This window comes from Parasteatoda tepidariorum, chromosome X2 (genome assembly GCF_043381705.1).
Source record: "Parasteatoda tepidariorum isolate YZ-2023 chromosome X2, CAS_Ptep_4.0, whole genome shotgun sequence".
Lineage (NCBI taxonomy): Eukaryota > Metazoa > Arthropoda > Arachnida > Araneae > Theridiidae > Parasteatoda > Parasteatoda tepidariorum.
In genome coordinates, this window is record NC_092215.1 from 54,341,448 (window position 1) to 54,413,536 (window position 72,089).

General features: G+C 28.2%; 1 protein-coding gene across 2 annotated transcripts; it reads right to left on the minus strand.

Moving 5' to 3' along the window:
* Positions 1-20,650: 20,650 nt before the first annotated feature.
* On the minus strand, positions 20,651-50,946 carry LOC107443720 (phosphatidylinositol 3,4,5-trisphosphate 3-phosphatase TPTE2). 2 transcript variants are annotated; one of them, XM_016057676.4, is made up of 16 exons: positions 50,726-50,946; positions 48,335-48,582; positions 46,662-46,709; positions 46,412-46,573; positions 42,084-42,197; positions 37,982-38,136; positions 36,970-37,034; positions 36,833-36,893; positions 36,679-36,760; positions 34,790-34,940; positions 30,621-30,701; positions 30,443-30,548; positions 29,151-29,248; positions 23,831-23,926; positions 23,610-23,683; positions 20,651-21,751 (listed from the first exon to the last, which is right to left on the minus strand). In XM_016057676.4, exons 2-16 carry the CDS (start codon positions 48,577-48,579, stop codon positions 21,637-21,639), a joined length of 1,653 nt encoding a protein of 550 aa, XP_015913162.1. In that variant the 5' UTR covers positions 48,580-48,582; positions 50,726-50,946; the 3' UTR covers positions 20,651-21,636. The 2 variants fall into 2 exon arrangements, with proteins under 2 accessions (XP_015913162.1, XP_015913170.1); XM_016057684.4 differs by lacking the exon at positions 50,726-50,946 and adding an exon at positions 50,570-50,720.
* Between the last annotated feature and the right edge of the window lie 21,143 nt (positions 50,947-72,089).

Here is a 72,089-nt window from a genome sequence, read left to right on the forward strand (position 1 = left end):
TTTGCTATATCTCGAGAAATTGATAAGTGAATCAAAAAGGTTTTTGCGCACAATTATAAAATTCTTTTATTCGAATATAATTCCATGTAAAATAATAATTATTGTAATATATTTAATCCAATGAAAGGAATTTAAATTGTAAGTTATTACATTGTTAAGTATATTTTTTAAATGAAAAATACGAAATTTAAATGAAATTGGTGGAATAGTTTTCGCAAAATCAAGTTTTAAATATACAACTTTTTATTATTTATTAACTGACAAACTAATCGATCTATATCGTTCAAATTTTGCACATTCTTACTTAAAATTACATACTCTAAAGTGGTGTAAAAATGTGTACACATTACAACTAAGAAATATTTTGTCCATAATTAGATAAAATAATAAATAGTTATAAAAATTGCTTATAAATGGAATTATCTTTGGATTAACGAATTTTATAACTATGTACAACGATTCGCTTAAAATTTTTCGAGATTTAGCGGAATGCGCAAAAAGGTGAAATTTACGTTAAGGGATCCAAATTTTCGACTGCCCTTTTACTTAAGCAATTGAAATCATATTTTTCAGATTGCAATTAACTAACATCCATATTTTGAGGGTTAGAATTCCCAATCCGCAGAAATAAGGTACGTTTATCAGAGAAAGTAAATTTTTACGTCTGATTTCGTAATTTATTGTATAAAAATAATATCGTCTGAATAAGTAAACTAGTACATTTAAAATTTGACCCACTAACCCATTGAGTCCTAATACGGGAAAATTCGATTATTTAATGAAAAGTTATTCAGGTTGTCCACTTTTTTATTTTGCGCACGCCCTTTCTCAGAAAATATCAAATCGATATTTAAATTCTCTCTATTTATTTTTTTTCCTTCATGTTATAGTGCACAATTTTATAAGTTTTTATCTTTAAAAAGTATGGAATATGGTTTTTTTAAAAATATGGAATTTATCAGCTGTAGTTTTTAAGCTAACAGTTTCTCCATAATTTACTGGCTTTAATTTAATGACCTTTATTTTAATAACTTTATATTTTAGTAATTTTTTAAATTACTTGATTATATTTATGCTTTCCATATTTTCTTTAAATAAAAAGCATAGGAAATACATTTAAAATAAAGTAGTTGTAATATTGAGTAGGGAGTACACTGAAAATGAAAACTAATAACCAGTTTTAGTTAAATATAATATATTGTTTTGTATCTATAAGACAACATATTTTACTTTAATGCATCAGCTTAATGTATTAAAACATTTCTAATCCTTCTTCAAAATCATAATTGAACAATATAAAACTTCTCAAAATAATATTTGATTATTTATATAAAAGCATCAAAGATCCTGAACACAATAAAAAAATACTAGTTATTTATAATAAGTTATTTATAATAAGTTATTTTAACCTAAAAATTGGTCTGTATCAATGCAGTTGATTGATAACAGTTGTTTTTTAAAATTGAACTAATTTAAAATCTTTTATTAGAGAGAGGAAAGGCAACTTTTCTAATTAATTATAATTAAATTTCCTCTCACTTGCATGCAGACTTTTTATAATAATAATTTTGTAATAATCATTTTGTAATATTCGCGTTTAAAACCTCGTTGTGCTGTGGTCAGACCGACAGGCAAACAATCGCTTTGTTATAGCCAACAGATTATGTAAACAAAATACAAAAAATTTAAAAAATATAAATAAAAATATGAATAACATAAATAAAAATATAAATAATATAAATATATCTTTGAATAATATAAATAATATAAATATATAAATAAATAATAAAAATATAAATGTAAATAAAATTAATAGACTTTTTCGTTAAGCTCCTTCTCTGACTATTTGTGAATTTTCAATAAAATTAGCGTTCAATACAAGCATATTGTGCATTTTAAAGCAATAGCTCTATCAATCTATGATTTAGATACAAAACTCACTTTCTGTTGTTAATTTTCACAGAAGAGAAATCAAAATGAAGTAACATATTATGATTCAATTAGAAAGTTAACTTATTATTATTTCAGAACTTTACCTGTACAACATATTAAATGTGTAGAATAATTTTGATTGGTTGTAATAAATAAATTGAGTGTAATTAATTGATTTAAATAAAAAATTTATTTCGCATTATAATGTAAAAAAAAATTTAAAACATCTCCGTTATTCAAGTGAGTATGAAAAAAAAAGGAAAGAATTTGATTTTGCCACTCCTTAAACAGAAAACGTTGGACACATCACTTTCTAAAGACGCAGAGGAGGGGGGGGGGATTAGTGATAGGCTTAACAACAACTTTAATTCCTCTCTCTCTCTCTCTCCCTCTCTCTATCTCTCTCTCTCTATCTATCTATCTATCTATCTATCTATAGAAAGTGATGCGCCTATGTTTTTCGCTTTAGGTGTGACAAAAATAAAATTATTTTAAAATTATTTTTTTCTTTTTAGTCCAACTAAAAAACATAACTCTTTTAATTTTTTATTTTATAACTTATTTTTTCTAGTTTTGGACCTGTTAATGTTTGATTAGGGTCGAAATTTGGATAGCCAATAAAATGGAGATAAATTTTGCTTTTAAATGTTCAGGAAACAAATGTAACATGAATTGTCAGCAGACGCAGAGTTTCAGTTCCAGACACAGTTGAAATTTGAGGATTCTGCTTATAAGGCGAAAAAAATTCGAAGTTTTGTTTAACGAAAAGTACAACCTTTTTGAGTGAAGGGCCACTTTCACAACAGATTGACTAACGAAGGGCCGCACATGTATTTAGACATGTTGATGGCAAATTTACTAATATTTATTCAAACATTCGTGTTCTAATTTTTTTTTGTAAATAAACTTAATATATTTGTAGAAAATTAAAGGCGTTCAATTATTAGAATTCAATAAAAAATGGATTTATTAAAATAAGTAAACATTGGAGAAAAGAAATTATTACGCAATTATTATTGAAATTATTATTTTTATTACGCAATACAAAAATTCATATCAAAAATAAATTCTAATAAAAAAACTGCAATGCTCACAGAGTGAAAGTAGGAAAAAATTTAGTACATATATAGTATTATAAATTCAAATTAAATATTTGTCTCGCAGTGGACTGGTAGTTAAGACACGGCTCCCAGAAGATCACCGAAGTCAAGCATCACTGGTTGCGGTCTGTACGTGGGTGGGTGGTCACTTGGATCAGTCAGCGTAGTGACCAAGGGTGTGCTATATTGGTCCTCGTTAAACTGTTCTACCGGAAATTGCTCGACTTCGCGTGTGCGACGTAAATGAACAACAACAAATTAAATATTTTAATTGAAGAAAATTTATAAGATATAAACAAAAGCCTAAAATTAAAACGAAACTGCTACAGTTCAAAATAAAATTCAATACTTATTGTACTTTTTTTCTTCTTTTTATTGAATATTAGATTTTTTTATATAGTAAGCGCTTTTTTTTTTAAACCAAAAAAGATCACCTAAGCAACAAAAAATTTAAATCAAAATTACGAACAGTGAGCAGTTTGAAAATTCACGTTTTCCTCCACTTTGTGAATTTTGTGAATTTCTCAGGCTGCAATTACATTGCATTTAAATTAGGAATGTAATAAGTATTTGGCTCTTTTTTCAAAATTTAGATGGTCAAATTATCGGCCAAATATTCAGCACAGTATTTTTTCGAAAAGTATTTTTCTAACTTTTTTTTTTTAATTTGTATAGATTTGATAAAGAATAATATAAAATCATATTTTTAACTATATAGTATTGTTCATTATAAGAAATAATTTTTACACAAATTTGTTAAATTTTAAAATCCAAGTTTCTGAACACGTCTTGCAAATTTATCTTCTAGAAGACAAGTGGAAAAACAAAATTTGAAGAATTGAAACTAGATTACTTTATAGTGCATTCAACTTTTTGCACTTCTGCTTTTTCTTTAAAAAAAAAAAAAGAAAGAAATTATATTCAGATAAGTCAATTTCCTCATTTTTTCGATACTTTTTGTACTAAGAATTGAGAAGGATTTTTTTTTTTTCATTTTTGCTGTTTTTAATATAACGTAGCATTTTTAGGAAACAACTATTAATTTACTGTCACTTTTTCTACTGTAATATAGATAACCGGTAACATGGATAACTGTGATTTTCACTGCTAAAGTTTTGTTTTAGGAACTAAGAACAATTTTTTTTTTTTGGTCTGTTTTTCTTTTCAATTTACTTTTCTTTTTATAGGTGTTTTTATAATGACACAGCATTTTTTTTAAATGAACGCTGCTTATAAACTTTTTTTTATGGCAATTTTTTTTCTTCTAAAATTATGGCAAAGTGAAAAATTTAGATTTTCATTTAAAAAATTTTATGTTTTTTGACGCTTGAACGTCTTATGTTTTTGTTTCTATCCAGCATTTTTTTTTAACTTTTTTTAAAAAAAAATCTTTTTATGGACGTTTCTATTAAAACGCGGCAATTTTTAACGGCATTTATGCTAGACTTATTCTTTTTTCTGTACTTTTTCTGGTAATTGGACAACTGAGATGTTCAGCCTTAAAATTTTCTTTAGAAAATTAAGATCGATTTTTATTTTCTTTGCTTCCCTTTTGTATACAAACTTTAGTTTTCGTGATAAGTGCGGCATTTTCAAAAGCGTTTCTGATAGACATTATTTTTTAGCGTTGTTTTATGGATACGTTTTTCCAGAAAATATTATACTTAGCATTGAAATTTTTATTTCAATATTGCTATGCTGCTAAAAAATGTCGCTATTTGGCCTCAAATATACGGTATTCGGCCTTTTTTTTTTTTTTTTTTCCGAATATTTGGTATTCGACCAAATCACAATTCATTACCACATTCAACCAAATAAAATTCGTTGCCGAAAAAACGACGGGAAAATAACTAGAATTTACGATAAAACTGTAACGAAATACTGTAACGCGCGATTAGAAATTCGCGTGTCGTAATAACATCGTAATTAAATAGCGGGATAACCCTCAAAATCACGTGGAAAAGTATAAAATAATTGAAAAAAATCACTTAAATTTATGCTGAACTCAGCACGAATAAAGCATGTCAAATGAGTGATTGAAAATTCGCATCTCGTAATAAAATCATCGGAATTTTTTATACTACATGGGAATGCATAGCATTAACTGCCGAAAAAGAGAAAGATAAAAAGTCACTTAGATTTACGACGAAATCAACACAAATAAAGTGCGCCAAAAGTGTTTATTTAAATGGACGATCTGGAACTCGAGTGTCGTAATTATGTCGTAATCGAAATTCGGGATTTTCGAAATGACGTTAAAAAGCGGAAATACTACTTAAATAATCATCTAGATTTACGATAAAATCGCCTTAAAGCAAGTGCGTTAAATATTTACTATAGAATCTGTAAAAATTGAGTGCGTCAAAATGTGATCACAAAATTTGTGGTTAACGTTGAAAACTCTTCAAAGAGTTAATTGAAAAAAATTTGTTTCCAATTATAGACCCTCTGCAGAAACTGTTTAATTTTGCAGTTATATAAATTTACTTTTGTAAACACACTCTAATTTCATTTAAGAAATTTTTTTTTCTATTTGTGTATATATTTTTAATTACATTTAAGGAGCATCAAAATCTTTCAAGTGCTTAGGGCCTCTAAGGCTTTTAATCCGGCCCTGATTGGCAGGCCTGTATTGAACGTTAACAGATTAAAAAGCAAGCATCGAATAATGTAAAGTATTTCATCATATTTTTTTCTTTTAAAGTGCAGGACTGGTTCTTTTTTTTTTATTCTTTAAATTGTTTAACAAAATTCTCCCTTCATTTTTCTTCACTACTTTTTTTAATTTAATTTCTATATGAAAGAGAAATTTTTTTTAATCAAAAGAAATCAGTACGGTATTTTAATATTTTTTAAAAAGACCTTATTTCCTGAAATTTTTGTTCTATTCATTTAATCATTCTAGAGAAGTATTTTTTCAGTAGAAAAAACTTATGACTAATAGGAAACTGTATTTTTTGGAAAATCATTTTAACCCGTGACACATAAAAGACTATTTAATGCATATAGTTTCATTAAAAAAATATTAACTTTTCGTATTTCCTGCTACATTTGAGAAATTTTAACTCCAATGCTTACATTTTGTGACCCTTTAAATATTTGAGAGGAATTACCGACTAAAAATTGGAGAAATTCGTAACAGCATACCTCTCTACCAACGTTTACGAACTATGTTTTTTAGTGGTAGCCAAATTTATGCTTACTTGTGTTTTAAAAACTTGATTTAAATTTAATCACCACAAAGTGAAGAATTCACACAAAAAAAAAAATTAAACTGCATTGAATCCTGACAATATTTAAAAAATAAGCTTAATGCTTTTACTCTGCTTTTCAACAACCACTATGAGAAATCTTAAACAAAAATCGTTGACAGGGGAGCTTAAATCTTTTATATATTTTTAAGTTTACATGTATTTCTAGAAAATATAAAAAGTAGAAATAGATTAACTTAAAATAATTGAAGCCTTTGAAGAAATACGACTTTTGTCGCTCTTTCAAGAGCCATGTTCAAAAGTTGTAAAAAAATTGTCTCTTTCCAAATTCATGCTCTAAATCACAAAATATAAATCACCACCCTTGGGAAGTGTCAAAAAGAGGTGAAGAGCCATCTTGAAGCAACAATAATCAGCTAGAAAGCATTACTCCACAAATACTTGCTAAAACAATTTTAACGCGAGCAACTAAAATGGAGTACTTTCAAGACCCACTCCTGCCCTATAAATCATCATTAAGTTTTATCACCCCATCTTTGAGGTGAACTCAAACGAAGCTTAAATTCCCATTAAAACAAATATACTTTCTTTTTATTATTATTTTTGCTTCGCGTACAAATTCTTAAATAGAAAAAAATTTCTTTAGGCCTGCAATCTCCGAAAACTATTAAATTAGCCGCCACGTTACAGGATGTTAATTTTGAAATAACCCTGTTTATTTCTAGGAGTGCCTTTTATGAAGTGAACCTCTTTATGATAAATAGTACTTTTTTAGTCATATTTTATATGTGTTTTAATTTAATTACAGCTTCCGTCTTTGGTGGAACCAGTAGAAATGAGTGCTTTTATTTAGGAGTTAATTACATTCTTTTAAAGTTTTTTTTTTTCTATTTTAAGAACTGTGTTGAAAATCAACAGAATCACGTTACAAGCATCAATCCTTTATAAATAAAAATCTTGTTAAATCCACTTAATAGCTAAAAATGGACTTCTTTTGTAAATAGGTTATTCGATGTTAATAAAAGGGAACATCTTTAAGGCTCAGTAAAATATTTAAAATTGTGTGGCAATCATGCATAGTGTTCTGTAATTACGGCTCTTAATATATATTTTTCGCATCCTTTTCAGAAATAAAGGTAACTGAATAATATCTCGCTTCGTCACCTGCAGTTGGTTGTCGGCCAAGGGAATCACGGAAGTTTAGGTTTCACAATTACTTGACCAATAACATGATAGACATAGTGTGGTTGGCAATGAGCACCATACTTATTACACCATGTGGTTACAGGGCTGCAACTGCACCGGAGCAGTCGGTAGTTGCCCTAGGGTCAAGAAAGTCAAGGGGGCCCCGAATAAGGGAAACCCATATTTTCAAAATTAGGGTAATTTAAGATCTATTCTTTCTTATCTTTTTTTTTTTCCTTTTTTTTTCAAATTAAAAAGAAAGTGTAAGGAAAAAACTGCTAAAAGGAAATTTTTTAGTTTGTAGTCATAAGTTTAGATTCCTCTTCCCTAGAAATATATAGAAAAAAAGAATATTCTTTCCTTCAGAAGAGCAATAACGCTGAGCAGAACGGGGCGTAAGGGGGTCAAAGGTACTCAGTTGATTGTACAGTTTGTCTAAAGTAAAAACTCCCCTTTCCATTAGTTTGGACCTATGGTAGTGACTATGATTACGAGGTATTACTATTTGGCTCTAGTTGGCGAGAGAGAGAGTGAATTTTTCTTCCGTCTATTATGTTAGTTCTAGAGTGAAGAGATGCTTCCCTCCCTGAAATGTGCTATTTTTGCTTCCATATCAGCAGACGGCCTCAGACTTTGCGGCGGAGGGAGTTCTTACCGTAGACAAACTATATATCTTACATCAACCTATTGTGGTCGACAGTTGTTTCATCAATGATCTAGTCTGACTACTAAGAAATAATACTGTGTATTATTTACATTTGCAGACGTTGTGGACAAAAACAAGATTCCTTCCCTTTGAAAACTTTCCTGGAAAGCCATTCGACCATCCATTGACCATTATCTATGCAATGTTATTTCCGGTTTCTCAAAAAATTAAATATTTCCATTTCTGAGAAAGAGAAATTTCTCTAGAAGAGAAGAACGTAGACCCCTTGTGAACTCAGTACCTATCCCTGCAACAACAGCAACAACAACAAAAAAAAGTATTGTTCCTAATTTTTGTTTGTTCGATCCAGGCAGCCGTGCTTCATTTTGTACAAAAAAGTCAAACTTAATATTCAAGACAAGCTTTGAAAATAGGTACGAAATTGCTCTTAGGTTTTTGTTACATAATATCGATATAAATTTACACTTATCAAAATTAAATATATTTAAACATTTTTTTTTAAATATTTTGTTAATTTTAGCTTTTTTCATAAATAATTAATATTTATTATGTTTTACAAAAAGATAAGAAAGATTAACAATCAAATAACGTACGTTTCAATAATAATTGAAACGTAACGAGCAATTTAATTAGATTTAGCAATTTAGTGTTAGTTTCCATGCTCTAAAACTTCGAGAAAAATGATTAATTGTATATTTTTAATGCTTAAAGCTGGAATATTTAAGTTGTATTCAAATTGAATAAATTATAGTTGTAGACAGGTTTTTTTATTGTTATTAATAATTTTATTAATTATGATAATGATTCGTGCCATTAATTCAGGAAAATTTTCCGTTTCGGGTTTTTTTTTCTGTATGCTTAAATAAGTCTGGTTTAAACAAATTTCAAAAAAAAAAAAAAAAAATGATACCACTCCTCTTAAATCATTTGTCATTTTCGATTTCAAAAATTTAGGAGTAATTTAATGTGCAATTTTTCAGATTTTAAAAATGTAAAACTAATTATTCACATTGGCTTTGTGATTAAAGCAATGAGCTGTCGTTGTGTAGTGCGAGGTCTTTTGAAGTTCAATATGCAGTGTCCACATTAGTTAAATTGAGATTTTTTACCAATTGTCACCTCAAGTTTTTATCATTATATGCTTAAATTCACTAAGTTGAAAGAAAGCTAAGTACTACTTAAAAATTGCAATTATTTTGAATATATATATATATATATATATGTGTGTGTGTTTGCATGTGATTCAGCTTCACGGAGATGCTTAAAGAATAATTTCAATTAATGTTTGGGTTCAGATAAAATTAAAAATAAAGTGTCTTGAAAACTAAAGTGTTTTTAATGCAGAGTTTCCAAATAAAGGTGCTACCAGATAAAATTTAACCACATTTTTGTATAATTTAAATTGATAATAAATTTAAATAATACAAAAATCAATTGTTTTTTAAATTTTCTTAAATATGTTAAGTTGAAAATATATATTATAGAGCATTATTACATTTTAAAACGATTAAAAAGAAAATCTCAAATACAACATTATTTGTTCGCGTTATGAGCACGAAATATATTTTATTTTACAAAAAACTTGCTCTTGTAAAACATATTTCAGGTCACAAAGTTTGCCTAAATTTATCAAAAGGCTTGTAATCCTTAGAGTCATCAAAAATCTTAATGTCTTTCAACACTATTAAAAAAATGTCCTCTTCTTCTCTTCTTCTTTCTTATCCCCAAAATTAGCAGGGCTAAACAATGTCCATGAAATTCATGGCCCTGAGGAAATCGGCCACCATAAGTGTGTTATTAAGAGTGTCCCTTTTGTCCAGACCAAGACAGTCCAGGATATGTTGGGGGGAAGCCTGCATATTGTGGCACCTGGGGCAGTTAGGGTAGATTTTAATACTACCTTCAAAAGAAAGGGACTTAAGGTGGCCGCTGATAAGCCTGGTAAGTGCAGTCTGGTCCTTGCGGTTGCTAAAAAAACTTCTAAAAAATGTCCTAATGATGAAATGTCCGAAAAATAAATTTCTCTTATTCCGAGTACACACTTCGAAAAATTGCCTATGACTTAATTATTATTTTATTAAATGATATTGGATAACAAAGAATATTAAATACTAAATTTGCTAAAATATTTTTCAATTAATTATTATTTATGTTGTTTTCGAAAGAAGGGCTAATTGATATTTAAGAAACTGAAGGAGCCCATTTAAAAATACTGCAGGGCCCCACGTGACGAATTTTTGACTCTGTAAGTGGATATTTCATTCTGTTATCTACTACTTTACCTTAAAAAAGCTCTGTACTTAAAATACAGATCCAAATATTTTTGCGTATATTATTAAGATATCGTGATAAAACAAAACTGAAAACTGAACAATAGGTTTTGGGGGACATTATTATTTGAAGAGCTATCAGATTTTGATGTAGAAGCAGAGATAGATTTATTATGGGAATAAATTTATTTTGAGTGCGTGTTTTTATCTTTTTTTCCTCCTTTTTATTTTCAAAGATCATATTTCTGATATTTTAACAATCAAAAATTATCTGTTTTTGCAAGAATTAAAAATAGTGTAACACTTTCATATGTAGTTACAAGACGAAACACTAAATTGGTTAATAGCAACAAAAAAAAGGAAAAAAAATACTAAATAAATAAATAAAAAGTTATTATGGTGGAAAAGTGACTTTTTGATTTTTGCTCTATTTGCAATTTTGAACTTCTTATTCAGCATCTTTAACTGTAGGACAGGATTATTATGAATGAATATGCTTTTTACATATTTTAATAATCACATTTGAATTGTCGTTTTTAAATTAATCAATAATGAGTTTAAGAGAATTAATGACTGCACAAGGCAAATGTGTACACATAAATGAGGGGCTGCTGTGGGAACGTTATTATCAAAATAGTCTTTCGGCTGTAGTAAATTTACATTATTCCAGAAAGAATTGAGCAATTTATTATTAATTGCATTCAAAATTATTTATCTCAATTTAACCATGCTAATAAATTGATTTCTCATNTTTAATTTTCACAAAATAGGTAACTCTTAGAAAAACCCAGACAGACCCCTGAAGTATTCTTTAAATTCTTTATTTCATCTAGTCTTTAATCATGCATTTGTTTCAAAATGGTTGCTATGCATTCAAAGCCATGTATTATAATGAAAAATTATTTTAGTTAGAGCTTCTAAAATATTGTTACAATATAGTTTTAACATTAAGTTAATTTGATTCAACATTTATAATTTTTTTTAATCATAAATTAAAGTTCTTACAGTGTATTTGAATAAAAATCAAAAAAATCTGATTCTTTTGACTTTTTTTTAAAAAATAAAAAAAATCACGAACCCTGGTAGTAATATTGAATAGTGGAGTGCACTGTTTAAGGGAAAATTATTAATTGATTTTAAATCTTTGATTAGGGTGAGGAAAGATAACTTTTTTTAATTGATTACAATTAAATTTCTTGTCATTTGCAGCATGTAAATTGTCACTTATTACAATCATTTTAAAATATTTGCATTTAAGCCTATTTGCCGATAAAATGGAAATAAATTTTGCTTTTTTTCCTCCACAATAAAAATATTTTTTTCACTTAATTTTAGCAAAAATTTAAAATATGTATATATTAGAAAACTTAAAGGAACACATTACGGAAAGTTTGAATAAAAATTAGGTTATATTCCAAAGAATTAAGAAAAAAATAGCTTGTAGGTCAAGAATTTTTCTTTTTTTTAAAATAAACCACCAGAACTGCCAAAATTATTTTAGTTTGGCTCTAAGATCACAAAATATGTAGTTAGCGTTGAAAACCCTTTAAAGAGTTAATTGAAAAATTTTGATTTTCACTAAATCCTCTGCAAAAAGAGCTAAATTTTGAAGTTGTATACATTTTTATATTTTTGTAAAGTTACTCCAATTTTACTTAAGAAAAATAGTTTTTTTTATATTTATGTTGATTTCTTAATAACATTCAAGGAGCGTCAAAATCTTTTAAGTGCAAGGCTCTTAATCCGGCCTATCGGTATGCATTACTGCTTGACACTGTTGAATCCGCTGCGCAGCAATTTAATTACTACTTTTACTTCGTATAGCAGTGTCTTTTAACATTTTTAAAATAGATAAATTTTTATGAGCACTTTTGAAAAATTTTTATGAAGTAACTACTATATTTTAGAAAAGATACATGCTTTGATGTCTTCTAAAAAATATTATCAATTCGATTACATCGCTACCAATTTTTTCGTAAGATTTTATTTCGAAGTGATTACAAAATGCAGGCGTTTTCTGTTCAAATTTTAAAATTATAGATTTATTTAAAATAATTTTGATCACCACTGCTTATAAAACATATAAGTAAATGCACATGAAATAACGATTCTGGCAAAATGAATAGATATTTCTGTTCATAATTATAATCTCATCTCACTGCTACCAGTTAAGAAAATCAATAGTTTGCAAGTAGGCGATTAAATAGATGAGAAAGTGTCATACTTGATTTTATTAAACCAAGATAAGAAATTAGTCATAATTTTTCCAAGGTCTTAAATATATCTTGTATGTGGTGCAAACGTGCATTTCTGGTTTAAAGAGGTTAATGATAAAAAGAAGAAAAAGCTTTTTATACCTTATGTATATATTGTATAACCTGATTCTTTTTAGAGCATAACAAAACGTATTTTTAAATATCTTTTAATTACTAATTTAATATATATGCAGATTTTACTATATCTAAGCGAACTTAATAGGCATAATTATACCATTCTAATCATTTAGTGTTTATTTTTTTCCTTTAAAATGATTTATTTTGATTAATTGCCTAAAACAGAATATTTTTTATTAAAAATACAAATTTAAGAATATTTCAGCAATTCTCTGAGTGAAATTTTATTTTGATACAAAATGTACTTTAAATTCCCTTTAGGTAAATAAGGCACTTCACACAACCCCATTAAATAATATGCTCTCCTGCCTAATGCTTGGAAATGAAAAATAAATGAGATTATCGTCTCACAGAGAGGATTTTGAAAGGGGGGTTGTACTAGGGTTGCTTTAGATGAACACTCCTCTGTAATTCAATTCCACAAATTAGGCAGCAAAGATAACATCTCAAGTAAAATCAATTTCTGTAGATCTTTATCTGGATTCTAGTGGATCAAAATTTTGTATTTATTTTTTCATTTTTGCTTTCTAAGTAATTTTAGAAAAATATGTTCCGTCATATGTACAAACCGGATATTTACAGTAATAGTGTAGCCAACCCGAAAGTCCCTATAATATTTTAAGGGAAATAACAATTAAAGTAGCTTAATTTTGTTAAAAATTATATATTTGTTTGAATTGTTTATGAATTGCAAATTAAATTGCTTAAATCGAAAAATAAAATGCCCAACCACTTTTCAAATAAAAATCTGCCGTTAAAATGGGAGAAATTTGCATGAAAAATGAAATAAAAATTTAGTTAATTCATCAGTTCCTAGCGCTCTTTTCCGTTAAAGTGATGTTATAAGTACTTCATTATTAGTGTTTATTCTTCAAAAATCAGATATTACTGTATACAAACATACATTGCCATATGGTATGGCATTTATACTTTCTGTCTCCCATGTATATGATTACCAAATTAGAAAGGCTAAGTAAAATCTGTAGCCAAAAGGTTGAGTGAGAGGATTTGTAGTTTCTTCCTAAAAACAGAGCAATAATTTACCGGTTAATAATAAGATGATGTAACCGGTTAATAATAAGCAATAATAAGATGAGCAAATTTCGATGAATTTGAATTGTGAAATATTATACAAGGGAACAAAATTTTTGTTGCATTTTAACAAGTACTTGATCTTACATTATTCGGATTTAAGAATTTTTAACGTGAAATTAGTTTTTTTTTTTTCAAATTGATGTTTTCAGTTTAGTTCATTTTTTGTCTGAATGTACAAATTCATAAAGAATGAACAGCTCCTTTGAACTTAACACAAAAAACAGATGATCTTAACGTATCCCCTTTTTCCAACTACTTCCTACGTAGCGGAGAAGAGGGGACACTTAATATTCACCCTTGTAAATTTTAAAAAGTCCTGGTTAGGAATATATTATTAAATTGTGTAAAATCTGTTGCTGCTAGTAGAGAGAAACAGACTGCAGATTTGAAATCAACAACTCAATAATATCCAAGATCCATTCCAAAAATTCCCTCACTGGTATTTAGTTGGGAGATTTTATTTTTCTCTAAACTCTTACTAAAAGTCATTAAAAACATATTTTCACTTGATACAACAAGTTTCATTTATAAGTTTCAATTGTGAAGTAATTTATTTAAAACTTTCATTTAACAAAGTCTGTATTACGGTTTTCGATAAAATTACAATTGAATTAAGAGTGATGCAAGCAGGGCATTCACTCAAGGCTTGATCTTGCAAATTGACAATTGAATTAAAGGTGATGCAAGCAGGGCTGTGACGGTGATATACGAAAAAGTTTGTTTTTCTTTAAATTAATTTTTAGCACTGAAAAGTTGCTAACTAATAGAAATCGAATCCGATTTCTTCTCTTAAAAATAGGCGTTGTGTTTCTATTATCCTCAAACAAGAAAACTTCATTTAAATCAATTACTGAGTTCGAAAATAAGATTTATTTACAAATTTATTAATGATTATTTAAGAGCCCTTAAACACAAATTTTCTAATTTCTAAAGGCCATTAAATGATGCGTGTATAAAAATTAAATGATAGCAAAAGATATGAAGGGAAATAGGGAAACAATTATAAAAATGTTAAGTTGTTCGTTTTGAGGAATGAATTTAAAATAGAAAAAATATAATTTCAACAATATTGGGGGAATCTTCGGTTCTATAAGTGATTTATTTCTTCTAGAAATGCCTCAAGAGGAAGGCTTGTTTTGTTAAGTAGAGGTTTGTAAGTTTTGTTGAAGGATTATTTTGTGTGTTTTCAAAGTGACGATTGATAATGACTGGTAATGAGTTAGAAACTAAAATATTTATAGTAACTTTTTTTTATATTTTAATACAAAATTTATGATTTCTTAAAATAATATTTTCAGGTAGACTCATCTTTCACTAGATTTAAAGACGTATTTCAGCACTTCAGTCACTTGAATAATTCGAATCACTGTTGTTTCGAATCACTTACGGATTCAATAATGAAAATGATACATCTATTAGAAAATTTACTTTAAAATATATATATATATATATATGGCTTGATTTATGTGCCTCAATATTATATCATCAATATTTAAAAAAAAACTAGATATCATAATTAATTATATTATATTTGCCTTTCTGTTGAGGGGACGGTTCAAAATTATTTTTTTAATTTTGATACGAGTATGGCGCAAAAAAAAAAAAAAAAAAAAAAAAAAAAAAAAAAAATTAAGATTAGACTTTGCTTGTTGCATTCACAAACTCCCAAATTGCTTTTGTAATTCCTTTTGAATGACTCTTTTAATACTAACATATTCAGTCTAACTTTTTATGAACAGTGGTACATTTTTCTATATGGATCTTGTGAAATCTTTGATTCATGTACTTCACAGTGGGTCGTAAAAAAACCTGTTGCTTTAGTACCTGTATAAGTACATTATTTTCCTATAATCACAATTAGTTAAACATCCCTAACGCCAATAGTAGCTTAACAAGCACCGACGACAGTGCAGACTTAAAATATCCTCAGTAGGAGATGGATTTTGGAATTGAATCCCCTTGCTGTCGAGCTAATCACGGAAGATTTTAGTGCTTTTCCGATCCTTCTAACGTAAATGGGGGTTGGTTTCATCAAAAAATTTTCGATGAAAGCTTGTTTGATACATAAGCTCCCTTGTTTTGTGTCGAGGCTCAAAATTACTAGGCTACATAGTTACACTTTGTAAGATGTAAAAAAAAACCTATTTCTTTTTTACCTATTTTGTAAAAAATGAATAACATTAAAAAAAAATGTACACAAGAATACATGGGTATTGCTCAAGAGCTTAAGTTTTCGCGAATGATATAGAAAAAAAAAGGGAGGGGGTCTTTTTTTTTCTCAGTAGGTAAGGTGTGATTTTCCGACCTATTAGTATATAAATTATTGTCACTCTTTTTATCGTAATTCGTAAACAAGAAATTTTCCTCTTTTTAAAGCCTCCCAACTCTGAAGAATATTTAATTCCGAGAAAGGGGCTGATCAGCAGAATATAGGCTCTGCATTAATTTAGATGATGGTAGAGATTTTATTATTCTATCCCGTTTCAATTGGTTTGTTCTTCTTTTCTCCGTAAGTGCTGTTTTCCAGAAAAAGGATAATTCGTACTTTTTGTAAATACACAAGTGGGCGACCTTTGTGCTAAAATACAAACTAAGGTAGACAATGTTAAAGAGCACAAAAATATTATTAAAAAGCAGACAGCTGTTTCGGATGCTCAAAGGGCAACCTTCATCAGTGCAACAGAAAACAATGAAGTTGGAAAGTTGGAAATGTATAGTAGCTCAGNAATATATCAAAAGTTTTCTTTTTTTTTCCTTCTTTTTTTTTTGCATTTATGCTATATTTTTGCTTTAGATTGTTCGAATATCACGTTATATTCAAAAATATTTACATTTCAATTCTTAGCATATCTGTAATAGTTTTGTGACTATGCAATTAAAAAATTCTCCATGGTGCAAAGATATCGCCACGAGAGAGCTGAATTAGAATCAAGTGACTCAAATCACTGATTTGAATCATGTGATTTTGATTAGAGATTCAAGTCAAGGGATTCAGAACAGTAATTTGAATCAAACGATTTAGACAAATGTTGCTAATTAAATGATTTGGATCAATTATTCAAATCAATGATTCAAATCACTTTCTGAGTCAAGTGATTTCAGATCAGTGATTTGGATCATGCGATTCAGATAACTGATTGTTATGAAGTGAATCAGATCACTTATATGAATCCTGTGATTTGGATCATTGATCGAATCAGGTGATTCAGATCAGTGATTCTCAAAGTCATTCGGATCATCTATTCGTATCATGTGATTTGGGTCACTACTCGAATCAAGTGATTCAAAGCATGTAAACCGGATAACTGATTGTTATGAAGTGATTCAGATCACTAATTTAAATCTTGAGCTTTGGATCACTATTCGAATCAACAAATCAATTCAGTGATTCGGATCATTGAAGCAGTACCATCTAATCATTCAGCAATCATTGAATCAACTCTAGTGAGTAGTCATGATGTTAAGTGATTAAAAATTTAACCATTCATGAAATCGATTTCGAGTTTTTCGATTAAATACAAATTCTGTTTTCATATCAGAAATATGATAGTAGTACCGTCCCTCGAAAGCAATTTTTTTTCTATGAACGTATTTCCCCTTTTCTTGTATTCTTTTCCTCTGTTCGCTGTGGCGCATCTTTTTGTAGGAAAAAAATGAAGTCCTGACATATCAAATGAAATTTCTTCAAAAGATAATAAAAAAATCTTCACTTCATTTCACTTAAAATTTCTGTTAAGATTTGTGTTATAAATACACAAATCTTAACACCATAATCAATCTTATCTTAATCATACAAATCTTAACATAACAATAACCTCTTTTTCACCATAATTTTTTTTAATTAAGTTTTAGTTATAATGAAGGCAATGTTTAGTTTAGCTGCTTAAAATTTTTTATTGATTTCGGCTAATATTTTAGTAATTAATTTAAGAGGTTTAAAGATATGTTTGACAAGAAATTTAAAAAAAGATATAGCAGGACTAACTTTAGAAACATTTGATTAAAAAATAGAAGCATTTGATAAAAAATTCTAGGCTATATATTTAAAAACAGTTGTTTATTTTTTGAATTGTAAAGATTTTTTGAAGCAATTAAGAGCAAAATTTAGCAATTTTTTTCAAATTATTAGTAAAATGTAAGAAAAATATTTCCGATATTAGAAAAAAATTAGACTTGTTGAGAAAATTTAAGAAACCCAAACATTTTATATAAAAAAATTAACTTTTCTATTGTAATTTACGCGAAAATTTTTTAAAATCTGTAAAAAACACGACTAACAGCAAAAAAATCATCTTTCAAAAGTTTTAATAAAGCTTGTCACCTCCTATACCGACATGCCCTTCAAATAGAATTTAAGGCAACTTGCCTTAACAATAACCAGTCCCACTTATGATTTTAGCATAGGTACGTAATTATCTGCCAGATTTTAAACTAATTCCAGAAATATGTTTGACATGGTTTTTAAAAGGTATGACAAGATTTTAAAGTTTTACAAAGAACAAGGTTTTAATTTAATGCATTGTTTTAAAAAATTTCTATTTTTCTTTAATTTCCTATATATTTTAATTTTCCTATATATGTGTGTGGCGTAGAGTTCTCAGACTAGTGGAATTTAAAAAGTGCAGACAAAATAATCAGCCAAAAACTAGCTCATTTAATAGATTTCATTGAAATCTATTAAATAAGCTAATCTAATAATCTATTAAATAATATGAATAACCTTTAAGTGTGGGGAGAAAAGAAAATTCTATTATAACCTTACACTAGTTAACAATTTGATATTTTGAAGAAAACCCTTTTCATCATTTGAAACATCATAGTTTACTTTGATTATAAGAACTCATTATTTTCTATACTTCTATATAATTTTTCTATAAATTTCAAATTACCAAAGCAGTTTAAAAATAATTCTTTATGAAGTGCTTATCCATGATATAGCATCCTCTTAAAGCAGTAACAGGATGTTTATCTTCCTACAAAATTTAATAAAACAAAAGTGGTTTAAAGTAATAAACATTCCAAGATGAGTAAGAAAAACAAAACATGACCCTCTTAGAGTAAATAAACTAAAAATTCTGCTTCAACCTTTATGCCTGAGACTTTTGACAGGGAACAGTAAAAAATAAATTCAAATTTGGTTCTTCAAAGCAAAGTTATTTTATCTCACATCTTATCAGATTATTATGAATTTACAAACATTTAATATCATCTTCATATTTTATATATAGTTCAGATTATAGTGTGTTTTATCTAAATATTTCTATAGGTGATCAATTGAGAGTTAATGCAAAAAAGACACGCATCTTATTAAAAAAAATACAATTTTCACCTTAGTTGCTGAAAAATGTCACATGTAGCCTGTTTTAGGCAAAAGCAATTTTTAAACCTTAATTAAACACATTATATTAATAATGTTGGTGATCAGTAGCCGTCAAAAATTTTAATTTAAAAAATCTTTATTTCACAATTGTTACTGCTAAAAAGCAAACATTGAATTTTATGCTATTTTAGTAAATGTATTTTATGGATAAGTTGGATTATTATTATTTTTGCTAAAACACAGAATTTTTGTAATGGCACAAAGAACAGTTCAGTCTTCATGCACTTTTTTAAATATATGTCAAGGCATTTTTTCTCAACACATTTTAAAAAACTTTTTTTTAAGAAATATGCGGCATGCTTTTAACCTTAAAGTAACATTTAAATTTCCAGTTTTTTGCAATAAGCAGCTGAAACGAAAAGTGATTTCTTCAAATTTGCTTGATAAAACAGTTATTTTTAATATACATCAGTTGTTTATCTAACAGTTGTTTTTATACTATTAATTATTTAATATTCTAGATACTTTTAAATCCTCTATTTCTTTTGAAATGATGCACACTTTTGTATCAACCTTAGACTATTACAACAAATAGTAAATAAATCCCAGATTAAGTTGAAAATTCAAATCACAAAATTTTTAACATTTTAAACATTAACTGTTTAAAAAGACATTCATTATAAACATGCGATATGCTTAGAAATAAAACTAAATTTGTATGAAACTTTTTTCCTACTTTACTAAAAATTTAATACATGATGAACTGAACATAATATTAAATGCTGATTTTATAAAATTAATACTGCAAGACATTTTTTAACAATTGTAATTGGAAAAAAAATCATTCCTTAAAAGCATACTTTCTTTGGAACAGTAATTTAAAATTTGGTTTGAGACTAGCATCTCAATTGAAGGCTTGTTCTAAACCTATTTTAAACAATATATAAGATTTACTGCAGATTATATATACTTATATCCAAAACTCATTTCATTGCTTTAAAATTTTGAAAGATGTATATTTTTTGAAAAAATTTTCAAAACCTAATATTGATCTTTGATTATTTTATTAGAACAACTACTTTCAATGAAATGGTTTCAGGTTTTTACAGACAATGGTTGATGCACGGAGCATCTGAACTATTTCCTTCTTAATGTCAACATTTACCTCAATCTTTCTGGTTAAGAAAATGGTAAGCCAGTTTCATAACAACTTTCGGAGTGAAGAAAACACCTCCCTATCCAGGAGTGGAAAGTAAATTCTTGAAATTAAAACAAGATATAGGGAAATATTTTAGTTTCCGCTGTAAGGTTGAATAACAAGATAAAAATCAAAAACTTCTCAAAATGTAAAAAATTCAAGCGCTGTCTATTTTGTCTATTCAAGTGTTGTCCAGAAGGTAGCTCCATGTATTTTTCTTAAAATTGCTTTTATATTCCTAAATCAAAGTTAAACAATAAAAAAATAAATAACACAAATTTGAGATTCTCAGAAAAAATTTTATTTTTATGAAAGAAAGGTGACCATTTATATTGCTGCATATTTTGAAAAAGAATACAAAAAAATATAAACCATATTAATAAAATCACTGATGTAAAAACTAATGCAACAAAATGTAAACAAAATATTACACTGCAATTTTTTTTAACTTCACATAAAATGTTTGAAACAAAAATCAATCACCAAATAGCAAACATTTAAATGCAAATATTTGAAAAATACTAAGTAAATTTAGGAACTGTATGGAATGTTATAACTGGTAAAAAAAACACCACATTTAAATAATAATTTAAAGTAAATATTTAAGCTACCAATCACATAAAAGCAACAACTGTACAAAAATAGCTTTTATGGAAATAAATTACATATTTGAAATAAAAATAGTGTTTATACAATAAATAACATAAAAATGAGACTTTGTAGTGAAAATATACAATAGCTGAAACATGAGATCTTTGCATTATAAAATCTGTACAGCTGCAGTCAATAAAACTCATACATTAAAAGACATCATTAAAGGAAAAAAGTTGATTTAAATGATAATTTATTCTACTTTTATTATTTTAATGCTGTCTGATATACTTTACAAATGATATGCCTTCCAAATGAACATTTAGAGTATAAAAATAGTAGCTTAAATTAAAAGCAATGTTTATTGATAGGAAAGATATTTAGAGCAAATATATATAAAAGTAGAATAATTTTTTTAGATATATATTTGCAATATATTAAGCTCAGCAATTTTTTTACCCTGCTTTAATTGTATAATTCTTACTATATATCAATATTATATCTATACCTCTTGACCAATCAGCAAGCAATGAAAACTTATAAAATGCATCAATTTATAGCTTATGTAGCTACTAAATATGATGAAAATAAACCCTTAACAATTATTATCCATTGTCTTAAATAATTAATGGCCATTAAAGTACATATATAATTATATTTTAATTTAATGACATCATAGATTATCATCAGGTGGAGTGAATGACAGTTCAATACTAAGTTTCTCTCTAAACACCTTCCATGTTTTCGGCTTGTGGGGATTATCCAAATAATCTCTTTGCACACACAACCTAAAATGAAATCCAAAAATTAGCATTTATTTTAGATTAAAAATATTCAACGTGTTTTGATGAAAATATGCTTTGCAAACACATAATGGTATTTAATTTAGTCAGGATTCCCGTTTGTAATTTACATTTAAATTTAAGACCTTCTTAGATTTTCCAGACAAATGTCAAGGCTACTTTAAATTTTTTCCAGGTTAGGCAAATTAGTACATTATAGAAAAATTTTTATGAATAGTACATTTCTAAAATCTAAATTCAACTTTTTTTGCTTAGATTCAATGTTTAATTAAATATACAGTTCAAATGATAAACTGAGAGATTTAGTAATAAGATTGGTGCATGAATCATTTTGAAGTTTTCAATTTTATGTAATCTGTAATAAAAATTGTCTGTGAATCACTTATATTTTTTAATAGATAATAATAAGTTTTATAAAAAAGAAACAGAATTTGAATTCCAGAAAAATATTTTGATATTACAACTTAATTTCTCATTAAAAAAACTTACTTTTAAGCTAAATAAAAAGGAATAAAAACACTTAGACAAACTGAGAAAATAACTTAACATTAAGACGAAACAAAACAATACGACACGAAACATTCAGACTCTCAAATTAAAATTTGTAAGTTCAATGCTTGAACATTTGATCTAGTTCAAATAATATTTAAAATAGTATAAAAGGTTTAATTCAAGATAAGTTTTAAAACAAAAACAGACTGAAAAAACAAGATAAAAAAATTAAAATAAAGTACTGTCTGCATTTGACATTATTTTTGTTTAATTTTGAAACTTTTGTTTTTTTTAAGTAAAATTTAAATGTTTCTTTATTACTTACACAAAAATAAGAGCAATTTTAGCAAAATATTAACATATTAATTAAAAATCAAAAAGCTATACTAAATCTATATATAAAAATGTAAAGAACAAGTTGTAATCTTTGACACTTGATAAACAAGCAGGAAACTATCATTTAAAAAAATATATATACTAATATCAGAGAAAAGCCGATAATATTTTAATAGTTAATTTCATGTAGCTTGTATATTAATTTTTTCCTGTTCCTCATAATTTTTGAGTTTTGTTAACCTTTAAAAAAATGATCCCCAAAATCAGCATCCCATATGAATGGAAACTCAATATAACAATATCACTTAAAACAATCAATATCACTTAAAACACAACAAATCTGTTAAAGTTTTTTTTAATTTTTTATATATATTTGTTTCCTGCTCAAACTATAACAATATTTTTCAGTAGCTAATAATCCTAATCAAAAATGTTTCATGTTAGTTTTTTAGAAATTGTACATGCAGTAGTATTTTTACATACATTTTTCATGAATGAATTAGTTTGCACTAACAGCTAGGGCTAAAAATTAAAACATTTAAAGAAAACTGAAAATAAAACTTTTTTGCTTTCTAGTACCCTATTAATTACTAAAATGTTTAATTTGCAGAAAATAAATCTGTTTTTTTGCAGAGAATTTTGGGTACATTTTTATGCTTAATATTTTTCTGCTAGTGCTTGCATTTGGATATTCATGAAAAACTGTAAAAATAGAAGAAGTTGATAATTTACAAGACCCTGAGCATGTGTTAGTGGGGACCTTCAGTATGTTATTCAGAACTCTTTCCTACAACCTTGCCAAAAATTTAAAAAATGCAAACTTTTTTTGGATTGATTTCTGTTTAATTAAATTACATATACACTTGATTCTGAACATGTTTTACAATTACTTTCCTTATTAAACCAGAAACTCTATATGGAAAGAATAATTTATACTACAGTTTTAAAAATATAACTGAGCAAGAAAGGAATTTATGAAGCAATCAGTAATTGGAAAATAAAGTGAAAAACTTACTTAAAATCTTTTATAAAACTGGTGTGGAACCAAAAGTAAAACGGACAATTTTCATAGCCTTTAGGAACTCCTTTCTATAAGTAGAAAAGTAATGTAGCAAATAAACTTTAATATTAAATGAACTTATTCAGATAGGTAAATTTTTCATGGATTCTATTAGAAAATATTCCAGTTTAAAATAAACTTTCGTAATAAAATTCTCAAAGAAATAATCAACTTACAGATGAGCTTTGGAACCTAAGCTTAACATCACCTTGAAGATTAGGACAATTTAAAACAGAAACTTCCAATACATCTGCTTCTGATTTATATTCAGCCTGTAAAAAGAAAAACATTCAAGAATTTTTTTTCATAAAAAACTAAACTAACTGAATGGTAGCCCGAACAATCACAACTGTGCAGTTTAAAAAAAATGAGTACATAAATAAAAGTAAATAAATATAAATAGAATAAAACTTACAATTATCTAAATTTTATTAAGAATGATTTCCGGTCCTATAAAATATTACAGAAAGGGGTTTAAGTAAAATTGTTCATTTAGTGGAGCTTACTTACAACAGAAAATCACCCAGATAATCTTGCATTTGGATTGATAGAATATTGGCAATGGAATTGAGACAATCTATCAACTAGTACAGATGCTTATGCCAAGTAATTTTGAAAATTGAAGTCTAGTTTTATTGTATGTGTTTAGTATTTTTAATATATATGTGTTTATTGTTCATTATTAAAAAAATAATATATTATTTTAGTCTCTACAGTATACTTTCAGTTTAGACACTAAGTAATCTTTGACAGAGGAAGGTGGCATAATTAGGTGACAACAGTTTTTTAAATATGTAAAAGAATATCAGGGTGGCCACTCATATCAGATTTCAAATTTTTCCTGATTTTTCCAGGTTTTCAAGGTCAAAATCCTAGAATTTCCAAGTCATCATAGTTTTTTCCCTCATTAAGTGTAGGATGGGAACAAGAAAAAGTTTCAATATTATAAAGTTTTTCATATAAAATGTTATTATTTTAATATATCTTGGAAAAATAATTAGACTAAATTTATTTTAACAACTGAAGAAGATTTTGTTTTTTTATTTAAATTTTTATTGTTTTGGTGCATCATTAATTTTCAAAAACTAAGATTGACAAAATAATATGTTCAGTTTATAGAATATATTGTTTTTATAGAATAAAAAAGGTTTTTAATGTGTTACTTTAAGAAGTTTTTGCACAGATTGTACAAAATTGCAAATACTGAGTCACCAAAAAGCCTTGGAAAAGAATTGTTTGATAAATTTTCATGAAGCAAAAGAAAATAATTCCAGGCAAATATACATCAATAAATTTTTATATTCATTTATATTTTAATATAGAGCCCTTTTACAGTGTATTTCATCCAAATAGTGCTCTTTATAAAATTCATTATCATATTTACTTCAAACCAATATCTAAAGTAAAGAACAAAAAACTAAATTTTGTTTTTCCTTCTTAATAAACACATATAAATAATTTTTTATATATATATTCTATATTCATACATCATTTAACATGTTTCCCATACATTCTCTAGTTTTTGCCAGCTTTTTAAGGTAAGAGAATGAATAGTTTCGGAAATATCAATCTCAGGAATGCAAACATATACCAGCTTTCGACATTGTGATTACTACACAGTTCGAATTTTGTATCAAAAGAGATTTTTCCAGCATAAAAAAATTCCCTGATAAATCCAGGTTTGCAAGGTGGGTGGCCACCTTGGAATATAAAGCACAGTTTTGCTAGCAATTCATATTATATTAAAATTGTGCTTTTACATGGATTGGGATTCACGAGGAAAAAGTCTATGCTAATAATTAGTCTAAACTATTGGAAGTTTGAGATAAACTGAACAAAATCATACATTATAAAATAAAGTTCATGCTAGCAATGGTTGGCCCTAGAATGAAAATCACTGTTCAGAGGTTTAAATTAATGTAAATTCTGTGAGACTTTCAGTTCAAAGAACATTCTATAAAGGTTCTTCTTGTTTAGAAATATGGTAGTTAAAGGAGATTACCATTAATTTTATTTCATAAATTTGATGGAAGATTAAGATCCTTTATCTACGACAAAAATACAAGGAAAATTTTTGAACCTGTCAATAAAAATTGAGAAATAGTAACTATTTGGAAATTATAAAAAAAGCAGGGTAACATTGATACTGTCACAGATATAAAGATAAGGAGACAGAATGTAATGGGTCATTTTCAGCAGAAGAGAACAAACAAAACTGTAACAAAGACTGATTTAAAATCTGGTGGCTATAAGTCATGGGGAAGAAGGTTGGTAGATGTCGAAGAAGACTTTAAAATGTTAAAAATCAAGAACTAGACCGGGAAGCATGAAGAATGAAAAGCTGCCCCAAGGAAGGGTCCAACCTCATAGATTGTTTGGCCAATGAGAAGTAGTTAGTACATAAACAGTATTTAAGATGAGTTAATTAGAAAATATTTCTTCAACTTCAAAAGGCAGTAATCTATTTTTTCCTAAACTGTTTCATGAGGTTTTTTCCATTGAGAAGTTAAAAAATCAAATTCCTACACAAAGTTTATGACAAAATTTGAATTAAATATCTGAAAATTGCTGTAAACTGTAAATATATGGCCGAGACTGTAAACATATGAACCTCAGTTAACATACTTATGCATTCAAATAAATTTTGGTGATTAGATTATTTATTGTATTTAAAATGTTCTTTTCTAAGTATAGCATTTACCTTTAAAAACTGTATCAAGATAAAACAAGTTTAATTTATTATCTACACTGCGGCAACAAACAAAATGAGAAACTGATTATAAAAGTGCGACTCCAAAAACCTTTGTATACAGTTTAGTAAATTACTTTTAAAAAATGCTTATTAAAAATCATTACAAACTTTACACTTGCCAAAAAATCATTTTTGATTTACGCATTTTAAGAAGTTGGATGTTCTATCTTGGTCTTCGAAAAATGTCCAAATTTGATACACAATAGCTGCCAATTTTTATGTATCTTTTAGAAGATTTTAATATTATATTCAAATTGATTGCAAAATGTATGATTTTCTATCTCATTCTGGGATTTATAAATTTAATTTAAGATAATTTTAACCACCTCTAGATATAAATAAATTAAGTATAATATATAAATGTATAGAACCAGAATAGCTTAGTGGGGAAGGCACTAAACTGTCATTGTGAAGAACTGTGGTTTGAACCTCAGTGGTGACTTAAAGCTCACCAAGCTATAGATCAATGGATACCAGCTTGTCTGAAAAATAAAGGCAGCATATTCGCAAGTCTAAAAACATTGCCACAATCATGCCATTAAGAAATTGTAGAGCCTTAGCCTTCATGACCCCCTGGCTTAATGGGAGCTGTAGCAAGTAAGCTTTACTTTTTAATATAATTGTACGATATTATGTGATGGAGTCTTTAAGCACTGGTAACATTTTACAATAATTTTTCTTAGAAGTGATATTTCGATTTTGAATTTACTACTACTTGGGAAAATCTTTCTAGGATAGAGCAAAATTTAACACATGATATACAACATACTCACAAAATGCTGAATAGATTTTCAAAAAATTTGTTTTGTTTTAATCCTATATTTCATTGAGTTTGGTAATTCGTGAAAATTTTCTCACAAAATTCACCTTAAGTTAACTATAAATTGATCAATAGAATTTTCTTAAGATCCAAGTTTAGGTGTACAAAATAGCTGGAACCAATTTTTATGTTTTCTACAAAATCTTTCATCAAAGCATTTAACAAGCACTCTATTTAAATAGAAAAAAAATTAAATCTGTACGTATATACAGGGGTTGGACAAAATAGTAGAAATACTTCTATACTAAAACATATTTTTCATGTTTAAAAAGTAAAGAATAAGTAAATAAATAAATAGTCAGAAGTAAAAATAAATAAGGAAAGAATCATCTTATAACTTCAGAAGTGTTTATTTCAAGCGATTTCTCCAACACATCAATGAAGTTAAAAGCTTTTAGAGGTTTGAGAGACTGACAATAAATTACAAATGGAAAATAGTGTCTTTGAACACCCTGTGCCCAAAAATGTAGCAATAAATTTGTACCGTGCAAAAACTATTTTGATTATTATATGCACAAAATTAAATTAACAAAGTTAAATTGCACAAAATTTTATAAGTTCAGCTTAAATATTTATGAAAATATAAACATTTTTAGAAAAAAATTCTTTTTTATCTTAGGTTTTTTAACTATAACTTTAAAAATATTCAATAAAATTAAATAAAATTTTCAAAGCAATTTAAAATAAGTTAAAAAATGTTTGCTACGAAATTTGAATTTTTTTTAATGAAAACTGTACAATGTAATTAAAGTAATACTAGGCATGCACGGAAAATATTTAAGATGTTTTTTTCATTATTTTGTAGAGATTACTATTTGGCAACTAATGAAATAAAAAATCTGATTTTAATATCTTAAAAATTTAAGAAGATTCAAGCAATTTTCTAAGTAGTTTTTGTATTTTTTAAAAGAATCTCAAAATAATTAGGGGTTTTCTTCAAAAATTGTACTGCATCATAAGGCAAAATTAAATAAATAATAATACCCAACAAAAAAAGTTCATATATCGAAATATGATTGTATAGGGAAAGAAAACATGCAAAAGACACTTCTATGGGGGATAATTCCCAATATTGCTGGTGTAATTTTTAATAAATCTTGTTTAACAGTACAAAATGAAATTTGTGGAAAAATCACTTATTTTGAGCTTTCTTATAAAATACATGAAAACTACTTAGAAAAATGTTTGAAACTTTTTAAAAGATATTAAAATCTGATTTTTTTCTTTTTGAATGCTAAATACGATTCACTACAAAATCAAGAAAAAAAATTATTTTTCACACGCATGCACAGTATAAAAGAGCTATTTTAATTACTCATATCTTGCACAGTTTTTGAAAAAAAATTCTCAAATTTTAAAGCAAACATTTTTTAATTCATTTCATATTTCTCCAAAAATTTTGTTTGATTTTATTGAATATTTTGAGAGTTATAGCAAAAATACATAAAACAAAAAAAAAATACCATGTTTTCAATAAAAATACCCATATTTCCATTTCAAAATTTATAAAATGATTCTCTAAGTATTTTTTGAGAAAGATAATAAAAATAAGATAGTATAGAAGTGTTTCCATTATTTTGCCCAACTCATACATACTAATTGATAATACAAATATTTATGATTTAAATAGAAATAATATCTTTACATCGCCTTTGTTTCTGTGATTCAACAATGAAAGAGTATTCTATAATTTGACAACAATTCTCATTTAACATATTTCCTCAGGACTAGAAAAATATATTAGGATTAAAAAAGTTTCAAAAATATTAGATCAGTTAGTTATAAGGGTTACAAACAAATATTAAAGCAATTGAAAAATAAGACATTGGCAATATGTGCACGAAGAAGGGAAGAATTTAGTTCAGAATGACACAAAATTCATGTTATAAAAATAACATGAGAATAAAACAATTTAAAAACTTACCTGGCAATTCTTGTTTGATCCGAAATCACAGTCAAATACTTTAGTGCGGCCATTAAAGATTTCACAAGTGATATCTGAGCCATTTCCTTTTCCTATACCTAAATATAAAAGACTGAAAAATTATGAAAGAAAAAGTTTCAAAAATCAAGACTTGAGAACATCAAGGAAAATGTGACAAAACAGAATTTCAAGACAACTGAATCACCTGATCTGTTTTACATACATATATTTAAAAAAAAAAACTTCTAGCATCAAATAATTCAAATACAATCTAAACTAATTTAAGACTTATTGAAACATTTACCTTTCAATTTTAATAATAGAGACAGACAACATGAAACTTATTTGCATTGTGTTAATTAGAAAGGAAGATAAAGTTCAACCCCAGGGATAAAAAGTTAAGAAAACCAAACATCTAAGATTATAGAGCAATCCTCTCATACTCATAAAGCTTCTGTAAATATCTTCATATCATATATTTTATAAAACAATAATTCTATGACAATAAGTAATACACAACATGAACAGGGCAGATCCTCTTAAGTGTTTCCATTTGAATGTTCATGTTTCCCTCATAAGTAAGGTGAATTCTGTAGCAAGGAAAGAGATTCAACCACTTTTATTCTATAACAAGCTCTGCTCTGTTTATGGTTGAGAAAGGGAAAACATCCTCACAAGATTCAGTGCTGGTTTTTGATTATATTCAGAGCAAAAAAAGGAACTTTATAAGAACACTATAAGCTTTAGCTTTATGATTGGTTAACAGCTAATTCAGCTATGCCACAAAATGAAAATTTGACTAGTTGTCCATGTGAAAGTAGTTCATGTTTAAAGGAGAGATCTTTTTAATTCAAAAATAATTTTCTCTCTAGTGTTAAATAAAATTACTTAGTATTTGTCTAATTTTTTTATTCATTTTTATATCCCTTCAAATTTATCTGATATTAATTCTAAAGGTTCTGTCTACCAGGTAAATCATATAATAGTTAACCAGGTTCTGATATTATTTCTGTCATGACATGGTAATTTAAAATCTTCACTATTCAACTCTTAATTCAATAACCAAGTGACTACTTTAATTGACCATGTTTAGTAAATTTCGCCTGGAATATGAAACAGCCATTTGCATTTTTTAAGAATTACACAGACTTATTTTGAATATGCTCTTCTAACTTCATTACTAAATAATGTGAACAGCAGAGATTAAAATCTGATAAGAGTTATAATTTATGTATTATTCCATTTACATCAAAAAGTTACTTAGTGATGAAAGAGTACAAAATAGTTTTTACCAGCTAAAGCAGTTATTCTGATTTTTCTTAACTTTAAAGGTATTTCTTCAGGTGGTAATCCTTTAAATTTTTCTTTAACTTCTTGAAAGTAACCAACATAACGATTCTAAAAAAAATATAAACTTTAAGCATCTTACAATAGTTCTTAAAAATCATGTTACAAAACCTCTAAATTTACCTGACTAGGAGTTTCCACACCTTGGAATTTATTACTTTTTGAAAGATCAGTTCGACGATTTCCAAAATAATCCAAGCTTGCCTAAAGAAAAATATGATATAAATATACAATCATGATCTTAAAATTCTATGATATTCATACAGGTTTAAAATAAAACCTACTTAAGGCACGCTAAAATAATCTCCAAAAGAATAAATCCCTAAAAAACAAGCATCTATCACTAGAAGAGTGAATACCCACTCCATGATGTGGCTTTAATTCAATTTCAGGCAACAACTTAATTCATTAATGACTTGAATCTTAAAGACTTGTACAAAAAAGCGTTTTCACAATTTTTAAAAAACTCTTAAATTTATATTTAATTTAATGTTCAATAAACTTAAACCATTAATGCATTTTTTAGAAATAAATAATTCTTTAATAAATTGTTGAACTTTGATAAACTGTTGATAGAAGATTAAAAATGTATAACAAAAGTTAACTATAATGTTTTACAATTACACTTATATACAATCATTGAATTTCTTCTTCCTAATCCCCAAAATTAGCAGGGCTAAACAATATCCATGAAATTCATGACCCGGAGGAAGTCGGCCACCAAAAGTGGGTTTTCTAGAATGTCCAGTCCAAGTGTTCTCTTGTCCAGTCCAAGTGTTCTCTTGTCCAGTCCAAGACAGTCCAGGATATGTTGGGGAGAAGCCTGCATGTTGTGGCACCTGGAGCAGTTTGGGAAGATTTCAACACTACCCTCGAACGAAAAAGACTTAAGGTGGCCGCTGGTAAGAGCCGTCTGATCCTTGCGGTTCCACCGAATGTTGAGTACACCTCCTGGACGGGTGTTCAGATACCAGTGACGTTTGGGGGTACGAGCCAGGAAACATTGTCTTCATTTTTCTTTTTCGATGCCAGTCCCATGAAGGTGAGTGAATTTGTACTCAAAGTTTCTTCTGTCCCCTCCTTAGCCAGAGTGTCGGCGATATCATTGCCCTGAACCCAGACATGAGAAGAGATCCACTGGAGGTGGACTTCACACAGTCGTGAGAGGGTTTTAAGTTTGTGCAGGATTGAAGCTCCTATTTTGTCTCTCACTTTCCTCCAATGCGATAAGTACTGTATGGAACTGAGACTGTCAGAGAGTATCCAGATATTATCGTGATCCTGTAGTGTTAGAAGAGAATCCAGGGCAGTATCAATAGCAATGAGTTCACTTCTAAAAACTGGGCAGCAATCGGGATTCCTTTTGGTGAAGTTAAAGGAGTAATTAATTGATTTAATGTAGACACCGCTGCCAGATGATGATGCATCCGTCTGTACACCAGTATTGAGTGTTTGGGGATAGTATTTATAACCTCCAAAGCAAGTTGTTTAAGCAATACTGGGTGATCCAATTTCTTGTTAACTTGTGATGAAAGGTGTTGATGGAAGTAAACACCAGGAAGTCCTTCAGTTGGGTTTATAAATTGTTTATTAAGGCTATCATTGAATTTAAATAATAAATAGCAACAGCTGATAATAAATACAGAATAGCTAAATGTTTTCAATTATAAGTATGCAATATCATTTTCAGAAAAATATAAAATACACTCATGTACAGTGTGGCAACAAAAAAAAACAGGCCACCCGGAATAACTTCTGATCTAATCCTCAGATCTACACATTCTCCTGTAAGATTTCGGTACTTGAAAATTATTGTGGTAATCAAGAATGTTTTTTGAAAAGCTTATTAACACTAGAAGTATTGCATGTAACCATTTAAATTATTTTGGCGATTATTGAGAACCTTGATTAGGCAAAGTAAGTTTGTGAAAAAGCTTTCATAACTGTTTAAAAGGATAAAGTGATAAGTTTAAAGGATTTGGAAAGTGTGCTAAGTAGGTAGAATGAAATATTTCATACATCAATATTCATACATTATTTTAAAAGGCATTTCTTATATTGAGTAACATGACATCAATATTGCTCCTCAAGTTAACCTGCATTTTTAATATACTTCTCTTTTAAGGTAATTATTTTTAATGTAAAAAAAGTGTTAATTTGGACGATTATATTTTTACATACTGGCACTTTTTAATACCAATGATTCTTTTACATCCTCTTCACTACTGAAGTATAAAGGACTATAGCAAAAAAAAACGTATTTTACAGTTCCGAATTTCTATATTATTGTCATAAGTCACAATAATTGCCAGAGGGTTATTAATTTTAGATCCTCATACAAGGACCTCAGGCTTTAACAAAGTAAAATAATATAAATATTTCAAGTGTTACATTGCACCTAAGGTAGGAACAAACATACATAATGATGTATTATGGTTTACTTAAATACAATGATGAATAAATTTAATAATTAGACAGAAAAAAAAAATATTTAAAAATATGAAGTTTTCTTACATTGAGATGCAATACTAAATACAATACCAATGCATTACTACACGATATCTCAATTTAATAACTATTTTAATTATGCAAACGCAAAATAAATAATTATTTAAAGGAATCTAACATTAACTATAAAAAATATTTAATTCATGGGGGTGAAATTTCAAAATTAAGGAAAAAATACAAAAGTTAAAGTTATTAAATATTAATTTTCCTTCCAATGCCAACGTGATTGACATTTTTCATTCAGGCATCAGTAGGGCAGATTTGTTGGTCACTCTTTAAGGGTACCATATTAGGTGGGCCAACATTGCTCCACAGTAAGGAGAGATAGTACAGAGAATGAAAGAACATCCATGTCTTGTCCGGGATTCGAACCCAGGACATTTCTGAGTGATGTCAGCTCCCTCACAACTATACAGTTTGGTCAGCTTTCATTAAGTGTATGTAAGTACAGTGTGCCAAAAAAACAGACCCCCTGAGAAAACTTTTGCTCAAATGATTAGATCTTCACATCCTAAAACTCATTCTTAATGGTTCAAAGGGGTGACCTCAAATATGCTAGTTGTTAAGGGAAGACAATGTTTCAAGTTACAAAATCAGAGAAAAACAAACTTTCTTTGAATAAACATCCTTTATTCAACGGATTAGGATTTTTGACCCCCAAAATATGAGGGATAGCTGCAATCTGTGAAATAAGGTTCCCATAGTTTGATCAAGAGCGTGTTTCAAAGTTTGAACCCCTTAATGCTAATTTAACTTTTTGAGTATTTTATTATATCTCCAGAACATTTTAAGCGAATGGAAAAAATTCTGCACACAGTTATAGAATTCCTTTATCCAAAATGAATTCTATGCAAAAAATAAATATCAGTAAATATTTATTATTTTATTAAATAGTCAAAAAAAGTAAAACTAACATTAAGGGGTCCAAGAAGGGTCCATTGAAGGGTTCTCTTAACCAAACTATTAGGACCATGCTTCTGAGTTTGAAGCTACCCTCTATATTTTGGGGGTTAGAAATGCAAATCCATTGAAAAAAAGGTATGCTTATTCAGAGAGAGTATGTTTTTGTGTCTGATTTCATAACTTAAAATATCGTCTGCACTAAATAATTAGCATATTTGAAATCAAACCCTCAAACTATTAAGATTGAGTCCTAGAAGGAGAAGATCCAATCATAGATTAAAAGTTATTCAGGGTGGTCCAGTTTTTTTGGCGCATCAGAAATGGTGGAGAAGTGAAATTGTTCACAAATGTTCAGTAAGCCACTCATAGTCATAACTAGGTAGTTAGGACACAGAGGATGCATATGAATAATTTTTTATCCGGTCGAATTATTGGCTGCCTAGAATGAGGGTGAACTCAGGTGGAAGCATCCAAGCAACTTGGAATTGCCAAAAGTGTCATGTTTGGACTTTGGCAATGATTCTAAAATGAAAGAAATGTTAATAGAAATTACAGTACAGATTACCCCCTCTCCAAATAATAATGCCAAGAAAACCAGGCATTCAGCAGAAACAGCCAAAAGAAACAGATAGAACACAGGACCAGCCTCTTCAACTATATGCGCCAACGGGTATGACAGTTTCAAAGAAAACCGTGTACAGACGTTTAGGAAATATTAGTCAATAAGCTCATCTAAATCCTGTCAGAAGTGTTCTGCTAATGGTAACTCACAGTTGTTAACAATTAGCATGAAGTAGATTCTCTTTTTAATAAAAACTTATGAAAAAAGAAAATATGATTTTAAGTATTCAAAAAGTTAAAAGTTCAAAACTTCAACTAACTTCAGCACTGCCAAAAAGACCAGCTTCAACAAGCCAAACACAGATCATTGTGCCAGTTCTTCCTTTTCCACCTTTACAATGAACAGCAATAACATTGTTCTTATCTTGGTCTAGCCATTCTCTCACATCTTTAACAAACCGCACCATGTCCCTAGACAAAAATAGAGATTACATTTAAATAAAAATTAAATAGAAAATTATTATTTAAAAAAAAATAAATTTAATAAAACTAACAATAGGAACATTAATTAACATTATATTCACAATGAGTATTTACTAACATATTAGAAACAGCAAAGAAAATGAAAACAATTATAAACAAATTTCAACACTTTAGAAGCCAAGTTTGGTGCTATCCTGGAAAGTTTAATGAAATTAAACTGAATATTGTATATTAATAATAACTTTTCTACATAAAATCTATGTTTAAAATAAATTGAGCATGACCTGAAAAAACTGAATAAAAAATAGTAAATCACTTTAGTTAAGGTTATTTTAAACTATTCTCATACACATTGGTTATTTTAAACTATCCTCATACAAGTTGTAATAAAATCACTTAAATGTGTTTTAAACTTTTTGAATGTGTAAACAAATCAATCATAACCTGTTTAAATATTTTTAAGACAATTTGTTTAATACTCATACAGAGCAGTTTTTCATGTATGCAAGTTATCACATATTATGCTCATTAAACTCCTCATACAAGTTGTAATAAAATCACTTAAATGTGTTTCAAAAAAGTATTGAAACTTTGATTTGAGATGCAAAATCCACAATTTGTAATGAAATTAAGGATAAAAGATTAATGCAATTATTTTTATCACAAAATCACAAGTAACAGTCTTGCATTTTGTCCAATTTAATTGCATGCAATTTCTAAGTTTCCAAAAAGCTCACATTTTAATTATAGCTTTTTTGTGTAGTTTTGATGGCAAGCATGATGGTTTTTGATTGAAAACTATGTTGGTTCATCAAAGAAACCATAAAACATTTTCATCTTGGGTAGCTATAAAAAGAACTGGAAATTGTCCAGAGGAAGAAAACCACGAGAATCAGAAAACAAATTGTGTTTTAATTTTTAACTATTATCTGATTAAAACAAATCAATCATAACCTGTTTAAATATTTTTAAGAGAATTTGTTTAATACTCATATAGAGCAGCTTTTTATGTACGCAAGTTATCACATTTTATGCTCATTAAACTCTACATAAAAACTAATCTATTAAAAACTTTTTATGTTGTCTAAAGATTGTTAATTTTTCTGCAAGGCACTAGTCCTCAAATGGTAATGAGGCTTTTTTAAAGAAACTTTAAATCCACACAAATTAAATCACCACGTATAATTTAATAAACACCAAATTTCTAATCAATAAATTATAGAGTTAAAGAGTATTTCAGAATCAGAGTGCAAAATTTCTTTCTTTGCTTAAGATTTCTCTTTATTGCACTCAATGTAAACTTCTGTTAATTCAATTTTCTACAAAAGAATTCATTTTTAAACACAACCACTATTTTTAAAACATCTAATTTAAAATAAAAAGCATTAAGCTGGATTGTCAAAACTCTGCAGAGAAAGGTAGTTTGGTTTAAACTAAAATGAAACAGTCTCTAGATTATTCTACATTTATAACAAAACAAGCAAGCTTCAATTTAATGAAATAGTGAAAAAAAATCATGTGACAAGAATGACTTAGCCTTTGCATACATGAAGAATTTTCAAACTGATTGAGAAATCCAAAAGTTACTTGGAAAAAAAAAAACAATTTTTCTTAAAGGTTACTGAAGTTATCAGTTACTTGAACTTACACTGAGAAATTTAATGTACAATCAATCTTTTATTTCTGAAACATAATAAGAACTTTAAACGAAAGCATGTCCACTCACTTAATTGACGGAACATTATGATCATCAATAATGAATCTTTCAACTCTGCCGTGAAAATAAGTATCATCATATGTCTTTTCACCTTAAAAAAAAGGTCCAGTTAATTTTTATTTAAAAAAATATTTAAAGGGTATAATATTTAAATTTAACTTACTGCATAAATTGTACACCTTATAGTGATCTTTATGCTTATAATCCAGGAAACGTGCCACTTCCTACGAAAATAAAATTATAGAGAGAATCAGTTAAAAGTTAAATTCTCAAAATCTCATAATTTAAAAAGAAATTTACTTTGATAGGATTTCTGTATAGGGACATTTTTCCATGAGATGGGAAAGACATTGCTATTACTCTTTCTGCAAAAAATAAATTGAAAACAATAAAATACCAAAATAATTATTAACATAATTAAAATAATAAAGTAAAAAATTAAACAATAATTTAAAATTTTATTTGAGTTATAGTGACCAAAAAAGTAAAAAAAAGCTTTAATAAGTTTAATGTAAGATAAGCTCATTATCCATGGAGTTATGTATTGCAGGATAAACAAGCTCCACAAATAATTACAACACAACCAAATGATGATCTAAATCAACAAAAAATTTTGAAAAACAAAATACTGACTGATGGACAAAATACTTTGGATACTAACTAATTGCCACAGCTCAATGCAATTTCTTAATAACTGAACCCACATGGGGGACAAGACTAGCATCTCCATGTATAAATTAAAACTTATTTCACTTCAGCATAATATACACATGCAATGGATTCCTTCCCACGTGAATTTACATAGAAATGACTTGGCAGATGCAAGAGCAGGCTGCTACCTCTCTTCCGCTTCCACTCTGGAACTATCATATTTCAAGCTTTTTTCAAGGAAACAATCTCAAATTAAGAAGGATTGGTTGGTACCTCCTACTCACCATTTAGTATCTGGGTAGTAGGCCAGGCCCAGCATTGATCCTCTTTTATAACAGGAAAATCTGTACCTGTATCAAGCACCACACAAGTGACCATTTATAGAATTTACATTTCTCAAGGGTATAAAAACATAGTGACACAAACACCAGACTTCACCTAAGCATATATTGAACTGTTAGGCACTCACATGGGAGGAAATTGATTTGTCTCCTCATCTTGTGTATAATTGTTTGAATGTCAACAGATTCTTAGATCTGCATTGAAGATGGGAGAAAAGAAACAGCAGCATACTTATTTAAACTGAGGTAAATACAAACACTTTTACATTAATTTCATTGTGTGAGCTTTATTTACAAAAATAAGACTTAAAAATTTTTACCTGTAACATAAGTCAGATCTAAGTCAAAACCATCTTTTTGATATCTCCTTTTATTTTGAGATACCATTTGGCGAGCACCTTTAACCAAATTTTTTCTTTCAGTGTATAAGCGAACAAATCCTACAACTCTAATTAAACGCCCCACAACAACAAGTCTAAAAGGAAAATATAAGGGAAACATTAAAAGGAGAATAAATATAAGAAATATTTAAATGACATGGATATAAAATGCTCTTTATACATAAAAGGGTATTTTCAAACTTTTTTTACATATGCTGTCTTAAATGAGTAAAAATGCACCAGCATACACTTCTGGTTTTAGAAATACATCTAAAAAATATATTACAAAGGAAAAATAAAAAATATTTCCTGCATTAATAAACTTAAGATAAAATAGCAGGCAAAACTGATAATTACGAGGTTTGTGAATTTCTATTCTTTCTGTAAATTGAACTTCAAAAAAATTACACATTAACTATTTGTATATGTTACCGGCAAAATATGAAATCCGGCATTATATAGAATGCCTAGGCATTCTATATAATGCCTAAAACTAAGGCTCCTATACTATCAGAGCTGACCTATCAAGCAATATTGGAGCAAAAAGGTTCGCAAGTTAACGTTATGTTAGTATTGTGCTTATGTTAGCTCTTTGGAGCAAAAATAGATGATGAGTCGGCCTGTCTAATTCAGGGGTTCTACCTAAAACTAGTCGGCAAATTATGAAATGATTTATATTTCACACATTGCCTAGGCATTTTATAGAATGCCAAATGAGAGACCGGTAAAGTATGAAAGAAACGTCCTGATGAGGTTATTATGTAAATGATGTGTATGTTACTGTGAATGACCGAAATCAGTGGTTATTGACAATCCGGTGAATGTTGACAATCACAGTCGGTTTGGTGAATGTTCGAAATATTTATTACATCCGATTTGATATTAATTTATTCGTGGATATAATTACATTTATTCGATATTTTAATACTTTCTGATGATAGATAAGAAGAAACATCAGCGTAGGGCATACCAGGCAAATGTATACCGGCCAATGGCACTTGACCTTAAAAAAACAGTGTAGGGTATACCGGGCAGTGACACTTAACTAGACCTAGTATATATTTCGGACATTTACCAAAGGTCTAGTTAAGTGCCACTGCCTGGTATACCCTACACTGATATCTTTTTTAAGGTCAAGTGTCATTGCCCGGTATATATATGCCCAATACTCCAAACACTGACGTTTCTTCTAATCTAATGATTGTCAACATTCACTGGTGAAAGTCAACAACCACCGATTTCGGTCATTCACAGTAACATGCACATCATTTACATAATAACCTTGATACAATCTATAGTATTGTCTGTGGAGAATTATGTTTAGATATAAAACAAAATTTAACTAATAACTTTTTAATTTTTAATAAAACAAAGCAGATTTATAAATTTAGTACATATTTTGACTATGTGTCACCAGACATTTAAAATAACTCCCCTCATTCAGTAATATGAGTACTATAATCAGTAAAAAAATATTTAAGTAGATTTATTACCTATTTTATTGTTACATATTTATAATAGTTAAAATGAAATTTTTGTTTTAATATTGCAGTTAGCAATTAAAATATTAAAATTTTTTCTCTTAAATTTAGTATTTAATAACTAGATTTTTAGATTTCAAATCCTCTTCAGAAGTGGTAAAAATTACAAAGTATGAATAATACTGAAAAAGATTTAATCATTATTAAGGAAATACTCTCCAATACTAATACATCAAAAAATGTATTAATTTATATTGAAAATTGTGAAAATTAATTAGATACTGATTTCAGATATTTAAAATTAAATGAAAATAAAATGAAAAAAATACCTAACATATTGATGTTCAAACCAGACTTTGGAGTTCAATTTACAGTCTGGCTCACATTTACTGAAACAAATAACAGATTTCGATTTGGATGAGGTGTGGAAATTTAAAAATTTTCAAAAGTTCATTCAGGGTTCAGCCTTAAACTGTACATAAATAATTGCTTAATGTAATTCTTGTGAACGAGTCACTGAATTTTTTTCAGGAACATTATTTTGTCCCACTAGTAGGCTTCAGTGATTTCCTAAATTTAAAATTTTATGGCCAATCTAAAGACAAAAAATAAATTTAAGCAAAACACATTATCACATATTACTGAAGAGTTTTCGATGGGTTTATCCCCAAGAGTTACAACAGTTTTGGTTTTGAAAGAACCTAAAACCTTTATTGAATGGTTTGGAAATGCTTTTAAAATCCTGATGTTCTCTCTGCTGCAAAATGAAAATAAACAAAAAGCACGAGAATCGAAATTTAGTGCGTATAGACAACTAAATCCCCAATTTCAAAAATTGGACACCAAGACAGCCATTCATAAACAATTCAGTTAATTAAAATTATTATAATTATCAGTAATGAACTTAAAATTTTGCCCGACCAAGTTAAAACCTCAACCAACTATCCCCAAAATAGATCCAGATCTTATAAGGAAAATGGCAAAGTTAATAAAAATAAAAATCAAACAAGTCCTTCAGCACAAGTTTCTCAGGAGTTGCCTCCTAGGTCATGTAAATATTGTGATAAGCTAGGGATTACCCATGCTTATCAATGAGGTCAAAATAGCAAAAATAACTTGGGAAGCCCGTGTTGTTTAATGTTGAGAATCAATCCCAGGGCATAGACAAAAAAGTGACCAACTACAAAATTTATAACTAATAGTATCTGGACACATTCAAGTTAAAAATAACTTTCAAAGAAACGAACACCTGATTATGACAAATACTATCTTTTTAAATATAGACACATATAATTCCAACTAAAAGCTTAAAAAAATTTGAAGTCTAAAAAGAAAAAATACAGTTCATAAAGATAAACTAAACTAAGCGTAATTTAAATTTGTTAAAACATAACCAAACTGGCACCTTAAATTGAAATACACATTTAAGTACAGAATGTTAAACACACTTTGAGGAAGGGGAAGCAACATAAAATGCTTCAACAAACCTAGTAATTCTTCATTTAAATTTTATCTTAATTCCTTATTTATAATTAAACCCATCCACATAATTAGTAATTCACATCCTTTTCTAAGAATAAATAAAAGAAAGCAGGACTAACAATTTTACAATTAACAGTTTTTCCCTTAACCATGTTATAGAGTTTGAGAAATCCAGCAACCTATTTCATGAAAGAATTACAACTAATAATGTTTCTCTTTTTGCATATGACTTGAAAAATGATAGTAAACATTTGTATAACTTTTCCCTAAGACTAATAGTGAAACACAGTAATTTTAGTGTGAAGTTAATAGTTTCTCCATTACAAAATTAAAAAAAAATTCATTTTTGAGTAGCTTTGTCTGATTTTGTGCCCCTCCCGTGACTGCCACCTCAAGATTATATATGTATTTTTAAAAAAATTCTAAATGCTTGCAAAATAGTATTGCTTAGTTCAAATGGTGTAAAAGTAATAAAAACTAAAAGTAGCAAAAACAAAAGTAGTAAGAACCAAAGAAAATACAAAGAGTAAAAGTAAGGGTCATAGTTATTTAAATAATCTTCCTTTTTTTTCTTTTTCTTTTTTTTGCTACTTCATTTGGTCTAATAATAATTAAAAGTTTAAAACTTTTTTATACCTAAAATGATTAAAGTGGTAAAAAAAAAGGTTTTTATTTTATAAAGAAAAAAAGCACCTTGTTAAAATACATATGGGTCCTTGTTTGTCCTAGTCAACATTTTTTTTAATGTTAATAAGATAAAATTTAAGTCAAAATGAATCACATATACAAGTTTACATACCAGTTCAATAATTTTAATAACATAATTTATGACTTTTTATTTAAAATTTACTTATAATTCGATCAAACCACATGCAACAAAATGTTAGTGAGCAAAAAGACATAATAAGAAAAAACATTTAAAAATCTGCTCTTAAATTTCTGAGACAGTCATGCTAAAAATTCACAATTCCTGCAGAGTTAGAATAAGGAAAAATACGATAATATACTAACATTTAAAACTTTTTTTTTCTCCAAAATAATGAATTAACATTTAGAAAATGAAGCAATTCAAAACTTACTTTGCATAACCAAATCCCAGGTCAACTGATGTATAAATCACAGTTACAACAAATGAAATGACTACTACAACAAGATCAACAACATTATACCAGTCATTAAAAAATCCTTTTGCCCTAAAGAGAATAAATAATGTTATTAAAAATTCGGAACTTTCTCAAAATTTATTCCTTAAAGAACAATTTCCTAGAATTCATAGTATTGTAAGGCAAATCTATAAAAAAACATGCAATCCACATTTTAAAAAAAAATTATGACACAATCTTAAATTTTTATTACTTAGATTTTAATTAGAAATAAAGCAAAAGTTGCTTGTGAGTTTGATTAATTATGCAAATAAAGAAAACCTACCTTATTACAAACATATATTAAAAACACTGTAATGCAAGGAACTTTTGGAAAAACAGGTAGAAATGAAAAAGGAAAGAAGCTAGGTAATGTAAAATTTGGGTGAAACACATTTACTTCAATGAAAACTAGGTTTATTACATTTAATTTTCTGAATAAATACAAAATCTGTACTAAACTAAATGCACATAATAGCAATTGTAATATAGCACTATTTAGACTAAAAGGCAATAAAAAATATTTATACTAAAATACTATGAAAAGCTTACTTTCATGGCTCAAATAATTAGAATGCAGTTTTTTAAAAGTATAAAATTATTTACATGTACAATTTCCATGTTTTGAAGTACATAACAGCACATAAACTCATTTTAAACTGTATCTAAAAATAAATCTTTTGAGTTACTTTGATAAAGTCAAAAACTTACCTCAAAATAAAAAAGTAGAACAGAAGACATGTCAAGTGTAAATTAGATATTGTTGTAGATAAAGGGGTAAAATTATTTTCAGATATTTATCACAAAGCTAAGAAACAGCTACCACAAAAAACAGATTCAATGTTCCTAATAATAAAATTTTACACTCAAATGGTCACTTCAGAGTTTTATGTATGGAGTAAGTCTTTAATATGAATAGGAAAATGAGATTAACCCATAATATATTTATTACTAATGCTATTTTTGTCAGGCCAATAGCCAATGTAGTCTAGGGACAAAATTAGATCCAACTGTAATGAACTTTTACAAGAGAACATAAAGAATTGTTACTCAATTAAATTATTTTTAGCTGCAATGAAATTTGACCTAAATATTAGCTAAAATGAAAATACAGGTGTCCAAAATGAAAGATCTCAAGTAGCAAACATCAGAGCAAAAAGTAGAAATGTATCAAAAACTTTAAAAACATACATTCAATGATGCCAAACTTGACCCCCAATCTCACTCCTTAGGGATGGGATGGAAATAGCTGAAAAATCTTAAACAGGAACCATTACAGATTAAGATTTTCCAAAAAAAGTATCTGCATTTGAAATGCTAATGTTACAGTTTGATTCATACAGTTATTGCAAAATGAAGATGGCATAAAAACTGCTGATAAGAGAGCTTTTAAAAATATATGTCAGATGGAAAATAAATAAATAAAAATGGATTTGTTTGATGTTTTGATCCATATAGTTTTTAAACTATAAATATAACCAAGAATTTAAGTCAAAATATGATACATAGTAAAATATCTGATTTAAAAAAAAAATAATAAGTGTAAATACACTAAAATTCAAAGTTTACAGGTTTGAATAAAAAAAATACTAAAATTCCTAATGCTCTAACAAGAAAAACTAAGGCTGCACAATAATTATAAGAGTAAGTCTTAGTATCATTTTAATTTAAATGGATTAAAAGTTAAATAGGAAAAACTAGAATAAACATGCTAAGTTACTCAAATAAAATACATACTGTGAAAATTCCTTTACAAGGTAAGCTAGAAAAAGAAAATGATTCATAAGTTTTTAACTAGTAACTATTTTGTAAACAATTTTTCATTCAATGTTGTTTAGGTAGCATATCAGCAAGTCTAATGTCAATTTCCTTCCAAATATTTTACTATGGCTAAGAACCTTTAACTTTAGAAATTTGTAATTTAAATTAAACAATCGCACAGCAAAAGTAAACTTAAAACATACAATTAAATTAAACAAACCAAATAAATTACAAAAATATTATAAAAAGAAAAAAAATCACATATAGCTTCTAAGTTTTTCTTTTTGGTCAATTATGAACATTCTAACTAAATCTATCACAAAAAGCTACACAAGTTTCAATATGAATATAGTACTCACTGATTTCTAAGCTTAATTTTGTATTTATTGTTAGCATAGCAGTGACATTTGAAATTACATTCATGAAATTAAAGTCACAAAATTTGTCTTCATTACTTGTGAAAAGTAATATCTTAAAACATTCTTTCTTTCAGGGGCAACATAAGCTAGAATGTTTGGGCAATCTAATTGAAACAATCATGAAAATTTCTTTTCTAAAACAGTGTACATTTCTACATTTCTATGCTTAAACAGTACTACATTTCTATGCTTGCATATTTCCTTAATGACATTTCAAAAACTGTAGGTCCAGCATAAAATTAAATTAGTCATTAGTTGACGGATGTTTTTCTTCAAAGTAATGAGAATTTTTAAAATATATTGTTGAATAAAGCATTGTGTTTCTTAAAGAATTCATTTGGTTTTAGCAATTTCAAATTGAGGCCATTGTCAGAAAAAGGTTGATCTATGATTCTTGAGGGTATTTTAACAGTTATTACACAGCAATGATGAACAATACAGGAAGAAAATTAGTCTTGTGACCCTTGAAATTAGTTTTTTTTCTCACAATTAACTATTATGGACATAAACTGTTTTTCCTCCTGGATAGTCACTTGCAAAATAACTAAAAAAAAAATCAAGTAACATTTAAATATAGAAGAACCCCAATTTCATGCTATCTGTCGGACTAACATTAAAAAACGTGTAAAGCAGGTAAACTGAAAATAGGAGTAAGAAAAACACTAAGAAATACACTACCGGTCAAAGAATAGGTAAGAAAGGTAAGAAATACACTCCGGTGCAAAGGTAAGAAATACACTACCGGTCAAAAGTTTGCGAAAAGTTTGAAATCTACAAAGAAAAGGTCTAAATTCAAATGTTCACAGAACTGCGAAAAATCATTCAAATTGCATGAAAATTTGATATGTTCTAAAGNAGTCTTGTGACCCTTGAAATTAGTTTTTTTTCTCACAATTAACTATTATGGACATAAACTGTTTTTCCTCCTGGATAGTCACTTGCAAAATAACTAAAAAAAAAATCAAGTAACATTTAAATATAGAAGAACCCCAATTTCATGCTATCTGTCGGACTAACATTAAAAAACGTGTGAAGCAGGTAAACTTAAAATAGGAGTAAGAAAAACATTAAATATATTTTTCAAAAATTTACACTTACAAAAAATAAAAACTAGAAAACCTTTGTAATCTTTAAATTTCTTATTTTTAAATGCAATTTCCACAATATCTTTCTCAATACTTACAATTGTTTGCAAATTTGCTTAATGGTTTACACTCTCAACTGTTTAAGTCTTTATATTTATAAACTCTTGATCAGTTATGAGTAAATTCTTCAAAAATTTTTTGCTCAATTTTCATTGTAAATTGTAAAATCCTTAAATAATTCGATCCTTAAAAATCATTAGCTATTTTATTCCTCCGAAGGGCTAATGTTCTTATTGGATACAGAGAAGCCCTGAGAACTTTTATTAAACCCATTTGTAATTAAACAATCACAAATGGGTATTTGTACAAATGTCAATTTGTAATTAAACAATCACAAATTTTAGTACACACTGTTCAATGCTGTAGAAATCAAATTCAGAGATTCCAGAACATTTATTCTTGGATTAGAAGCGTCTTGCAGGTTATGGAATAAAAAATGAAAAAAAATAAGTAAATGTTTACCCAACCAGTTTTTTAGATAATTCCAAGATTCAAAGTTGAAACGAAAAATTCCGCTAGCAAATTTCAAAATTTGAACTCCCATATTTTCTTTAACCATCCTTCCCATACTTTACCCATCCCACTACACTTGTAAAATTAGAGATAATTAAAATTTTTACGAGAATTTTTATGGACCAATGGAAATAAATGTAGGAAGCGGCATAATCTACGAAATGGACAACATAAAACCACGGTGCCACAGTATCACAAGATATTTGTACTTTCATTCATTCCTTAAACATAATTACATCACTAAAATCATGCAAAGATAATACGTCATCATTTACTTAATACGGTAAGATATTACAAATAGAAAATTAATAAAGTAGATTATGTACAACAGATTTCTTAGCAATCATTTTAGCTTATGACACACCAAAAAAAAAAGTTTTATTATTTTAAATTGATAAATTAAGATAGTAAAAAGAAACAAGTTTACCCTTTAGCAGAAATTCGAATAAAAACTTCAAACAGGAAATAAGCAACAAAACATATAGCAACTATTTCAAAAGCCTCGTCTTGTTCATGAGTTTTATTTGTCATGGCTAATGCGGTAATCAAAATACTGATATCTGCAATGATCAATATCATACTGAACACCCTAAAATATCAAATGTTAAAACATTTAAAAGATAGCAACAAAAAAAATCAAAACAGTTTGATAATTAATAAAAATCAAAATTAATTACCTGAATATTAGATGCTCAACTATCCTTTTTAATTGAAATTGCATAAACCTATAATAAAACAATAGATTAAAAAGTCATGTTAAATAATAAGTGGAAATCACAACATAAGAAAAATTAAAACATTTATAACAGATGTAATAGAGCCAATTTTGCTGTCTTTGGTGAAGGGAGCATACAAGATTACTAAAACTAGAATCAATGTTATCTGAAGCTAAATATTCAATTTTACATTCAAAACTTTAAAATTATCCATTTTTTTATATTTGATCTGGTGTTACACTTTTAAAGATTTTTTAACTAGTGTTATAAAATTAATTTTTTATACTTTAAAAGTCAATTTTAATCTAACTAAATTATTAATTTAATCATTCATTAACAATTGAATCAAGTTACGTTAATCAAATTAGTCAGCATAGTGAAAAAATAGTTTTTTCTGTTTTAAAGCATTGCATTGTGAAATTTAATTTCTAAAATTAATATTTGCCCATGATAATTTCAAATTAACAATTAAAGTAATTTTAACCATGCTTTCAACTACCATGTGTATGTTTGCAACGACTTGCCACACACCTATGCAATCCTATATTTTACAAGGTCTACTAACCATATAATCAGAGTGGTCATTCCACAATTTTGACATACAGACAGAAGAACAATACAGAATACAGAAGACAATACAGAAGAAAAGGATAAGGAATATTATACAATAAGGAATGTTATAAGAAGATATTAGGTATTCAAAACAAATGGTTTATTTTATACTTTTAAATAAAACTCTAGCCTTACAGTAAAAACTAGCATATGCATGTGTAAATTTAATTAAAATGTTGATTATATTAAAGTGATGTTGGGCATGAATTAAATATAATGAAAACAACAAGTTATAGTTTAAATCAAAATGCATTAACAAAACAAAAGAAATCTTGATTGACAAGTAATGACAGTTAAACAGAACACAATCTTGCATCTTAAACATTCTCAAAACATACTTAATATTGGTTAGTCGCACAATATTGGTAAATTACAATGGTCTCAGGACCTCAAGAAAGAAAACAACTACATCAGTCCTCTTGCTCTACTTCGAAACAAACAACGGGAAACCAGAACACCCTCAGGATCATTGCTTATCGGTACTAAAACCTGTGATTTTTTGTTCCAAGTAACGTAATTTTAATGTTAGCATTCCACAGTATTCAGTTCATGAATATCTTGTTGACGATGTTGGTCAACATCCTACAATGTTTGTAAATGCTAGGGGATATCGATCGACATTCTGCATCAGTTTTGCAATATTGTGCAGTATAAGAAAAGGTAATGTTTTTACGTAGCTGCTTAGGAACATTGTTCAACAAATTATGATTTTTGAGAAATTGATTGATATTGTGTGCTACTTAGAGAGTAAAACATGAAAATAAGATATTAAATATCCAGATTTTTTTTAATCATTTTAACAAATAAAAACAATATATTTTATCATGCTATGCTAAAAGTAAAACAATTTACATTTGCCAGGCTATAAGGTAATGTGAAGCCAAACTGATATTATGTATAACCTTACTGCAGACAACAAGAGGAAAAATTATTTAATAAAAAATTTAAGTTTAAAGAGTACATGTGATTAAAATTCAAACAAAATATATTTATCATAAAATAGAATGTTCCCTAACTCTTACCCAACTTCTGTACCAACTTCTTCCATTTCTGCTGGGTCTTGAATAGTAACAACATGAGAGCCACCATTATCGACAGAATTTTCAACAAAGAGAGATTGTCCCACCAATTTAGATTTCGAGATATGTATAGCCACACTACTGTTTTCCATAGTTTTGCCCACATTAACATCAATTACTTCTGAATCTGGTTTGAAATTGTGGGATTCTGTTTCTTGCTCATTTTCAAAAACTTCATATTTATTCATTTTCTGCAACAATAGAATAAATAAATAGTATAATGCCTATTTAAAGCAACAAAAAAAAAGTTCATTTTAAAATAATTAAATTCCATTACATAAGATCCATTAAATATTCATACATTCAAGGAACATTAGCCAACAGTGTACCACCACTGGTTTTTAGATGTAATTCCCCTTCATCAATTATGTGCCCCTTTATTGACTAAAATAAATCTTATTTCAACAAGAACACAATAAACGTTAAAAGTTTCATGCCGAATGTGCATATTAAATATAATGGCTGAACATCTGAGAATGAACTGTCAGCCATATGCAAGGACATTGCTTTAAACATTGCCTTTAATCACATTATCACACCCCTCTTTTTAGGACATCTAATCATATATATGAGTATAAAATATTCTATCGAAGATAGTTTAAGTTACAAGGAAAGCTACACTTTTAAAAAAAATTGCCTATAGCGAAAAAGAAACGGATCATTATTTAGTTCAAAAACTAAATGCTTCAAATTTTCTGATAATAAATAAATCTTTAAAAAATTTTAAATAAAACTGAATTTTTTTCTTTTTATTTATAAAAATTCTTAATATTTACCACTGGCTATTGAAATGGGCTATAGCAGAACTCTCTACTTATTTCAACATTTTGCATGCTTTCTCCATTAGCGTGCGGAGAGTCAAAGGAGAAGGAAGTACATCAATTTCTCTCTTGATTTTCAAATAGATAAAAAAACTTCTTAAGTTAGGAAACTATATGCTACGGAAAACTACATTGAACACAGTTCTAAAAAAAAGCATCATGGAAATTTCAAAAAAATATTTGTGACAATTAAATGCGAAAAATATAAGAAAAAAAGGAAAATATCGTAGTACATTCATATACAACTGAGATGAAGAGGAGAGTCAAGACATTGGAACCAGTCGTCTTCTCCCCAGATGGTGCATTCGAGCATTGCAATCGCAAATCGAAAGTAGCTGAAATAAGCATGACACACTCTACAAAGACAACATTTCATTTAGAATAAAATATGACTAACATTTTGAAACAAACTTAGGGATTTTTTTTTTCAATTTTCTTTAGTTTCAAGAATTTGTTTTCTTTTGCCTAAAGGTACTTGAACACTTTCTTAGATAGAATGTTATATGAAGTCTCAAAAATACCCAAGATGGGAAAATATTCTCTTAAAAATTGGAAAAATTGTAATTGAAAAGATGTAAGATGTTTTGAAAAATGCAGATGAAGACTTCATTTTTTAAAAGAGAAGTTGGACATTTAAATATATGAGTTTGAAGTCACTATTTACATGAGAAGTGGTCATTTTTAAAATGAAAACATTTTCAACAACTTTTTAAGACTTACTCAAAAACTTATTCTTATTATGTTAAAATTAAAACAATATGTATGAAATTAATGTGATTATAATACAACACAAGAATATCTTGTTTAAATTGATTTATGAAGCAATACATTTAATAGCTATATAAGTCACTCATAAAATTTAAAGTCTTGTGTTTGGATTTCACAATAACTGTTATTTTACTTATCATTAAGTCATGCAATGAACTTAAATTAAATAAGGAAATCTCACTCTGAAAAAACGATGTAGTTCTGTATCTGTCGCGACAACAACAAAAATCGTGAAACCACTAAATAGATCTTAAATTTGCATTATTTTCTTTAAAAAAACAACTTGTTTAGGCTTGCCCTGGAGTGTCTTTATTTTTTTCAGTGAGCAGCTGCCAAAACTTTGTGATTATTCTTCCGCAAACCACGAAATGGTCATTTTCCTGAAAATGTTATACTTAATGCACTTTCTAAAACAACTCAAAAATTTAGCTCCAAGCTAAACAAACAAATTTATACCAGATAAAATATTTTTAGTCAGTCGCTAGCGTCAAACTAAAACAATTTTAATCAAATGCTTCAGTAAACAAATGTAACAATTTTGACAAAATAAATAGAAAGATACTACAAACATAAAATTAAAATACATTACTTATTTTATTGCCATGATGGAAATTTTCCCAACTTAAGAAAGAAATCGTAAGCAAGCAGCATATTGATAACATAGACCACAAAACCAAAACAAGTTTCTTTTTTACAAAACTTGTAATTGTTATTAACTTTATTTAAAAGAAAAGTAATATATTACCTGCACCGAGGATCGTTGACCCTATATAAGGAAATTTAGTAAACAGTTAGATGCAACCAACGGAACAAATCGGAAGTTTACGCCTCCTTGAAGCGAAAAATTCATTCACTTGAAGTATTGACATCCATAACGAAAGTAAAATTTCGTGCGTGTTCTGAATTTTTACGGTTACAGAGAATAGATGTGTAAACAACAACAATCTCGAGCTCTAGACCTGCTTTACTTCTGGTTAGAAAGTATACAGCTGCTTACTACACCTAATGGATGGTGTTTTCTACACTAGGGAACGCTGCAAGCTCCATTCCGTCTATACTTCCGGGTTACTGTTACCGGTGTGTTTTGAAGCCATTTGGCTCACAACGTTATCATTGTGTTGTGAGATTCTTGCAAACGTGGTATTTTGCTAGACTTAGAAAGACCTAGCTTTTTTTGGCAATTCCGATTTGGCCTCTATTTACTTGCAACTTATACCCTTATACGCGGATTTACTTGAAGTCTTAATGCACTTGACGCGATAACAACGAAGGAAAAGAGGCTAAATTCTATTTCTTTTATTTAATAAAAGCGAGCTTTAATTTTCTTTAAGAATGTAATTATTCGGATATCAAACGACAAAAAAAAAATATCTAAAAACCAGTGCCATTCATATTTGGTACGGCTTGGTAATTTTGAAATAATTTTTTAGAATGGCAGTCAACCAATAGACTTCAATTCGCGATCGCAACACTCGAATACGCCATCTGGGGAGAGACCGGTTTCATGCCTTTAGCCCTTCTCCCTTCCCTCTCCTCCTCTTTTCAGTTGTATAGGAATGAACTACGATAATTTCCCTTTTCTTAATATTTTTCCCTTTTATTTAATAAAAATATTTTTTAAAATTTCTATGATACTTTTCTTTAGAACTATGTTTAATGTAGTTTTCAGTTCCATATAGTTTTTTAAGTTAAAAGATTTTAATCTATGTGAAAATCAAGAGAGAAACTAACGTACTTCCTTCCTCTATTCCACACGCTATGGGGGAAAGCATGTGAAGTGTTGCCATAGGAAAAGAGTTCTGCTCTACGCCACCTGCAGCCCATTTCGATCGCCAATGTTAAAAGTAGAAGCTACCCTTACGAAAATGTAAAGTAATTTTGAGGTATCTTTGAAGTACTTTCGAGGTGTTGAAGCTGTTTTGAGGAATATTTGAGGTTTGTAAGGAAACAACATAAATATTATACCTCAAAAAAGTTGTAAGTGAGGTGTGCGATATTGTTTTACATACACTTCAGCTAATTTTGAGGATGTTTAAAATTCACTTCAAATCAACCAGGCTGATGAGGTGATTTTCTAGGTATACGGGGTATTTTTTTTACACTTGTAGCAAAAAAGGTATTTATGAGGTATAAGAAAATTTACCTCATGTTAACTAAAGAGCGTGAGGTATTTATTGAGGTGTATGAAGTCATTTTAGTTATACCTAACCTCGTTTTGAGGTTTTTTTAAAGTTAGCTTCATACAAACTAGCGCTATGAGGTGATTTTTAAGGTATACTGGTTGTTTTTCTGTCTATTTTGCGCAGTTGTAGTTGACTAATAAGTAGTAGTAGTTGACTACACTGTTAAAACGTATTGTCAAACTATAAACAAAGGCAGGTGCATAGCGGGCAGTTGCCCAGGGCCCCACATTAGAGGGGATCCCCCAAATTGAATTGAAAGCTTATTTTAGGTTTCCTTGATTAATGAACTTTTTTTAAGCAAAATATAAATACAGTGTAAAGTCCGTCAGCTTTATGTTAGCTTCTTCATTATTCTATCGTATGAACACAAAAATCTATGTTTCGTAAATCCATGGCCTTTTAGCACGGAATCCATCTAAATTTTTGTCTCTGCGATGGACAAATTTGGACAATCAAAAACCTGTATTTTTACATATAAGCAAAATGTGATATGTTAACAAAAATACAGGCTTCTGATTGGCTTAAGAGAGCCATCGTAATTGCGAAAATTTAACCGAATTCCACCCTAATGTCAGCAAGGATGTGAATTTTTCGCAGGCTAAATGACGAAGTTAACAATCGGAAAACTGCATTCGGCATGATGGACATAGAATTGTCAGAAAATCAATAAAATGGACAGAACGATATTTGGTCTAACCATTAAAGAGGGGCGGGGGGGGACATTATAGCTATTTTAGGATCTTGTCAATGTTCTTGTTATATATGTATAATGAGATGAAAAATTTAAATACCCGCAGAAAGTTCAATTCTTCATTACTGAAGTAGTAAAATAGAAAGGGGTCCCGAACGAAATCTTTTCCCAGGGCCCCAATTAAGCTAAGTCGGGCCCTGACTCTAAGTAATAAGTATTGTATTTAGTTTAGAATAGGCTACTAAAACAATGTCTACTTGGTTATTCACATCTGACAGAATTTCTCTGCAACAATGAGAAAGATAAAAAATAATTTTCAGTAAACAAGTTTGCTGAAACGTATGTAAAAATAACTATTAATTAATCGCTACTTTTCAATTAAAACCAATACATTTTAGAATGTTTGAGATTTTATTCATAAGACGAACACTATTGTTACTTTATTAAAATTTCTTGTTTAAAATATTGTAAAATAATGAGATAAACATCTTTATTTTTATTTTTGGAATATAGCATGTTTTTGATATATTTGCATGTTTTTGATGCATCATTATTTATATTAATTTATAAATTACAGCAAATGAATAAAAAATAAACAGCAATATGGTCCATTCAAAGTGTGTTTAAGTTGAATGAAGAGCAGTGCAGAAATGGCGTTAAAATTGAACATCTGTGCATACCTGTGTGATTCATCCCAACCCAACTGTATGCTTGTGTCATATACACATTATTAGCTGTTACTGATCATTTTATAAAATATTTCAAAAAAGCATTTAAAGATTGCCCGGTTTATCGCACGGAAATATAGTTGCAAGTAAGCAAAAACTAGCAATTGTAGGAATAAAACTATATGAAATGGCTGTTAAGTTCTCTTGTTGGTTGTTGTGAGACATTGAGGAAGTTTGGGGAGAGACGCGTACTTGTGTGATTAATCCCTGCTATGAGTGTTCGTGTGGTATGCGCATTGTTAACGTTTGCTGACCATTTTTTCTTTCAATAAAGCAAATACTCCTAAGTTTATTCTTCTGAAATATAGTTGCGACTAAACAAAAATTGCAATTAAAGGGAAAAAAAACTTTGAACTTCATGAAATGACTGTAAAGTCTTGGATTATTTTTTTATTTAAAAATAATAATAACTAGATAGCACGTAGTCTAACTGTTGCTTTTTGGAATAAAAAACAGAAATTATTTTACTTAATTACAAATATGTGTTGTTAACTTGCATTTTTCCAAAGGATTATTGATATGTTTTTATTTAACAATGACCGTAAGAATATATTGCTTTTATAATTGCGTGAAGTTAACATTTATATTGTGCTTTGTTTTTAAATAATTAAGTTGTGAAATAATGTTTGTGATGATTTTTTTTATTTTCATTTTCATTTATTTATTTATTTATTTTTATTCTTAACATTATTTTTATTCTTAACATCTTATTTATTCTTATTCCGCAACTTCGTAATAAATCTTTAAAAGATAATGTAAAAAATTTTTATTTTTTCACCTCATTCTCGTATGCAATTATATGTTTCTGCAAATTCAATTTAGATAAAACATATTAACTGACAGTTTTGAAATTAAAATGTTATGTAAATTTTTTGCTAAGATTGTTGGTTTAGAGCATAACACGTTTAAATAATTATCGAATTGATGAAAATTTCAGATGTGCCCATATAAAATTGTTTTTACATTATAAGAAATTTTCGGCAATTTTCATAATATTAGAAGCTTTCCTGGTTTCACTCCATGGAAAATTTTCTTTTGGATTTTGTTTCAGGTGTTTTGTTAATTAAAATTTCCGATACTAAAAGAATAAAGTTATGTAAGTTTCTCTCCATTTAATTTCAGGGGGAAAAAAGTGAAAGAAAATATTTGTATATTTGTTGAAGTAGGTAATTCGAATACTTTAAAATTATGTTCTCTATTGTGTCAATTATTACAAAGAATGACAACTTAAAATTTGAACAATTTTATTTTAGGATTTTAAGGGAAAAAATTTTAAAGTTAAAATGTCTACACAATTCAAATGTAATTATAACTTTATAATTATGTAGTGTGGATTTTATTACATAATTTCAGAATATAAATAATGAATGATAATTGTGAAATTACAAATTGCTAAAGTTGCGACTTTTATCGATTGCAACGCCATCTCGAGAGAACACCTGTTCCATGTCTTGACCCACCTCTTCTTAGTTGTATAGTAATGTGCAATGATATTTCCTCCTTTCTTAATATTTTTCGTAATAAATAGTCAAAAACACTTATTTTTTAAAATTTCCATGACGCTTTCTTTTAGTACTTTTTTTTGATATCGTTCAGCGTTCACAATGTCAATCAATATCTATTCGGTATCTAATAATATCCCTGTGCTACTTAGGATTTAATTAAACTATGGATTTTGAATTAAAAATGAATACAAGAAATTACACTTTAAGAAATTTTTGTTGCTATGATAAATCTGGGGAAAACGGGTCTAAGAAAACAATTTAGACAATCAAAATACTTTACTTTAAACTTAATATTTTATTCATTTTTAATTAGGATAAAAGGTTTAAGAAAATTACCTAAATAGTTTGCAATATCAGATGTGTAATGAACCTTTATAAAAGCTATATTTTTATTACAATGAGTCGCAAAAATGCTTTTATCGGTAAATTAAACATTTTCGACACGTAATTAGAAAAAAAAATGCATTAATTTTGAATTTAAAATACATTTAAGAAATTCTTCACAAAGAAGTTGATATTGTTACACAAATAATAAACAAAGATAGATCTGAGGAAATGGATTTAAGGAAGCAATTTATAAACTTAGAATACATAAATTCGATCTTTATATTTTATTAATTGTTTAAATCGGAAAGAGATTTTAAGAAAATAACCTCAATAGTTTGCAATTTCAGATGTAATGAAATTTTATAAAATATATTTTCATTACAGTGTAATGCAAAAATTGCTTATTGCTTTTATTGCTAAATTAAACATTTTAGATCCGTAATTAGGAAAAAAATGTTAATTTTGAATTCGAAAAATACTTATAAAAATTATTTACATAAGTTATATTGTTATTCAAATAAACTGAAATAGATCTGAGGAAATGGGTCTAAGGGAGCAATTTATACATTTAAAATACTTAACGTATATCTTTATATTTTCTTCGTTTTAAATTAGGATGAAAATGCTAAAAAAAATTGTCTCACTTATTTGCTTTTTCATATGTAATGAATTTTATTAAAGCTTTTATCGCTAAATAAAACATTTTAGACATTTAATCAGAAAAAAAAAGATAGTTTTGAAATTGAAATACACATAAAAAATTATTCACAAAGCAATCAATATTTTAATACAAATAATAAATTGAGATAGAGCTGAAAAAATGGACCTAAGGTAGCAGTTTGAAGATAACATTTAAAGTGCTTTACTTTAAGGAGAGCCGGAAGGGCAATAATGCTAAAACTGCACCTTTTAAAATGTACCCTTTTCTCAGCATTTGAACAAGATTCTTCATGATCAGTTTTTTTTTTCTTTTCAGAATATTTACATTTACATGTTAATTTTGTGATAACTTTTAATACAGATCTTTGGCAGAATTTTTATAAAAACTTATGAACTGAGAACTTTTAATTTTTAGAAAAGTTTCATCACTTTTGAGTAAAAATCTGTCGTAACTCAAAAAGTATTCCTCTAAATGCTAAAACATTATCACATCATACAACTGATATAATCTGAAATGTTCCCAAAAAATTTCAAAGCGATATCATTAGTAGTTTTTTAGAAATAAAGGTCAGTCTTACCATTATTGATGTATGGCCTACCGACTATTCTTAACCATATTATTTTATTCATTTTCAATTAGGATGTAGATTTTAATGAGACTACTTCAATAGTTTTTCAATTTCAAAAATGATAAAAGTTCACAAAAACAAGTTTTATTTCATTATTATCCGGTCCATTTTACTTTAACATTGTTATTTTATTCATTTTCAATTAGGATGAAGAGTTTACTGAAACTACTGCGATAGTTCGCAACATCGAAAATGATAATAGTGTAAAAAACAAGTTTTTATAATTATACGACTCAAAAAGTGCCAATTTTTATAGCAGTATTAAATTAGTTATTATATAAAATTAGAATAAATTTTTTTTAGAGGAAATTGAAATAAATATAAGAAATTCTTCACAGAAAAATCGACTTTTTTACACAAATAATAATTAATTAAGGAATAATTAAGGGAATGGGTCTCAAAAAGCAAATTATACATTTAAAATAATTTATCCTTAGAAGGCAACGGATAACTATTTTGATAATACGAAACAATTTATGTAGTTTTAAAAACTTAAATAAACATCAATTATAAAATTTGTCACAAAGCGTTGACATAAGAATTCTTTGTCTCTTGAGTTTGATTATACCGACCTGCACTGAAGTATTTATAAAATAAAAATGTAATTTATATTTTAGGGCTCTAAGAGAACTTATACCTACATTTAATCTTTAGTATTTATGCTATTTTTAACCTAATTCATTTTTTTAATCCGTCATGATTGTTTCGTAAAAAAAATAATAGTTGATTTATCGAGAAAATCTCATTGTCAGCAATGTCGACTTTCGCCATTATTAACAACATTTTAACTTACAAAAAAGTTGTTCGCAAGTATAAGAACATTCCACGTACTTCAATAATAGATTCGGAATCTAATTTTTAAAAAAAATCAATAACTATAGACGCAATCAAAAATTCTGCTCTCTACAATCGTGTTTAGTTATATAGACGTTGCTAAAAAGCAAATCAAATCTATATATAAAAAAAAAATTTAATTTATTAAGTTATTTATTTTTTGTTAAGTTGAAAATTAGAAAGACTTCTGAGAAAACACCAAACTATGTCAATCCAATGAGTCAAATTAATGCAATATATATATATATATATATAAACTGCTGTTTGTAGAAAATGCAACACCATGAAAGAATCATCAGAATCAAATGAAATTTAATGCAGAAACGACTTGTACTGATACAAATAAATGATGAAATTTTCAAAACAAAAGAAACAAATTAAGCGTCCGAAATCAGTATTTGGTGCAGCCACCACGCGCTGCAATAAGTGCTGCTATACGACGTGGCATGGAGTCAAACAGATGTTGAATATCTGCTTGAGGAAGAGAATTCCATATCGCTTGTATGCGCAACCAAAGTTCGTCTTTGGAAACTGCAGGACGCGGATCACGAGTGAGACGCCGACCAACCATATCCCACACGTGCTCAATAGGCGACATATCCGGCGAATAAGCAGGCCAAGGAAGAAGTTGCATGCGTTGTGCTGAACAGAAGTCTCTAACAGTCCGCGCAACATGTGGGCGTGCATTATCCTGCTGAAAGATAGCTCCAGGGATGCCTTGAAGGAAAGGAACGACTTCGGGCTGTAGCACTTCACGGACGTATCTGTTGCTATTGAGATTACCCTCAATTCGTATCAAATTGGATCGTCCATGATACGAAATCGCACCCCAGACCATAACTCCGGGTGTTCGACCACTATGTCGTTCAATAATACACTCAGGAAGGCAGCGTTGACCGGCATAACGTCTAACACGAACACGGCCATCATGGGTCCACAAATTGAAGCGTGATTCATCTGAAAAGACAACTTGGTGCCAATCAGCTCGCCAGTCTCTGTGCTCAAGAGCCCACTGCCGACGCAGCCGTCGATGATCCGCCGTGAGGGGAATCCTGTATAATGGCACCCTTGCACGCAATCCACGGCGCAGCAGACGACGACGAATTGACGAAGCCGACAATTGTACACCTGTAGCAGTAGACCAATGTGCTGCCAGCTGCCTGGAGGAAGCTGTGCGATCATTCACCGCCATGCGGAGCAGGTGTCGATCATCGCGCTCTGACGTCACCTTCTGTCGTCCAGTGCCTGTTTTTCGAGTTGTTCGGTGCTCGTCGGTCCACTGCTTCCAAACTCGCATCACTGTGGAACTGTTCCGCTGCATACGAGCTGCTATTGCGCGATAGGAAAATCCTCCTTCTCGAAGGCCGATTATCCTCCCTCGTTCAAACTCCGTAAGTTGCTTGAATTTCTTATTCTTCCGTCGTGGAGGCATACTCAGGTCTCACTAAACGTTTGCCACTAACAAATAATCATAGACTATTTTCAACGTCCCGCTACAGCACTTTATTTATACGCTTTCAGCATCAATTCAGAGGGCGCTGCGCGCGCCACGCACGCGCGATGGCTCTGAAACTTTATTAATTTGCATAATATCCTATAATTGACATTTGCTGCGAATTTCATTTGATTCTGATGATTCCTTCATGGTGTTGCATTTTCTACAAACAGCAGTTTATATATATATATATATATATATATATATATTTCTTATTTAATTAAGACAATACTCTTCACTGTCATAAAATTTAAAAATTAAATTTCAGCTTAGAGTTTCAGATTAAAATTAACTTTGAAAGCTTAAATTAAAATTATCCCTAAATTTTACAAAGAGAGTTATGTATCTTAATTTTTAATATTTGCCTTGCATCAAATTTGTGAGAAAAAAAATTCACGAATCGAAATAATAATTTTGATGAATATTTTTCAGATTAGTTCTAAAATTGCCAGAACTTCATAAAAAAATGCATTGAGTCTTTTGTTGCATTTCAAATTTAACCAAGTAACTAATATGGTGGCTATCATTATTTCTGACATAAATAGCAAAAATTATTCTTCTGATTTTTTTTCTTTGAAACACACTTTTGCGTGTTTATAATATAAGATCATGTGTAAGATGCAACGAGTATCACGCGTAACACCGCGTCTTATAAAAACGAAGAAAATTTTTTTCATTAATGTTAAAAGTCATTTTTGAAACACCTTGAAGCATTAAAAATTTTTAACAAAATAAATTAGTATCCTATTTTTGTTCAACATATTTCTATTATCAGAAACTTTAAAGAACAATTTTTAATCACAAATTAACCTTTTTCTTAGCGACTGGTTTCGAAAACATTCCATTTACTTTTGTTATTTTTTAAAATTCTTTCTGACATTTCAATTTTTTTTAAAGAAAATTTAGAGATGTTTTTTTCTTTCAAAATAATAATAATAATAATCTTTATGATCAGTCACTATTTCATAATAGGGAGGGGGGAGAATGCTGTTTTTTTCTCATTTTCAGGCAATGACAAAAGGGTGAGAGGAAGGTAAGTTTATTTATTTATTTTCGTAAAACATTTTTTATTAACCCGTTTTTAGATGGATATTTGTTTATGACATTAAATATGAATTTAAGAGGTCTCTTCTTCTTCAGTACTACAACCCAGGACAGGCCAAGGCAGTATCAATAAGTTTCCGCAAAATGCCCTGTTAGTCACCATTGTCCTAAATCTTCCTGCACCGATCACTTGGAGGTCTCTTTCAACACTGTCTAGCCATCTAAAGGATGGTCGACCTCTCTTACGGGTTCCATCTGGTTTCGCAAAAGTCACTTTCTTGATCGGTTTGTTTTAATTCAATCTGTAGGGGAGTTCTAACCATCTAATGTGATAAGCTTTAATGACATAGACATTTTCGGGCTGCTTAGGGAATTTCTTGGAAAGGGTGAGCCTCCTCTTGTTTTCTTTGACAGCACCAAAAATTCTTCTTGTGATTTTCCTTTCAAACACCATGAATTTGTTCTCTTCCGATTTAGTGAGAGCCCAACACTCACTCCCATATGCTAATACTGGTGGTAAAAGGGCTTTATAGATATTTAGTTTCGTATTCTGACGAAGAAGTTCATTTTTTCAATTGACTTTTTAGTTAAGTCATATTTTTAATATAACTTTCTCCTTTTCTTTATTTTTTGAAACCTTACATAGAGTAAAAAAAAAAGAAATGTGTTTAAACGATTTTTCAAATTTGAAGCAACAAGTTCGAATTTCAGTTGTCTCTTTTTGGGAAAATATTTTCCACAGTTATCTCTAAAATTATTTTTTCCATTTTCATTGCGCTTTTACGGTAATTGATAATTTAATTTTCGTCAATGTTGCGAATGAGGTTTTCGATATATTTTTTATTGGAATTCATTTTAGCAGTTTTTTTCACAGTTTTCTGAAAAATACATTTTATCGGGCCGATTTTAAGGGTATGAAGCTTAAAAAAAAAATTCAAAATTAGAGATATAGAAAATATTCCTCTAAATTATAGATACTTTGATCATTTATAATCCCATTGAAGCAAAATGGAAATTGATTGAATAGTTTCTGATAAATCGAAGAGTAGAGAATTAAAAATATTTTTTCCTGACGAACGAGTTTGACGATTCGTATGCGTTGCGTGTTAAGTTACTCTGCATTATCTGCCATAACAATGTAATTTAAAAGCATCCAATTTCAAAAATCCATATACTTCGTTATTCTACATATAATAAGCTTTCCAAAAAAGGACAAAAAATTTGTATAGTGCTTTTCCAAAAATCAGACAGTTTTATTTCAAAAAGAGACGTCCAAATGTATTCATAAACAAAGATATTAACACAAGAATGAGTCTGTTTAGTATTTATGTCTTTCGCTTAACATCTTCAGCAATAAATCTGTTAGAAATCTTTTGTAATTCATCCCGAACCATCGAGTCAGAAAGGTATGCTTATTAAGAAAAAGAAAATGTTTTTGCGTCTGAAATCATGTACTAAATTATGATTTGCTTCTGCACTAATTAAATTGCATATCTTTTTTGGCACTCTTAATTGTATATCTTGTGACCCTCAAACCACTAAAATTGCATCTTAGTATGAGTACATTAATAATGTGCACATACTTATTTTTATTAATGAAATATATAATTGCTATTATAAACTTTAAATTAATAAGAACAATTCGCCCCTTAAAGTTAATTTCATTTTTTGGGGATTTCGTCATATCTCAAGAACTTTTTAAGTGAATTGAAAAATTTGTGCACATCATTATCAAATCTCATGCAAAAAATTACTTTAAGTAAATATTTATCATATTTCATTATTTTTTTTAATAATAGTCTAAAAAATTTTGAATTGTAAGGTATTCACTTTTTCATTTCAAAAAATGCAATTTTACATGGCAAAATACAAAATTTGAGCACGACCGGTCCAGTAGTTTCTGAGAAATTGAATTTTTAAAAACACGACTTTTTTAAAATTCGATTTCTCAGTAATTATTGGACAGATTTCGCTCAAATTTTGTATTTTGCCAAGTAAAATTACATTCTTTGAAATGATGTTATAGATAGACCTTATAATTCAAAAAATTTTCAATTATTATTAAACAAAATAATAAAAAACAATAAATATTTACTAAAAGTGTTCAAAAGTGTCTAAAAAAATAATAAATATTTACATAAAATAATCTTTAGATAAAAGAATTTTATAATTATGAGCAAAAATTTTTCCATTAGCTTAAAACGTTCTCGAGATATGGCGAAATACGCAAAAAATAAAATTAGCATTAAGGGATCCTAACTTTGGACAGCTCTCCTATCCTAACCAAACTATTAGGACCACATTTTCCCGATTGAGACTCCTCCCATATTTTGGGGGTCAAAAATCTGAATCCATCGAAAAAAAGATATCAGAGAAAACATGTTTTTGTGTCTGATCTTGTAACTTAAGAATATCGTCTCAGACAGCGAATAAATATTTTTGAGTGGTAGTCTTTCAATATTTGATTCTTGGTTTAGTAAATTTCATTTATAGAGTTTTTATTCACTACTATTTCTAAATAATTCGAAGACTTATGTGATAAGTCACTTTGTTTCAGTTAAACCGTGTTGAGCCTTTTAAAAAGTTGGCAAAAGCAAACGAAAATCTGCAAATTTTAGTTTGTAGTTCTCTACCGTTTTTTAAAATATTTCGTCGAATCCCAAGCAGTGGGCTTCTCTGTCGTCTGCATTAATTAAATAACATATTTTATGTCACCCCTTTGAACGATTAAGATTGAGTCCTTGAACTTGAAGATCCGATCATTAGATCAAAGCGTGGTTCGCTTATTTTTTTTGGAGCACTGTAAGTCAAATTGAAATTTATTTGTCTGAAAATGAAATGAACTTCCAATTTAAATAATCAAGAAAATTCTTCCTTAAAAAATGGGAGAAGTTATCATGTATGAAATCAGATATTGTACGGAATTTTTCATATAGGAGTTTGCTTAAAAACATTGAGAAAATAAATAGTGATCTACCTGGATAAAAAATATCTGAATTTACTATATGTTATTAACGGTCCAGAAGTTTTTCAAGTTTACCTCCCAGCTGCTATAGTTAAAGTGATTAATCATAATCATTAATTATAATGGTTAATCATAGTAATTATAATTAAATTAATTTATTACAATAAGTGTGATTAAAAATAATAAATGGTATTGGACCCAATAAGTTAAAGTGCCATGCCTCTTATAAGGTGCTATTGATCCACTAAGGGTTAAAAACTTAAAAATATTGAAGCATTTTTTTGAAAAAAATTTAATTTGCATTTAAAATTTGAAATCCACTCAATTTAAAGTAAACATGTTGAAACGAAAAATTATCACACTTCATGAATAATACCGTGGCAAAAAATAGGTAAAGTTGCATGCCCAAATTGAATTAAATGATACACAATTTTACTTACGGGATACATTAACACTTCAAAGCAGATGATTTCTTGTAACTAATGAATTTATAGAAAGGAAAAAAGGTTTTTAGACAAGGTGTGTGTTCGATACCCCGACTGAACATTGTGAACGAGTCGAAATCTAGGTAATAAGTAATACAAACTACAAAGAAAGAAGTAAAATGTTGAAAACAATAAGGCATTGTCTTTCGACTCTGCAATTGGGATGGTATTTATTATATCTCCATTGCTATGATTAAAGCGCAATTGTGTTACTTTATAAAACTGAGGTCATTTAAATGACCACAGTTTTTAAAAATAAGCAGAAAAAAGTAAACGTTTTTACTTGGGCTGTTTTATGCTGTAATGATAAGTATCAGAAAGAAATATCCTCTTTGTATGTTGAATTAATTATTCCTAATTCAGGTTGGGGGTTCTGTTTCCTATTGCCAAAAGCTGTGATTTTTCAAAATTGCCCTTTTATAGTCTTATTGACATCACAATTACCTGCAAACAAACTACACAAAACAATTACATGAAATTACAATTAATTAGTAATTTCCATTCTGTACACAACTCGAATTCCACTGGACCCTGTTTATACAACCAAGTTCACTTTCAATTTAATTTAACATTATTTTCTTGGTTAGTGAAGATGCATTTTTCTGTTTAAATTGTTGACAAGTAGTGGTGGAAAAAAATTTTCAATTCTAATTTATTAACACATTACTTTTTTTTACCACTAGAAAAATAATTTTTTGAAACTACGGAAGTTGTGAAGTATTTGGAGTGTATGTAATTTAAAACTTATTAAACCGAAAATCATGCATTCAAATATGAAGTTTACTTCCACTAGAAAAATTAGTTCACGAAGTGGAGTAAGTTGGTACCTCTTTAAAAGCAGAGTGTCTAACATTGACGAGAAACTCAAACGAAAATATCTCTTAGTGGTTCTGTTAATTACCGTATGAAGCTTAAAAAAAAATTCAAAATTAGAGATATAGAAAATATTCCTCTAAATTATAGATACTTTGATCATTTATAATCCCATTGAAGCAAAATGGAAATTGATTGAATAGTTTCTGATAAATCGAAGAGTAGAGAATTAAAAATATTTTTTCCTGACGAACGAGTTTGACGATTCGTATGCGTTGCGTGTTAAGTTACTCTGCATTATCTGCCATAACAATGTAATTTAAAAGCATCCAATTTCAAAAATCCATATACTTCGTTATTCTACATATAATAAGCTTTCCAAAAAAGGACAAAAAATTTGTATAGTGCTTTTCCAAAAATCAGACAGTTTTATTTCAAAAAGAGACGTCCAAATGTATTCATAAACAAAGATATTAACACAAGAATGAGTCTGTTTAGTATTTATGTCTTTCGCTTAACATCTTCAGCAATAAATCTGTTAGAAATCTTTTGTGANTCGCACCATTACATTTAAACGATTAAAAAGTTTAAACGAAACTTAATTTTTTTCCAACTCGCTCGTGGCAAGGCGTTTAATATGTTTGCGAAATTACCAAAAACTTTAACGCATTAGTTTTTAATCACTTACCACTTCATAAGATATTTTGCTAAAAGCTTTGCTGCTCTGGGAAGGCATTGACTCAAATTTTTATTAAAATGGTGACTGGTCACGAAAAATAGCCTACATATAAACAGAGACTGAAATTATTTACGGCTGCTGCGAATTAGTTTTTTCATTACAACTAAAGCAGAATTATTTAAAAAACTGATTTCTTAAAAACTGAAACATTCAGCTCAGCACATATATATGTATATAGTATATATGTATATATATACATACCGTTTTAAAGTTTTTTTATTAAAAAATGTTGAGTAATAAGGAAATACCATTCGCAGGATTACTTTATTTGATAAGGAATTGGGTAGATTTTATTCCCTTTTAATTATAAAAATGAATACAATCAGTCAAACATACCTTTCATGAATCACAGGCAATAACATAATGGAGCTCTTTCCCTGCTCTCTTTGCTCACCAATCCCCATGATTACCAAGCAACCATTTTCATTTCTTTACAATAAACAGATTTTTTCATATAATTAAAAGTTTTTGAATTAAAAGATCCCAAATTCCATTGCGATGAAATTTAAACCTAATAATTTTACCCAGTTCATTGCACGTTCATTCTCAATTTTGTTTTTTAAATTTCTTTTTAATTATTCGTTAATATAAAAAATCATTAAATGTTTTTTGCCAAAAGGATTATTTAGTAATGGTGCGAAAATTTAATTCTTAATAATATTCTTTTCTTTTTTTATTAATTACATATGTCACTAGGCATGGTTTACATAAAACTTATTGTGAAATAAGAATAACGCATTTACTGTTTAGTGATTTTAAAGTGGTTAATAATAAAGAAATTACTTTTCTAAAGCTTTTTTTATCACAAAATGCTGAGTAGTAAGATAATATCATTTATAGGATTACTTATTTCATATTAATGAATTGGAAGAATTTTATTCATTTTTAATTAAAAAAATACCGCATCCTAGATGCAATCAAAAAGGCAAAAATACCTTTCTTGAATTGTGTTTCGTAACATTAAGAGGGCTCCTTCCATGCTCGCTTCGCTCACTGACCCTTATGATTGCTAAAATCATTTTTATTTCTTTTTGATGAGCAGATTCTTGCATCATATTTAAAAACTTTTGAATCAACCTTTCTTGAATTGTGGGTCATAACATTATGAGGGCTTTTCCCATGCTCGCTTCGCTCACTGACCCCTATGATTGCTAAAATCATTTTTATTTCTTTTTGATGAGCAGATTCTTACATCATATTTAAAAACTTTCGAATCAACCTTTCTTGAATTGTGGGCTATAACATTAGGAAGGCTCTTTCCGTGCTCGCCTCGCTCACCAACCCCCATGATTGCTAAGTAACCATTTTTATTTCTTTTTGATGAGCAGATTCTTATATCATGATTAAAAAATTTTGAATCAAAAGATCCTAATATTTGTTATTGTTATAGCGCATATTTGGCTCCCGATTATATTGGGATAGAATTTAAACCTAATCATTTTAACAATGCAACTTCATCTACATTTTTAGTTTTTTAAATTGGTAATTACAAGAATTCAATTTTCAAAATTCGAATTCAAATTCAATTTTTGGTAATTATAAGAATTCTTTAAATGTTTTATTCCAAAAAATATTATTTAGTAATTTCGCAAAAAATTTATTCCTAATTCTATTTAATTTTCTAAATAACAAATGTACGTTGACTGAATACAATTTTATGTAAAGCTTATTATAAATGACTCTAACTTATTTGCTGTTTGGAGAATAAGTTATATTTGTAAAGCTGTTACATGAGGGTTACGTTTTAACTCTAGAAAGACAAATGTGACTTTTTTAGGCATATCGTTTCGCTGCAGCAAAAAAAAATAACTTATGGATATGGAAAATAGTGAGTTTTCCTGACTTTTTATGATTTGATCCGATTTAAGTGCTTAAATCATACATGTGTTAGCCTATAGCGAACGTATATCTGGAACCTTAAATGGTGTCAGGGGACAGATGGGGCATCTTTCTTGCGCTAAAATTTGTGTACCAAAAAATTTTACGTAACAAAATAAAATCATTCATGATACTTCTTAAACTAGAATGAAACGATTTCCCTTGGCCTGACATTATATCTAACTCGTCGAGGGTGGTTAAAACTAACAATTAAATCTATACTTATTATAATACCTTAGCCAAGTAATACTAAACTACAATACGAGATCTGTGATAAAATTATTTTAAATACCAAGTGCGAATAGCGGAAAATTATTTCAAATTTAGTAAACTAATAAAAAAAATTGTTCCTTCCGACAGTAAATTTCAAATTTCTTAAGCAAAATTGGTTAAAAGCTCCATTCGTTATTAAAGGTAGTAATTTTTAGTATTGATGAAATCTAATGGGGAGAACTTTTAGTCATTATATGTTTATTGGAATATTAGAAGAACAATATTAGAATACATGATCGAAAGGGTTGTAAAATATTATTTTAAATAATTGATAGTTTTTCTATTGTTTTTTTTAAAAAAAATAAAAGTAATTATTTTTATTTGTATTTGGTTTGCTAGGTGTTAAAATGTTTCAAAACTTACAGTCCATGGCCAAATTATTAGACACACTCTAAGATTCTATGTAAAATCTTCATTATCAAGTGATACTATACAGCATTGTTGTTTTTACGTGGCTGAAACCAGCTTACACTTGTTTAGGTTCGTGTATCACTTGGTTAACACTGTAATGCAATACGTTAAAAATAAATACAAATAGCAAGTATTTAAAAAATCTCCCGAATAAAAATCCATTACATATATGTTTAAATACAAAAGTACCTCATATAAACTGGTGCAAAACATGCAATTACTAAGACATTATAGTGCGTCCAATAATTTGGTCTAATTATTATAATATACTAATATAATACCTGATATAATAAATATCCCATATTTATATAATATATCGTCGAATTTAACCAATTGATACACGATCGTAAACAAGTGCAAACCGGTTTCAGTCGCTTGAAAACGATAAAGCTGTATAGTATCACCTGATAATTAAGATTTTACATAGAATCTTATAGTGCGTCTAATAATTTGGCCAGGGACTGTAAATACAAAAAGCTCTGATAAAATTGGATCCCTCAATGCGTCGCAGTAAGACCAACGGCTATTATTTACGAACTACAAATTTTTTTTAAAATTATCTTTAATGGCGATAGATATAATATTTCGGTCAACAAATTATCAAATGGAACCAGCAATTTAACTCAACGCGTCGCAGTAAGACCAGCGGCTATTATTTACGAACTACAAATTTTTTTTAAAATTATCTTTAATGGCGATAGATATAATATTTCGGTCAACAAATTATCAAATGGAACCAGCAATTTAAAAAAAATATTAGCTTCGTTTTAAAATGAGCGTAATTAAATATTTTTCGTCATCGTGGGAGCCATTGTTTCTTCCTTTCCCTTTTAAATGCATTTTATATCCGTTCATATTTTTGTGAAGATTTTTTTAAAGGATCGTTAAATTTAGGGGTTCGCTACAGCTTGGAAACCACCGGAACTACTGACGCAGTTCTTTTCAGATCGTCTCGCTATTTGAAATTTATTCTTCGTTCAGGGATTCTCCACCATTGATGACTTCAAGCAAATTGCAAAAATTTTATGCTTTTATTTAAAATTACATTATAAAAATTGATTTTACAGCGTGCATAAAATAGTGACGTGTAACGGCTATCCGACTAAATTCTTATAACCTTAGTAATTACCTGGACAAGGCCGATGAATTTCATTTCCTTTGGATTGGTCGATTTAATCGAGTATTCAGTGCAGGAAACACTGATTTATGTCTCGTACAATAGTCATATTAAAAAAAAATCAAACCAATAATGTTAAAACTATTCATAAAATTAATTATAGACTTTTTATAATAACCCCTTAGTTGATAAATTTCGTTATAATCTTACTCTAAAATACTGGTATAGGCAATGGCGTGCAAAGGTGTTAAGATACCTAAAGGCAAACGGGTATGATGATGATTCTCCTCGGTAGTATACCTCCGAAAAAAAGTGTAACGTACTAAAAAACTTTTAAAAAAAAGATAAAAACATTGGACAGAAATGTATTTATATATTAAACTGAATCGACATTTTAAATCCACTTTTTATATGAATGCAATCAAAAGCTATTCTACGCTAAAACAAAAATTAAATAATTGATTACTTCAAAAAAGTTTTTTTAAATTTGTTTGAAAATCATACTTCATTCTAGATTTCGATCTTCATTTTGCTCGAACTTCTTACCAGTGAAAAAAAAAAAGAAAAACTATTTAGCTACCAAAAAATTCGGTTTGTTAGAAAAAAAAGTATTAGTTTTTAAAGTTATAGTGTTCTTGGTCATCAATTGCCTGCCTCATTTGGTTGGATGCCTGTGAGCGTTTCTCCCTTCCCCGTCCTCATCCTTTTTGAATGCCACTGGGATTAAGGACGATATTTTTTGTTATTGTGTACAATTTTAATTGATTAATTCAATAAAGGGAAATGATATTTCAATAGAAATTGGAAACTAAATAAATTATAATACAAGCTCGAACTTATTGTAAAAGAGAAATCGTAATTTGTTTTGAGCCGCTAAATCCTATTTTAAACATATAAAAGAATCAAGCATAAAATGTATAAAAAATAATACAGCAGTTTTATTACCTGAAAAAAATGTCTCGATATTATTATCATTAATTTAAAATGAAGATTAACTAAATAGTATAAAGATAAAAGCCTTTTAGAAAAAAGATATTTAATAAACCTGCGCCACTTAAGAGTCACATGAGAAATTATTTTGTTTAAAAATAATTGCATATTTTCTGTAATTTATTAAAAAAATTTATGCATGTTTTTTACATTGAATTTCAAACTAACGTTATTGAGCTAAAATTATCTTTTATTAAATGATTAATTGTAATAATCTATTTTTATTACTTATCAATATTTAGATGTATAATAGAGAAAGAAATATTAAAACAAACATTTTCTAAGAAATATTAATTGTTTTGACATTGTTATCAAATTAATTTGTTCGCAAATAAAAGCGCACGTTAAATCAGTTTTCAATTATAAATTAATTTTACAATCAAAAGATAGTTTTTTTTTATAAAAAAAAAATTTCAAAAATATTTTTATTTTTACCAAACTCAATATGAGAGCATTTTGTTATATTTTCAGTACGGCGGTGATTATAGCGGTTTTATTGATCAGAAGCATGTTTGATTAAAATCAGCAATTGATAAGGTAACTTTTCTCTATATAGAGTACTTCCTACTCATTCATTTTCAATTTCTCACTAGTCAGGTTAGAGTTCTCTAACCGTCGAAATAACAGTGGGAAGTTTTTATGTCTGCTTTTCTCCCAATGAGGAGTTTTTTTTACGAAGATGAGTAGCAATAATTCTTGATCCATTAGTTACTTTTTCTGTATTCTTTTGTACCCTGACAGTTAAAACATTTTTCACTCGATATATCGATACTTTATTAAAATACTTAAGATGTGTCCTATGTTTAACAAAAGTTAAATAAATAAATGCTGTTAAAATATAAGTAAATTAGATGAAAATTAACAAAGCAATTCATAATAACAGATGTCTACATAGCAAAGTCTTACATCAATCATTCTACATCAGGCCATTTATCTCAATTTTCTTTTAAAAAAATTTTCAAATAGTATTTTTAGAGAAAGATGTACAATATAAACATATATTTTAATAAGCTATAAATTCGCGTAAAACTGTTTTGAATTTTGATATATATTAAAACCAATTTTTTCACGTTAAAAGATAATAAAAAAAGAAAAAAAGTCCCTTCCGAATTCTTGGAACTTTTTGGGTGATAAATTAAATTTTTACGGAGTATCCGGAACCTGACGGGTATAAGATTCAATTTTTACCGTGTCCACGAACATGGAAATAATTTTAGAGTCTGATACCTATGATAAACAATAAATAAATAGAGAAAATATTGATAATAATTTGTATATATTTTATTCTATCGCAAATAATATAATTTCTAAAAAATATTATTTAAAATGATCAAAAAAAATTTTTTTTAAAAAAAAGGAAAAAAATAAATACTTAAATAAAGAGCATTCTTTCAGAATCCGAGGTCTCCTCGCTTATTATCATTGCATATAGTTCTTTTAAAATCCATACACAATCTAAGAGATTGCTGTTAAAAATATTAAGGTACTGGAATGGTTCAGATATTTGTTATACACAAAGCAACTTTACAGTTTGCTTACTCCAAAACTAACATTAAATCTAAACAATGTTAAACGCATTGCTCATTATAATTCTATTGCTAATAATTCTCTCAAAGTAAAATTATATGGTGAAATAAAAGATTTTAAACTTTGACATAAAATAAATCAAAAAGGAATGCTTTATTGCTTAAATTATATTTAGCGCTGCCGTTTCTGTAAACCACGCGGAACATGCTGTAGAGTGGAGTTTTTCTCTCTTTATACACACGCACACACACACACACAATATATATATATATATTTATANTATATATAATAATATATAATAATAAAAAATTACACCAGTCATGTTGATAATATATTTTTATTATACTTTTAAAACATAATAAATGCATCTAAACAAGTGAATGCATCGAATGGAATAAAACTAATCTAACTAATAATAAAACTAATAATTGAATAGAGCAGCGTGTAGACGTGTAGTGTTCTTCTACATGGTTTTATTTTTTCTTTCCTTTTAGGGTATCACAGTCGTATCAAATTCGACGAAATTTTTAACAGGAAATTACTCATTACATTTAAAATTAAAGGAAAGTAATCCTATTTAAACATTTAAATAATATATAAAACAATGAGAAGGAAAACAATCAGTTCTGAATAATTTTGTTCTAATGATGCTGTCATTTACCGTAAACGTCCAATTTAGTTACGAAACAATAAGAATTTTTAGGGTCAAAAATATGAAAAGTGTATGAAAAACAGCTTTGCGAGGTTGCTGTTGCTACAAGAAATAGTTTTTGCAATTTGTGTGACATTTTTTCACCAATATCTGAAATATTTTA

What these genes read in the sequence shown, in the direction of transcription:
- LOC107443720 (XM_016057676.4), bottom strand. Translation starts at nt 48,579, where the DNA reads ATGAATAAATATGAAGTTTTTGAAAATGAGCAAGAAACAGAATCCCAC. An exon ending in GAAGTTGGTACAGAAGTTGG is followed by an intron (nt 46,710 to 48,334) that starts GTAAGAGTTAGG and finishes GTTTTATTATAG; the next exon opens with GTTTATGCAATTTCAATTAA. An exon ending in AGATCTGACTTATGTTACAG is followed by an intron (nt 37,035 to 37,981) that starts GTAAAAATTTTT and finishes TATTTTTTGCAG; the next exon opens with AAAGAGTAATAGCAATGTCT.